The 72,089-nt window shown below is 39.1% G+C and overlaps 3 protein-coding genes across 3 annotated transcripts in view; all 3 read right to left on the bottom strand.

Moving 5' to 3' along the window:
- Nucleotides 1–23,635: 23,635 nt before the first annotated feature.
- LOC122755468 (keratin, type I cytoskeletal 24-like) lies at nt 23,636–28,852 on the bottom strand. Its single transcript, XM_044003956.1, has 8 exons — nt 28,346–28,852; nt 27,247–27,329; nt 26,400–26,556; nt 25,744–25,902; nt 25,519–25,644; nt 24,570–24,787; nt 23,898–23,971; nt 23,636–23,739 (listed from the first exon to the last, which is right to left on the bottom strand). The coding sequence occupies exons 1-8, from the start codon at nt 28,850–28,852 to the stop codon at nt 23,636–23,638; spliced, it is 1,428 nt and encodes a 475-aa protein (XP_043859891.1).
- Nucleotides 28,853–52,613: 23,761 nt separating this feature from the next.
- On the bottom strand, nt 52,614–66,268 carry KRT25 (keratin 25). Its single transcript, XM_044003888.1, has 8 exons — nt 65,846–66,268; nt 64,636–64,718; nt 62,999–63,155; nt 59,565–59,726; nt 59,346–59,471; nt 56,696–56,913; nt 54,363–54,430; nt 52,614–53,100 (listed from the first exon to the last, which is right to left on the bottom strand). The coding sequence occupies exons 1-8, from the start codon at nt 66,266–66,268 to the stop codon at nt 52,991–52,993; spliced, it is 1,347 nt and encodes a 448-aa protein (XP_043859823.1). The 3' UTR covers nt 52,614–52,990.
- A 4,777-nt stretch (nt 66,269–71,045) lies between these two features.
- The window catches only part of KRT26 (keratin 26), a 12,576-nt gene continuing 11,532 nt past the window's right edge, over nt 71,046–72,089 (bottom strand). The window contains exon 8 of the mRNA XM_044003886.1: nt 71,046–71,360. Within this exon, the coding sequence (XP_043859821.1) occupies nt 71,209–71,360 (152 nt within the window). The 3' untranslated portion in view covers nt 71,046–71,208. The remainder of the gene's footprint in view (nt 71,361–72,089) is intronic.

Raw genomic sequence — 72,089 nt, 5'->3', positions numbered from 1 at the left:
GACTTACCCAGGGTCACACAGCTAGTAAGTATTTGAGGCTGGTTTGAACTCAGGAAGATGAATTTTCCTGACTTTCAGGCCCAGTGCTCTATCTACTGTGCTACCTTGCTGTCCCGTATGTTTGCACACACACATATATGTATTATAAACATATAATAATGTACATTCAGAATTAAAGTTATTACATTATATATATATATGTGTGTGTGTGTATATATATATATACATATTTTTTTTTTGCTTAGGACCATACATTTTGAGTAGGAAGAGCCCTTTGAGGTTATCTGATCTAACGTTTTTATTGTATCAATAAAGAAATTAAGGCCCAGAGAAGTTAAATTACTTGTCTGTTCTCCAGGAGTTTACATTTTAATGAAGGAGACAGCACATAGGAAGTTTTCAACTCAGATAGAAAAGTCTCATGATCCTTAGGGTGCATCAGCAGTATAGCAGATGCTAATGCCCCCCCTTTTTTTTTTGGTGAGCCAATTGGGGTTAAGTGACTTGTCCGGGGTCACACAGCTAGTAAGGATTAAGTGTCTGAGGCCAGATTTGAACTTAGGTCCTCCTGACTCCATGGCTGGTGCTTTATCCACTGCGCCACCTAGCTGCCCCATGCCTTCTTATTAATATCATTTCCACTGATAAAATCTTATCAGGTTCTGATGTTGAACTATTTGACAGGGCTAAGGATTCTGGTGGCTATAACTTTCCTTTTGGAGATTTCAAGGTGTCCATATATGACAGAAAAGGGTGGATGAGAAGGACTTGAATCCAAGACTTCTGGGCTTTGAGTTTTGCTCTCTATAGAGTACACCATGAAGCCTTTTTCTGAGATATTTGTTGTATATATTTAAAATATTTGTTGTATACATTTGATAAAATTCTCTATTCCTAATTTCAACCAGGTGAATTAAACCCCTTACATCCTGTCTCTCTTTGAAAAATAAATCACACCAATCAACTCCTGAAGGAGATCACCAAGTGAAAATGACCAGGAACATTATAGCCAAATTCCAGAACTCTCAGGTCAAGGAGAAAATATTAAAAGCAGCCAAAAGGAAACAATTCAAATGTCAGGGAGTCACAGTAAGGACTATAGCAGCTTCTACATTAAAGGATCAGAAGGCATGGAATATAATATTCTGGAAGGCAAAGGAGCTAGGATTACCCAGAGAGACTGAGGGTTGTCCCTTCAGTGGTGGTGGTGGGAGGAATGGTCATTCAATGAAATAGGTGGCTTTCAAGCTTCCCTGATGAAAAGACCATAGCTGCATCAAAAAATTTGATTTTCAATTATGAGACTCAAGACAGAAATTTGCTGAAGAAAAAAAAAGCACCTCAGTCTATAAAGAGCTAGAAGAATAGAAGACTGTGGACAGAAACTTAAGAGGATGTGTCTATTTGTAGGGGGGGGGGGCAAGAAGAAAAAGTATAGCCAGTGAAGAGACAAAGTGAGAAATAGAAAAAAAGTTCCCTATCTTTGAGTTAGAAAAAGGGGTGAGATTCTGGGCAGATGCCTTGATTTCCTCTTTCTCTAGATTTAACTATATAGTATGCTGGCTCTCAAGTCAGGAGGACCTGAGTTCAAATGTGGCCTCAGACACTTGCTAGCCATGTGACCTTGGGCAAGTCACTTAACCCTGTTTGCCTCAGTTTCCTCATCTGTAACATGAGCTAGAGAAGGAAATGGCAAACCAATTCAGTGTCTCTGCCAAGAAAACCCCAAATAGGGTCACAAAGAGTTGGATATTATTAAATTGACTAAACAATAACAACAAAAGTAGTTCTCATATTTCAGGAGGGCTACAGGTCTCTTTTCTAATTAACATATGATATGGACACTCTTTGTAATATGTTTGATGGGTTGGTTGGAGCTTGCTGTGCTAGATTTTATTTGGAAATATTTAAATTGAATTCTTTTAAATCACTCTTTTGTTGAACACACACACACACACACACGCACACACACATGTCTTTAAGCAACCATTTTAGCCAGTACCCTGGCAAAGTGATTGGGAAATATTGTCTGAGGTACTATGGGTTTTTTTTGTTTTTTTTTTTAGTGAGGCAATTGGGGTTAAGTGACTTGCCCAGGGTCACACAGCTAGTAAGTGTTAAATGTCTGAGGCCGGATTTGAACTCAGGTACTCCTGACTCCAGGGCCCGTGCTCTATTCACTGCGCCATCTAGCTTCCTCGGTACTATGTTTTTTAACCCCATTTTTCTTCTGTTTTCCATTCTAGGCCATATTTTTATTACCCTCTAAGATATGGAATGATTTCAATGACAGAGGAATTCTCCACACTGTGGTAAGAAAGTGCATTCCTTTCTAGTTTAGCTGCCAAGGTTTTAGCATTTGTTCCCCAAATCCTCCATGCCTTCTGGGCATGCTTGGTAGGAATTTATTTTGATAGGGAAAGAGGATACCCATGGATATCAGGTTAAACATGTTCAGAATATAACTTATTATCCTCCCCACCTTTATTTTTATTTTTATTTTTTTTTAGTGAGGCAATTGGGGTTAAGTGACTTGCCCAGGGTCACACAGCTAGTAAGTGTTAAGTGGCTGAGGCCGGATTTGAACTGATATGGGGAAACCGATAGGAGAAAGCACGTGGGTCCTTAGGATTCCTCTGTAAAGAATTACACTCTCGCACAAGACCTAATCAGGAATAAGAGAACAGGTCTATTGGGGTACAAGAGAAACCGGCCGGGAGGAAGGTTTTTCCAGAACAAAACACTTTCCCCCTAACTGACTTGTGGGGTGCCATTTTATAGGGTTTAGATGGGGGGTGGGTAAGAGTCTCTTATTGGGTGAGGGGCTGGTGGTCTTCCTGCGTTGCGCTGTGGTAGGAAGAATCCCTCGTGAGAGATCTGGTGGTGGGTGTCAACTTTGTCCTGATGGGTCTAAGCAGTCTGCTGATGGGCGGTTCCAGGTGGTCTTCTCCTGGATTACCTCATCCAGATGCTTAGGAGGACTGGAATGTGGGGTGATGGTCCTGGAGCATGCTCAGTTCAATCTGTGCCGCTTATCTCCGTTAGGTGGGTGTGTGTGTCCTTGATTGTGTTCAAGGAGAGGCCTACTTGATTTCAAGGGAAAACCCCTGAGGTTTCAAGGAAAAGGTTCCTTGAACCCCCCAGAGAATTGTTGGGGTGACCGGGGCCCATAATCCTCCCATGACAGAACTCAGGTACTCCTGACTCCAGGGCCGGTGCTCTATCCACTGTGCCACCTAGCTGCCCCTCCTCCTCCCCACCTTTAAATGCTAAACCTGCTCCTCCTTCAAACTTCCTTATTTCTCCTTCATCTTCCCCATGTCATTTTCTAGTCACCCAGGTTTATACCCTTGGAGACATCCTCAACTGTTTACACTTCCTCTTCTTGGTACCCCAAACCAGGCAACTGCTTGCCAAGGCTTGCCAATTTTACTTCTAAAATATCTTCCCTACCTGCTTATTTAATTTTTGGTTTTGGTTCCAGCACCTAGCACAGTGCCTGACCTACTTCGTGAATGCTTGTTGATTGATTTGTCCTTATCTCTTTCTTCTCATGGCCATCACCCCAATCCAGGCCCTCATCACCTCTCTCTTGAAGGATTACGATAGCATGCGAATGTGTCCCCATTTCCATTCTTCTCTCAAATCCATCCTTCACTCAGGCCCCCAGATCATCTCTCCAACACACAGTCTCTCTACTGCTCAAAAAAAAATCCAGTTCTTCCCTATAGGATAGGGATGCATAACCCTTTTGGTGTTTGTCATAGACCCATTTGTCATTTGGTGGCAGGGTGGATAGAGGGCCAGTCCTGGAGTCAGGAAGACTCAGCTTTGTGAATTTAAATCTGGCCTCAGATACTTACTAGCTGTGTGACCCTGGGAAAGTCACTTAATCCTGTTTGCCTCAGTTTCCTCATCTGTAAAATGAGCTGGAGAAGGAAATGGCAAACCACTCCACTGTCTTTGCCAAGAAAACCCCAAAAAGGTCACGAAGAGTTGGATACGAATGAAAAACAACTGAACAACAACCTTTGTCATTCACTGCTGAAGCCCAGGGACCCCTTCTCAGAACAATATTATTAAATGCATTACTGCACAGGATGAAAAATGAAACCAATTATTTTGTTATCAAAACTCTAGGTTTAGGGGGCAGCTAGGTGGTGCAGCGGATAAAGCACTGGCCCTGGATTCAGGAAGGCCTGAGTTCAAATCCAGCCTCAGACACTTGAATCTTACTAGCTGTATGACCCTGGACAAGTCACTTAATCCTCCTTGCCCCCCCCCAAACAAAAACAAACACCCCTCCCTCCTTTAAGATCCCTTGCCTTGAATACAATACAAGCCCTTCAATTTAGCATTCAAAATCTTTTCCAGTCTAGCTCTAGCCTGCCTTTCCAGGCTTGTTTTGTATTTCTCCCTTTCACATGTTTACTATTCAAGTCAAACTAGCCTTTCTGTTGGTTGGACTTGATATTTAATTTCCTACCTACTTGTTTTTGTACTAGGCATCATAAGAGAGCTTGAACCTTCTAGTTTAACTTTGTACATAATCAAGTATGATAATGTATGCAAAGCACTTTCTTCAGGATGTCCCCCATGCCTTAAATGTAGGAGGAAGAGAAGGCAGATTTTTGCTGATTTAAAAAAAAAATACTTAACTAGAAAAAAGTAACCTCTTTTCTCACCATAGGACTGAAATTAGTCAGAGACAGACTGAGGCACCCAACAGATAATGAGCCACTGTGCTTGGTAACGAGCCTAAGGGAGCCCCAATGTTCTAATTAAATGCCTATGTATAAAAATGGGAGAATGTAATAAAATATTACAAAATGTGACACAAATACAAGCAAAATGTTATCGCAATATGATTCACAAGTGTTTGAGGAATTGGATTGTTGGGCTCTGCAGCTTGCTGTCTGTGTGACCTTAGACCAGTCAATTGATTCCACTATGCCTCAGTTTTCTTTTCTGCAAAATGAGAGAGTTGGACTAGATTAATACTTCTTAAACTGTGGGTCACAGGACCCCATATGGGGTCATTTAACTGAATGTGGGAGTCGTGAAAAATTTGGCAATAGTAAAAGGCTGTGTGTACCTATTTTATATACCTATATACCTGGGATCATATAAAAATGTTTTGGACAAAAAGGGCTCTTAAGTGGAAAAAGTTTAAGAAGCAAGACTAGATGACCTGTAAGGTCCCTTCTAGCCCTAGATGTGTGATCTTATGAATTATACCTTCCCTGCAAAATAGTGCAGTGGTTTCCATTTGTTTTCCACACAAAATCGACATTGGCATGAATTTCTGCAAGCTAGGTGTGATTTCCAGGAGGTTAGTGACTTATAAATAGTGGCTGAATAGCTGTTCATAAAGGTAAAGAAGGAAAGTTTGCAGGAGTTTTTTTTCCCACTCTTCTTGATGGAAAGGAAATTTGTTTATTTTACTTTCAGCAAGTTGCAGTTTAGGCCCTTCATCCGTCTATTCAACAATCAAGTCTTATGTGAATTTTACAGTGATTTGTTATAAGGGTAATTACTTAAGAATTAGCAAAACATGACAGTTGTCGAAGACACAGTAGAGGAAAATGCACTTGAAATGAACTTCAGCGGGTAAGCATTTTGCTGTTCTTTTATACTGAGTCTTAGTGCATAATCGTCAATTCTTGTTTTTATGATAGTCAATTCTTTAAAGTATATGTTGCCATGGTACCTGAAATCCAATAGATTATAAACTAAGGTGGTACCACGAGTATTCCAATATAGTACATTTGTCAGCATATAGCTTAATATAGAATTAGTAACTATGGTCATGAAAATGGAAGAAAACATCTTTATCTGTAGGATGAAAAGAAAAGAGGCCTGGGGAGACAGATATGTTGACTAGGCTGCGTCACAGCAACATATATTTAAAGTTGGAAGGACCTTAGAAGACATCCAATTCAATGCCCTCGTTTTACAAATGAGGAAACTGAAGCCCAGAGAGGTAAAATGAATTATCTAAGGTTATATAGGTAGTTAAGTGACGTAGGTAGGATTTGAACTCAGTTCCTCTGGCTCCAAATCCAATTTTTGTTCTATTGTACCAAGCTGCAGTGATAACAAAGACGATAAAAATACATTGTCATCAGTAGACACTTGTTAATTATCTCACTAATTATTACAATTTTAATAACCAACTTCTTAATGAACTAAGCTCAGGGCTCCCAATTCATGAAACATTATTTAATTAGTTAGAGAGATCTCCTTTAATTATAATACTTACTTATTATCTCTCTATATTAAATGCTTTAATCTCCTAGGATTAAATGTATTAGTTACCAAATACGTAATTTATTAACAGTGAAATCAATAATAAATGCATATCATTATTTATAGTACTTTAGTTGTGAGAACAATCACATTTAAGATCAACTTAAACCCTCGCTATAATTACAGATGTTGCTCAGTCGTTTCAGTTGTGTCCAACTCTTTTTGACCCCATGAGCAGTTTTCTTTGCAAAGATATTGGAGTGCCTTGCCATTTCCTCCTCCAACTCATTTTATAGATGAGGGACTGAGGCAAACAGGGTTAAGTGACTTGCCCAGGGTCACACAGCTAGTAAGTGTCAAAGGCCAAATTTGAACTCAGGAAGATGAGACTTCCTGACTTCAGGCCCGGTACTCTAACTACTATTCCACGACTTCTTATTTTCAAAAATATAGTTTCACCATGCAGTTCACTCAAGGTACAAAGAAAGTCTCTTCTCAAGAGTTTTCTTTTTCCTTTTCATAATATAAAAGTTAAAACAGTCCCTTCAAGAAAGACCTCTCTATGCGCTTTCTGTCTCTTTCAGCATTTCTTAATCCATAACAAGAAAATAATTTCTTCAGCTTCTCTAAAGTCATCACTCTTAATGATCTCATCAAGTTTACAGTCAACACTATCATTTTTACAACATTCCATTTGAATCTTTCTTTTTCTTTTTCTTTTTTTTTTAGTGAGGCAATTGGGGTTAAGTGGCTTGCCCAGGGTCACACAGCTAGTAAGTGTTAAGTGTCTGAGGCCAGATTTGAACTCAGGTACTCCTGAATCCAGGGCCTGTGCTTTATCCACTGTACCACCTAGCTGCCCCCCCACCCCCATTTGAATCTTAAAGCTACAGTAACAGTAACTATAGTTTTTATGAGGAAAGTTTCTGTTATAGGAAACAGCTTCAAAATAGGGGAGTAGAAGGAAGCAGTGAAACCTAGCTACCCAACAAACTACATGAACAATGATCTCAGATAAACACCAAATTAAGTAGTGATAAGAAATCTAAGAGGAAACCATAATGGGTTAGCCTTCCAGTATAAGATCACAAATTTGACTTGTGTAACAGGAGTGGGTTGTGATCTTGGAGACTGATTCTAGGACCAGGACAGAGGGATCAGGATATCAAACTTAGTCCTCAGGGGTAGCTTTGTTCTTCTTCCCCTCCTGAGAAGGCGAACCTTGGGCTCATCTCTTGATTGCAGAGCAGAGCCTCAATACTGATGCTCTGATCCAAGAAAGAGAAATATGAGAATCAGAACTTAGCCTCCTGATGTGCTACATCTCTGGCACTCTCACGAGGAGTGGGGACCCCAGACTTAGCCCCTGGGGAAGAACAGGGCCTCAGTAGTGTGGCTATGATCCCTGGAAGAAGAAGGGGTATCTGAGACTTAGAATTCAACCCGTAGATCTGGAGGCCATAGCTCTGTCACCCTAACTGGGAGAGGATACCTAAGACTCAGCTCCAGGGTAAAAAAACAAGGATTTGGTAGGAATACAACAGATCAAACAGTCTAGGGCCATACAAGGCCATGATAGCATCACCAGAAATGCAAAGAATTTAGACTTAACACAAACTTCCAATTTGGGAAGTAAGGCTGAAAGAATGAGAAGACAAAAAATATAAAGACCTGTTATGATGACCAGCATTTCCAAAACACACACAGAATATAAGAATAATCCAAAACATATCCCAAACCAGGAAACTACCAGAAAACTCTCAAAGAAAAATACAGCTTGACTAGATCACTTGTAATTCCTAGAAAAAATGAAGCAAGAATTAAAATAGTTAAAATGATAAATGAAATGAGAGTCTTAGAGGAAAGAATTAGAAAAGAAAAAAGAGACAGAGAGGAGAGACTTGGATGGAAAAATAAATAGGTTAGCACAAGAGATACGAAATCTTTTTTTTTTATTCTGAACTTAAAAAACCCAAACACTTCCATAACAGAGTATAATAGAAATAAGATGATTGCACATGAAACTGTGAATCTATTATGTACAACTTTCTATTCCTTTTATTTTTTTTTAATTTTATTTATTTATTTTTTTAGTTCTCAACTTTTGTTTATACATGCTTTACAATTTCAGATTTTTCTCCCTCCCACCCCTCCCTCCCCCCTCCCCTAGACAGCAGGTAATCTGATATAGGTTATATCTATATATCTCTATACATATACATATATATATATATACACACACACATATATATACACATAATAACATTAATCCTATTTCTGCATTAATCCTGTTACAAGAGAAAGAATCAGAGCAGTGATGCAAAACCTCAAAATAGAAAGAAAAAAAAAACCAACAGCACCCAAAACAAAAGAAATAATATGGTTCAATCAGCATCAATACTCCACAGTTCTTTCTTTCTTTTTTTTTCTTGGATTTGGAGATCCTCTTCTATCATGAGTTCCCTGGAACTCTTCTGTACCATTGCATTGGTGAGAAGAATATAGTCCATCACAGTAGGTCAACACTCAATGTTGATGATACTGTGTACAATGTTCTTCTGGTTCTGCTCATCTCACTCATCATCAGCTCACGTAAGACCCTCCAGGTTTCTCTGAACTCTTCCTGCTCATCATTTCTTACAGCACAATAGTATTCCATTGTATTCATATACCACAACTTGTCCAGCCATTCCCCAATTGATGGGCACCCCCTCAACTTCCAATTCCTTGCTACCACGTAAAGAGCAGCTATAAATATTTTTGTACATGTGGGTCCCTTTCCCCCTTCCATGATTTCTTTGGGCAAAAGACCTAAAAGTGGGATTGCTGGGTCAAAGGGTATGCACAGCTTTATTGCCCTTTGGGCATAATTCCAAATTGCTCTCCAGAATGGTTGGATCAGCTCACAGCTCCACCAACAATGCATTAGTGTTCCAATTTTCCCACAGCCTCTCCAACATTTATTATCTTCCTTTTTTGTCATTTTAGCCAATCTGATAGGTGTCAGGTGGTACCTTAGAGTTGTTTTAATTTGCATCTCTCTAATCATTAGAGATTTAGAGCATTTTTTCATATGGGAATAGATAGCTTTGGTTTCTTCATCAGAAAACTGCCTGTTCATATCCTTTGACCATTTCTCAATTGGGGAATGACTTGGCTTCTTATAAATTTGATTTAATTCCCTATATATTTTAGAGATGAGGCCTTTATCAGAAGCACTGGCCTCAAAAATTGTTTCCCAGCTTTCTGCCTCCCTTCCAATTTTGGATGCATTGCTTCTGTTTGTACAAAACTTTTTAAATTTAATATAATCAAAATCATCCATTTTGCATTTTATAATATACTCTATCTCTTGTTTGGTCAAAAACTGTTTTCCTTTCCAAAGATCTGATAGGTACACTATTCCTTTCTCTCCTAATTTACCTATGGTATCACCTCTTATGTCTAAATCATGTATCCATTTTGACCTTATTTTAGTATAAGGTGTAAGATGTTGGTCTATGCGTAATTTCTGCCATACTATCTTCCAGTTTTCCCAGCAGTTTTTGTCAAATACTGAGTTCCTATTCCAGAAGCTGGAGTCTTTGGGTTTATCAAACACTACATTACTAGTGTCATTTACTACTGCATTTCCTGAGCCTAGCCTATTCCATTGATCTACCACTCTATTTTTTTAGCCAGTACCAGATAGTTTTGATGACTGCCGCTTTATAGTAAAGCTCCAGGTTTGGTACTGCTAACCCACCTTCCTGTGAATTTTTTTTCATTATTTCCCTGGATATTCTTGATTTTTTGTTTTTCCAAATGAATTTTGTTATTATTTTTTCTAGCTGTATAAAATAATTTTTAGGTAGTCTGATTGGTATGGCACTGAATAAGTAAATTAATTTAGGCAGTATTGTCATTTTTACTATATTAGCTCTGCCTATCCATGAGCAATTGATATCTTTCCAATTATTTAGATCTGATTTGATTTGTGTGAAGAGTGTTTGGTAGTTGTGTTCATAGAGTTCCTGGGTTTGTCTTGGCAAGTAGACTCCCAAGTATTTTATATTATCTACCGTTACTTTAAATGGAATTTCTCTTTCTATCTCTTGCTGCTGGACTTTGTTGGTCATGTATAGAAATGCTGATGATTTATGTGGATTTATTTTATATCCTGCTACTTTGCTAAAGTTGTTAATTGTTTCAAGTAATTTTTGACTTGATTCTCGAGGATTCCTTAAGTATACCATCATATCATCTGCAAAGAGTGATAGTTTTGTTTCTTCCTTGCCTATTCTAATTCCTTTAATTCCCTTCTCTTCTCTGATTGCTAAAGCTAACATTTCTAGAACAATATTAAATAATAGGGGTGATAATGGACATCCCTGTTTCACCCCTGATCTTATTGGGAAGGCCTCTAATTTATCTCCATTGCATATAATACTTGCTGATGGCTTTAGGTAGATACTGTTTATTATTCTAAGGAAAGCTCCCCCTATTCCTAAACTCTCTAGTGTTTTTATTAGGAATGGGTGCTGTACTTTGTCAAAAGCTTTCTCTGCATCTATTGAGATAATCATATGATTTTGGTTGGTTTTCTTATTGATGTGGTTGATTATGTTAATAGTTTTCCTAATGTTGAACCAGCCCTGCATTCCTGGTATAAATCCCACCTGGTCATAGTGTATTATCCTGGTGATCACTTGCTGTAATCTCCTTGCTAATATCTTATTTAAGATTTTAGCATCAATATTCATTAGGGAGATTGGTCTATAATTTTCTTTCTCTGTTTTTGCTTTGCCTGGTTTTGGTATCACCACCATATTTGTGTCATAAAACGAATTTGGTAGAACTCCTTCTTCACCTATTTTTCCAAATAATTTGTATAATATTGGAATTAATTGTTCTTTAAATGTTTGGTAAAATTCACCCGTAAACCCATCTGGCCCTGGGGATTTTTTCTTAGGGAGTTCATTAATAGCTTGTTCAATTTCTTTTTCTAATATGGGTTTATTTAAGGATTTTATTTCCTCTTCAGTTAACCTGGGCAGTTTGTATCTTTGTAAATATTCATCCATTTCATTTAGATTGTCAAATTTATTGGCATACAGTTGGGCAAAATATTTCCTAATTATTGCTTTAATTTCCACTTCATTGGTGGTAACATCACCCTTTTCATTTTTGATACTGGTAATTTGGTTTTCTTCTTTCTTTTTTTTAATCAAATTAACCAATATTTTATCTATTTTATTGGTTTTTTCATAAAACCAGCTCTTAGTTTTATTGATTAATTCTATAGTTTTTTTGCTTTCAATCTTATTAATTTCTCCTTTAATTTTCAGGATCTCTAATTTAGTGTCTATTTGGGGATTTCTAATTTGTTCTTTTTCTAACTTTTTAAGTTGCATGCCCAATTCATTAATCTCCTCTTTCTCTTTTTTATTCATGTAAGCATTTAGAGCTATAAATTTTCCCCTAAGCACTGCTTTGGCTGCATCCCATAGATTTTGGTATGTTGTCTCATTATTGTCATTCTCTTGGATAAAGTTATTGATTGTTTCTATGATTTCTTGTTTGGCCCATTCATTCTTTAGAATGAAATTATTTAGTTTCCAATTGATTTTCATTCTACTTTTCCCTGGCTCTTTCTTACATGTAATTTTTATTGCATCATGATCTGAGAAGGATGCATTTACTATTTCTGCCTTTCTACATTTGACTATGATGTTTTTGTGCCCTAATACATGGTCAATTTTTGAAAATGTGCCATATACTGCTGAGAAAAAGGTATATTCCTTTCTATCCCCATTCAATTTTCTCCAGACATCTATCATGTCTAACTTTTCTAGTAATCTATTCACCTCTTTCACTTCTTTCTTATTTATTTTTTGGCTAGATTTATCTAATTCTGAGAGGGGGAGATTCAGATCCCCCACTAGTATAGTATTACTATCTAATTCCTCTTGTAACTCATTTAACTTCTCCTCTAAGAACTTGGATGCTATACCACTTGGCGCATACATATTTAATATTGATATTACTTCATTATCTATAGTACCTTTAAGTAAGATGTAATTTCCTTCCTTATCTCTTTTAATGAGATCTATTTTTGCCTGCACTTTGTCTGAGATGAGGATTGCTACCCCTGCCTTTTTTACTTTAGCTGAGGCATAATATATTCTGCTCCAGCCTTTTACCTTTACTCTGTGTGTATCTCTCTGCTTCAAATGTGTTTCTTGTAAACAGCATATTGTAGGGTTCTGGTTTTTAATCCACTCTGCAATTCGCTTCCGTTTTATAGCAGAGTTCATCCCATTCACATTCACAGTTATTATTACTGACTGTCTATTCCCCTCCATTCTATTTACCCCCTTTGTACTTTTCCCCCCTTCTTTCACCCTATTCCTCCTCACTGACGTTTTACTTCTTACCCCTGCCTCCCCCGATCTGCCCTCCCTTTTTATCACCCCCCTCTCTTTTCTTTACCCTTTTCTCCCTTGCTTTTGTCCTCCCTTCTATCAGTCCCCCCCTTTCCCTTCCCCTTTTGTTTCCCTAAAGAATGAGTTAAGTTTCTTTATCCCAATGAACGTATATGTTATTCCCTCTTTGAGTCAAATCTAATGAGAATAGGGTTGAAACCATGTTCCCCCCTCCTTTCTTTCCCTCTATTGTAATAGGTTTTTTTCCACCTCTTCATATGATATAATTCATCCCATTCCACCTCCCCTTTCCTCTCCTCCCCATAGACTCCCTTTTTATCCCCTTAATTCTTTTGTATCATCACATCAAAGACAATTTATATTTATACCCTCTATATAAAGTCCTTCTCTCTGCCCAAATACATTTACAGTTCTTAAGAGTTATGAGTATTATCTTCCTGTGTAGAGATATAAACAGTTTAACCTAATAGGGTAACTTTTTTTCCCCCTCTGTTTACCTTTTTAAACTTCTCTTGAGTCTTGTATGTTGAGATCAAATTTTCTATTCAGTTCTGGTCTTTTCACCAGGAAAGATTGAAAGTCCCCAATGTCATTAAACGTCCATCTTTTCCCCTGAAAGAAAATGCACATTTTTGCTGGGTAATAGATTCTCGGCTGCAATCCAAGCTCCTTTGCTTTCCGGAATATCATATTCCAAGCCTTGCGGTCCTTTAATGTTGAAGCTGCCAGGTCCTGAGCAATCCTGACTGTGGCTCCATGATATTTAAATTGCTTCTTTCTGGCTGCTTGGAGTATTTTCTCCTTCACCTGATAATTCTGGAATTTGGCTACAATATTCCTTGGAGTTTTCCTTTTGGGGTCTCTTTCAGGAGGTGATCGGTGGATTCTTTCAATGATAATTTTATCCTCTGATTCTATGATATCAGGGCAGTTCTCCTTAATAATTTCCTGGAATATGGTGTCTAGATTCTTTTTCTGGTCATGGCTTTCAGGCAGTCCAATGATTCTCAAATTGTCTCTCCTCGATCTGTTTTCCAGATCAGTTGTCTTTCCAATGAGGTATTTCACATTTTCTTCTATTTTTTCATTTTTTAAAATTCTGCTTGACTGATTCTTGGTGTCTCATGGATTCCTTATCTTCCAACTGTCCCACTTTAATTTTTAAGGCATTGTTTTCTTCAGTGAGATTATGCACCTTTTTTTCCATTTGGCTAAGTGAATTTTTTAAGGTATTGTTTTCTTCAGTGAGATTATGCACCTTTTTTTCCATTTGGCCAAGTGAATTTTTTAAGGTATTGTTTTCTTCAGTGAGATTATGCAGCTTTTTTTCCATTTGGCCAAATGAATTTTTTAAGGCTTTGTTTTCTTCAGCTTCCTTTTCCAAGCTGCTGATTCTTTTTTCATAGTTTTTTTGTTTTGCTTTCATTTCTCTCCCCATTTTTTCTTCTACCTCTTGCAATTGATTTTTAAAATCCTTTTTGAGCTCTTCCAGGAAGGCTTTTTGTTCTTGCGACCAATTCACCTTCCCTTGTGAGGCTTCAGATGTAGCCAATTTGAGGCTATTGTCCTCATCTGAGTTTGTGTTGACTTCTTCCCTATTGATACAGAAGCTCTCAATGGAGAGGGCTCTTTTTTGCTTCTTACTCATTATTGCAGCCTATTTATTTATTCTTTAAGTTGAGGTCTGCTCTGGGGGCACCAGGGTCCCTGTTTTGGGCTTCTTGTGCAGGTGTATAGGTGCTGTGTGACCAGGCTTTTACTCTGAGGCCTTTATGGTGTGTGGAGATCCCCCGCCCTGCACTTCCTGTCTGATTGTGCTCCGCCAGCCAGGCGCCAGACCCCGGCGTCTGATCCCGCCGTTCGTGGCCCTCTCGGCCGGTGCAGGTAGGTTTTTCCACTGTCCTTCTTGGCCACCAGATTTTTGAACCAGGTTCCGGGAGCCTCAGTTGTTCGGCTGTGGCCCGCAGCTCCTGCTGACTTGCCCCGACCCCCCTCAGCGCTGGGTTGCTGCCCTGCGCTGGGCCTCCCTTTTGCCCGAGTCAGACCGACCTTTTCCTGAAGTCTTCTAAATTATCTCTGGTTGGAGGACTGTGTCTCTCTGTCTCTTTGCAGGTTCTGTCCAGAGATCTGTCCAGAGGCTTGATTTAATGTTCGTTTTGAGGGAACAGAAGGAGAGCTCAGGCAGCTTGCTGCTTCCTCTCCGCCATCTTGGCTCCGCCCCCCTATTCCTTTTAAATATATAATAAAGTTATCATTCAACTTTTTTTCTTCTCCCTGCCCCAGGATGGCTACCATTAGACACAAATATGTGTGTGTATACACATACACACATATATGTATAAAACCATTCTATATATACTTCTATTTATTAGTTCTTTCTCTGGATGTATATGGTGTCTTCTTTCATAGGTCCTTTGTAGTTAATTTGGGTATTTATAATAGTAAAAAATGACTTAGTTGCTCAAAGTTGTCCTCTATACAACTCTATACAACTATTTCTTGGTTCTGCTCAGTTTGCTCATTATTTCATGCAAGTCATGTTTTTCTGAGATCATCGAGGTCATCATTTCTTATAACACAGTAGTATTTCATCACAATCATATACCACAGGGGCAGCTTTGTGGTGCAGTGGATAAAGCACTGGCCCTGAGTTCAAATCTGGCCTCAGATACTTGACACTTACTACCCGTGTGACCCTGGGCAAGTCACTTAACCCTCATTGCCCTGTAAAAAAACCAAACACACCAACAAAACAACAAAACAAACCCAAAACAAAAACAAAAGAAAAAACCAATCATATACCACAACTTATTCAGTCATTCCCTAATTGATAGGAATTTCCACAATTTCCAATTTGTTGCCACCACAAAGAGAGCTGCTATAAATATTTTAGAACATATAGGTTCTTTTCCTTTTTTCCTGATCATCTTGGGTGACAGATCTAGTAGTGGTATTCCTGGGTCTAAGGGTATAGACAATTTAATAACTCTTTGGGTATAAATCCAGATTGCTCTCCAAAATGGCTGGATTAGTTCCAAGTTTTATCAACACTGAATTAGTGTCCCAATTTTTCCACATCCCCTCCAATATTTGTTGCTTCCCCTTCAATCATTTTAGCCCCTCTCATAGGTGTAAAAATGATATCTCAAAGTTGTTCTAATGTGCATTTCTCTCATCAATAATGATTTAGAGCATTTTTTATTTGACTAAGACTTCCTGAAAAGTAGAATGGACCAAAAAGAAATTAATGACTACATGAAACAAGAAATATCAGAACAAAGTAAAATGATTGAAAAAATACAAGAAAATGTCAAGTATTAGAATCAACTGGGGCAGCTAGGTGGTGCAGTGGATTAGAGCACTGGCCCTGGATTGAGAAGGACCTGAGTTCAAATCCAGCCTCAGACACTTAACACTTACTAACTGTGTGACCCTGGGCAAGTTACTTAACCCCAATTGCTTCACACACACACACAAAGAATTAACTGATCACCTCCTAAAAGAAACTTCAAAATGAAAACTCCTAGGAATATCATATAAAAAATTCAGAGCTTCTAGGTCAAAGAAGAAGTAACACAAGTAACCATAAAAAAAGAATTCAAGCCAGGATCACACAAAAGATTTAGAAGCTACCTCATAAAAGGATAGAAGATTATAGAATATGATAGTTCTAAAAACATAGAGGCCTGCAATTGAGAATAACTTACCCAGCAAAAACTTATTACAATTCTAGAGGAAGAAAAAGTGGATTATTAATGAAATAGAGGACTTCTAAACATTCCTGCCGAAAAGACCAGAACTGAGTAGCAACTTTGAAATACAAACATGAGAGTCAAGAGAAACATAAAAAGGTAAATGCAATGAGCAGTAGTAGCCAGCCTTTGTTTCCCCAATCCCTTAGCTAAATTCTATTTCTTTATATAAATTCTCTCTCTGTGTGCCACATAATTACTCATGGTGTACTTCAGCTGCTACTTTTTTTTTAAAACACAGTTCTGCTATGTTCTAAACTCATCTTTTTTCTTTTTCCAACTTCCACATTTCTGGTATTGGCACCACCATTTTTTTAGTATTTCAAAGGGTCTCTTTAATATTGTTTCTCTGAAGAACATGGGAGACACTGACAAAGGGCATGGGAGACACATGACATGACATGGGAGATGGTGGCACAGGGCCACTTAGCATGGCGTGCCCACATCAAAGAAGGTGCTGTACTCTATGAGCAAAGCAGAATTATAGTAGCTCAAAAGAAATGTGAGATACACTAAATTTGTACATCTCCACTCCAAATGTTCATGTGGACTATTTGTGCCCAGCCTGTGGTACAGCCTTCCAAGCTCATATTGGTGTAATCAGCCACAGTTGGATATACTATACCTTGGCTCCAACATAGTGATGTTATTTTGGTCCTTTTAAAGAATGAAGGACAACAACCAACCAACCACTGCAGACCCAAGATCTCAAAGTCCTTTTGGACTCTTCTTTCTCATCCTTGAGATCAATATTGCCAATAATTCCTTATCCTTCATTGATTTGTATCTTCCTTTCTATTTCTCTTGCCACTACCCTTTACTACGTCCTCATTACTTCATAACTATATCACTAGAATAAAGGCTTGATTAATTCTCTCAAGCCATTATTCAACACATATCTTCAGTGCCAGATACCTCTAACACTTACTAGCTGTGAGACCCTGGACAAGTCATTTAAACCTTGTCTGAGTCTCCATTTTCTTTTTTTTTTTCTTTTAGGAGACTGGGTTTCCTGATCTCCCCTGGCTAGAAGTTTAGTGGTCACTTATAGGCCCAACCCTATTGCTGACTGGCATGTACTATTTCTTTCCTGGGCCATTTCACCCATATTTAGGTAGCCTAGTGGTCCAGGGGCCCATCATACTGGTGCCACACTTACTGTGTACAACAGGTAAGGGTTTTTTTGAGAGGTAATTGGGCTTAAGTGACTTGCCCAGGGTCACACAGCTAGTAAGTGTCAAGTGTCTGAGGCTGGATTTGAACTCAGGTCCTCCTGACTTCAGGGTTGGCGCTCTATCCACTGTGCCACCTAGCTGCCCCCAACAGGTAAATTTTAGCTCTACTGAACCTCAGGACTTTTGAGGTCAAATTATCCATCAACCCAACCTTTCCACTAGCAGGGACCTTAATCATGTGCTATCATGCTCAGCCTTCCAATCCTTAAAAGGAATATAATAATACCAACCTTATAGGGTTCTTGTGAAGATCAAATGAAAATAGAGCCATTATGAGGGATTCTGTACCTGGGGAAAATTCAGTTAAATGGGGTGTAATTGTCTAAAGTGTGACCACTCCTGTACATCGTTCAGGTGAACTGGAGATATAATTCATAGGCATTGAAGAGGGGCTTCCTCTATACAGAAGACTGTCAATAAACTATCGAACTCACTGGGGAGAAGAAAGAAGAACATGGAGAATCATAGATGATAGCAACAAGGTTCTGTATAGGGTGAAATGAACTTTAAAGAGGAGAGGAGGTTGTTGAGAGGGGGCGGTAGATAGTGAGTCTGAAAGTGGAGTAGGGAGCAAGGAGCATACCAGCTCTTCCTCTTGGTTTTCTATAGTAGGAATGTGAGAGAAGGAACAAACAGCCAAGAAGATAGAAGGAATATAAGATGAAGCAACTTAAGGTGAAATGGAGTTTGTTAACAACTGAAGAAAATCTCAGAGGGCACAATGGAAAAGGAGGAAAGAATAGGATAGGGCATGGGAAGGGCTGTGGATGAACTGGACAGGGATGAAGCAGAGGAAAGGGATTTTGGCCTAGGCAGATGGTGATTTTGAATGACAAGGATCAAAAGAGCAGGAAGCAGGAATTTCCTATCAATGGTACATTGAAGAAAAACAATGTAAAATATCTGTGGGAATAACACTCCTTATGTAAGGTCAAATACCTGTGTGATGTTTGCCAATGATATTGACTCATTGAGGGCAGCTAGGTGGCCCAGTGGATAGAGTGCTGGACCTGGAGTCAGAAAGACTCATCTCTGTGAGTTCAAATCTGGCCTCAGACAATTACTAGCTGTGTGACCCTGGGCAAATTACGTAACCCCATTTGCCTCAGTTTCTTCATCTGTCAAATGATCTGCAGAAGAAAATGACAAACCATTCCAGTATCTTTCCCAGGAAAACCCCCAAATGGCATCATGAAGAATTGATTATGACTGAAAAACCACTGAACAACAACAATTAACTCATTATTTGCTAACTATGTAGAATAAAAAAACAACCCAGTATTCAGACTTGAATCAACTCTGAGTACAATACTTAACTTAGCCACAAGGTGGAGGGCTATTTGAGCTGTCTGTCACAGAGAACTCATAACCTGAGTCAGCTTTGCAGCTTAAATGCTAGAAAAACTCGATTGATTGGCTTTCCCTTCCCAAGATATGGTACATTTCCCCTTTGCCCCCAGGTGCCTATATAGTCTAGGTAAAGAAATATTGAAAATATTAAAATATAAAGATTTGCTGCAATTACATTTTTGACAGCCTTCCTTGATAGTAATTCATTACCTCACATCTCATCTTACAGCACTCATAGATTTAGAAATTTTAGACATAGAATTAAGTGATTATACCTTTTATTATGTCTATATACATATTAATATATAGGATACTATATAAATATATGTAGAATAAGTATATATGCATAATAAAATAAAAAGGAAAAATAGACAATTATACTTCCCCACCTGAGTCAAGATGGCCATTGCAAACTATCTCTTTGTCTTTGATACCCTTTTTATCCCTCCCAGATCTTCTGTATAGATAGGGAAATTCCTAAGCACTCATATAGAGACCTTCACTTTTCCTTATCGGTTTCATAGCTAAAGAAAAGGGGGGGGGGGAGATGAGACCATAGTCTGATAAACCAATTTGCTCCAGAAGCTGCCCGTCCTTGACTGATACTGGATAATGCTAGTTTGGATGTAGTGTTTGTTCCTTGTTGTCTGCATCAATCAAGGCTGCCCATCTCTCCACTCCCAGTGTGCTTAACTTATTACCTGATGTCTGAATGGGAGAAGAGAGGTCACAAATACAGATGACATTATACTGTCATTAACTGGGACTCAGGCCTTGTTCTTTTTGCAAAGGGATCATTGTGACCCAGGAGTGGATTTTCTTTGCAGAATCTCAGAAATTACTTTTCTGGTCTCTGAAAATCACCTAGTTCCTAATATACACTGATCCATTCCTCACTGGTCCTTATGTTTCTGTAGTGTATACTGGGCCATTGGTCTTTCTCCCTGAGTGGGAAGGTAGCACCTTTGGAAGTAACAAGAATGAGAATACTGGCAGGAAATATGTATTTCAGGTATTTTCACTAAGAATCAGTCATCTTGTTTATCTCTGAATGAGATATTATATGGAAATATAGCCCTTTGCAAACTTTAAAAACTACCATTTAGTTCTTATTAGGTTTATTCTGACCCTAGTTACTGCTTTTTGCTCCACTGAAATGTTCTTCTCCCTTTCCTTCCCCTAGAGTAGGGGCACACATTGTTTTTATGTCATGAACCCCTTTGCCAGTGTGGTGAAGCCTATGGGCCCCTTCTGAGAATAATGCTTGTAAATGCATAAAATGAAATACTTTTGATTACAAAAGAAACCAATCCTATTGAAAGAAAGATGCAAATTTCCATGGACCACCTGAAATCTATCTATGGATACCTTGTTTCATGCATGCTAGGTTAAGAACCCTTGTCCTTTTAGAAAATTTGACAGCATATTAAAAAGCAGAGACATCACCTTGCCAAAAAAAGTCTATATAGTCAAGACTATGGTTTTTCCAGTATTAATGTATGGCTGTGAGAGCTGGAAAGCTGAGAACTATAGACTCAATGCCTTTGAATTGTAGTGCTGGAGGAGACTTTTGAGAATCCCTCATACATCAAAGAAGTCAAATTAGTCAATACTTAAAGAAATCAATTTTGACTATTCATTGGACGGACAAATCCTAAAGCTGAAGCTTAAATACTTAATAATGAGATGACAGGACTCATTGGAAAAGACTCCAAAGCTAGGAAAAATTAAAGACAAAAGGAGAAGGGGACAGTAGAGGATGAGATAACTAGATAGTGTCATGGAAGTAACAAATATTGGACAGACTTTGGGAGATAGTGGATGACAGGAAGGCCTGGTGTGCTATGGTCTATGGGGTCATGAAGAATTGGATTTAACTAACTGAATGAATGATAACAAGATAACTCTTGGCAGTGTGGTACAGTGAAAGTTTGCTGGCTTTGGCATCTAGAGGACCTGGGTTCAAATCTTGGCTCTTGTGCTTACTAATTGTATGACTTTGAACAAACCAACTAACTTCTCTCAATCTCAGTCTCCTCCTCTGTGAAATGATTGGTGTTAGACTAGATAATCTCCAAGGTTCTTCCCAGCTCTAAAGCTGTGATCTGGTATGATCTTTTAAGACTTAATTCATAGGATCTCTCAGTTCTGGAGCTTGAAGGAACCTTAGAGATCACCTTGTTACCTTCCCTCCTCATTTTTGAGAGGAAGAACCGAGGAAGGTGAAGATGACTTGCTCAAGGTCACACAGGTGGCGAGTACCAGAAGTGTGTTACTTTCTCATTGCAACTTTTTTCTGACTGCTTCATCCTTTATGGAACTCTCCCTTCTCTGCACAATTATTATGCTTGCAGTCAGTAAACCACTGTTTAACACTCAAGTGTTTTCTAATTGTGGCTGTTATTTTTCTCTCCCCAACCAGATTAAGCTCCCTAGGAGCGTGTGTTATGTCTTAGTGCTTTTGTATTTTCTACAGTACTGGGAGCATAGTATGCAGTCACAAAAAGTTGGACATGACTGAACAACAACATATGGCATATGGCTTATACCTATCTATATTTACCATATTAAAATTAAAAGGTAAGGGGCAGCTAGGTGGCGCAGTGGATAGAGCACCGGCCCTGGAGTCAGGAGTACCTGAGTTCAAATCCGGCCTCAGACACTTAACACTTACTAGCTGTGTGACCTTGGGCAAGTCACTTGACCCCAACTGCCTCACTAAAAAACCCCCAAAAAAAAAATTAAAAGGTAAAATGTGAAAATTTATTTATTAATCAGCTTAAGATAACATTAATAATACATTATAATACATATAATAATAATTACATAAACAGTTATGAAAGTTAATTTTGTTGTTGTTTAATTGTTTTTAGTAATGCCTGACTCTTCATGACCCCATTTGGAGTTTCCTTGGCAAAGATACTAGTGTGGTCGGCCATTTCCTTCTTTAGCTCGTTTGATAGATGAGGAAACTGAGGTGAACAGGGTTAAGAGACTTGCCCAGGGTCCCGCAGCTAGCAAATATCTGAGGCTAGATTTGAGCTCAGGTCATTCTGATTCCAGGTCTGGCACTCTATTGAGTGTGCTACCTAGCTGCCCAATGAAAATTAAGTATATTTTCCCAAAGGAGAAATATTAGTGAGAAGAGTGGCATCATTTTACATAGTTCTGAGAATTTCTTAAATGTCTCATTTAATAAAAAATAGCTGGGTTCTCCTATCTACTTCTGCTTTCAATCTGTTGTGATATGTTTTTTTTTAATCAAAGCATATGAAGGAAATCCAGACAGACAGAAATGTCATAGGAAGAGGTAGGAGTATTTTTATAGCTTTTTCAGATAATTGTGCATATTCTTCTTTGGTGACTATAATAAAACTTGACAAATGGTAATTTCTTAAAGGATAGTTGCAATGTGGAATCCACAACCTTATCAAGGAATGAATGAGAGTGAGAAAGACAAATAATGTCTTAGTATTATTTTGAAAATAGTTTTGACTTTGTGGAGTCCTTGAAAAAGTCTAGGGGCCCCCAGAGGTCCATGTACCACACTTTGGGAACTGCTATGGATAAAACATTGGACCTTCAGTGAAATGTAAGCCTCTTGAAGACAGGAAGTCTTAAAATTTTGTGTCATTGTACCTTTAGCACCCAGGACAGTGCCTCACACATAATATGCTCATAGGACAATTGCACCATAGATTTAAAGCTGGAAGGGATCTTAATAATCGTATCAGTTGACAGATGAAGAAACTGAGGCCCCTTAATATTAAGTGATTTAACAAAGACACACAGATAGTAAGAGAGCCAAGAATCAAAATCAGGTCCTTTGACACCAAATCCAGAGCACTTTGTGCTTAACAAATACTTATTTTAATTTTGAAAGACTTCAGAACTCTGAGCAATGCAATGATTGACCAGTATTCCAGAGGACTGGTGGTGAAGCATACTGCTTACCTCCTGACAGAGAGGTAATGGGATAAATATGAAGGATGATACACAATTTTTTGATGTGGCCAATGTAGCAATTTGTTTTGCTTGACTATGCACATTTATTGCAAGGATTTTGTTTTTTCTTTTCTTTTATGGGGGCAGTAGGGAGAGAAAATAAATGCCTATTAATTGAAAAAAAGAGACAAAAACAAGCCCGAATTGAATTGAATTGAATTGAAAGTGAGCTATCAAAATTTCTGTCTCTCTTTAGTAGACTTTTTAGAAGTGATCCTAAGCAGATTGTCAGTGAAAACTGCCTTTAAACCCTGAATTTATTTGAAAAAAAAAAACCTTCCAACATAGAAGGGAAGGCTACATCCAGATTTTTATAATCAAAAAAGTTTTTTGGGAGCATTTTTGGGGACTTATTCATATGCAACAGTAAGCTTGAGTGTTCAAAATACCACAAAATACTAAGACCCAATCTGTTTGATTTGCAACAGGAGGAAAGTTTATTGACTGACAGCATGGCTAAGAAGTGAAACACATTTTGCAAGTTTGCATTTGGCAAGAGAAAGCCAAGAGGGAAGCAGAAAGGGCCTAAAAGAGCTGATTTCTCTTAGGCTGCTCAGTTTCTTTCTCCAGGAGGACTCATTATTTCATTCTTTGTGACAAAGGCCATGTGAACATCTGCTTATTTAATTTTCATTCCAGAAATATAATTAGCTTGAGATGACACCCCTTGACCACCAGTGCAGTCCTCTTTCATCATCCTGGTCACTCTGATTTTGTTTGACTCTAAAAAAAAAGAGAAAGAAATAAGAACTGGAAAAGATGAAGGTTAAAAAGACATATGTTTCCTAATTATATTTTAAATAGTTTCTGGTTAGAGTAAATGAATGTTTTACTTGTGATTGATGCACAGTAAGAAGACTGAGAAAAAAAGGACACTTTACCTCCCTTTGATTGGTCTGTGCCTGAGTCAACACACGTTAGACCTCTTGATACTTCTCCTTTGCCTCTAGAACTACTGAAAAAGAACCAATTGGAGAAAGTATTATCGTCAGTTATTTAATTAAATAATAGCAAGAATTCATTGCCTGTTTTGAGGAAAGCACTGTCTAGATTCCTGGGGGGAAATATCAGGAATTCCTGTCCTCTAAGAGCTTACATTTTATTGGGGAGAGGTATCATTTCCACTGATAAGTATGTACAAGATGATTTGAGTTGAGAGAAAACACTGAAAAAAATAATGATGATCAGGAAAGATTTATTTTGGAGGTAGTATCTGCACTAAAACTTGAAGATGAAGATTGTAAGAAGTGAAGGTGAGAAGGGAATATATTCCAGGCATGTGGTATATCTTGTTTCTCTCTCTCTCTCTCTCTCTCTCTCTCTCTCTCTCTCTCTTTTATAGAAATGGGAGGAAGCTCTTTTAATTTCCTTCCAAACAGAATGGCTAGTACACAGGAGATACTTAAAAATCCTTATTGATTGATTATTTAATTAGACTGAGTGTACTCCTTCCAGGGAATACCTTATTTCTTCCTGCTAGATATTTAGTTTCAGGGGCCAGAAAAATCATTAAACTGAATGACTGACAGTGTTGAATGTCATTCTTAACTTACCTCCCCTCTCCATCAAGCAGGCTACGGTAAGTCTCAATCTCCATCTCCAGGCGGGTCTTGATGTTCAACAACTGTTCATATTCTGCATTCTGACAATCCACCTCCCCTCTGATCTGACAAATCTGTTCCTCCAGGCTGCTGATCTGAAGTTGCATTTGGGAGAGCCGGGACACATAGCTTGCTTCGGTGTCTGCGAGGGTGCCTTCCAGGGAGTCTTGCTACAAATAGTTGTGTGTACACACACAAAATATCAAAATGAAATCATTTAAAATATAGGACAAACATCAATGGACATTGAACATATATATGTCTCAGTGGTGAAAAGTGTCTCCTCGGTACCTATACACTGAGGGTAAGGTATTCAAAATAAGACAAGCTGTCCATAAGGACCTATGATTTCATTGGAGATTTAGAACTCAAAAAGGGTCTTAGAAACTTTTCATCTAATCCTTAATCTGGGGAAACTGAGGCCCAGAGAGATCAAGTGATTTAGCCGATGTCAGATAGGTATTAAAAGAAAGCTCTAGGCTTCCAACACAGGTCTGCTGACTACACAACTGGTGTTCTTTTAGGCAGGACTTACACTCAGGCCTTCCAGACTCCAAGTCTAGAATTCTGACCACTAAACCATACTACCTTTATCATGTGCCATGAAAGCCAAGTAGTATAAGCCTTGGCCCTGAAGTGCATTCCTCTTCATCTCCTAAAACTGCTTTGAATTTTGATCACATTTAAGGCAAACCTCACAGGGCTTTTGTATGGAAAGCATTATGTAAACCTTAAAACTATATATTTTTCAATTAGACCTGTGATTTTATTAAGGAAGGAAACTCCCTCTATCTATCTAGCTATAGATTATCCTTGCCTTTTATCTCCTTACCTGCAGGATAACAGAATTGTATGCAAAACACTTTAAAGAATATTACAATCAACACTGGCATTCACCTACCATGGTCATTAGGGACTGAAGCTCTATCTCCAGGCCCTGAAGAGTCCGCTTCAGCTCCAGCATCTCACTCTTGGCTGAGTCGGCTGCTCCTGCATCAGTGGAGATCTGTGCTTGCAAGGTTGCACTCTGTAGGCACATGGGAGGCAAGAGAGAATGGAATAAAGGATATGTGAATTGCTCATCTCCAGTCCTTGCTTTCTGATTGCTCAGTTGCTACTGACTTACCTGCTTGCGGAACTGCTCTTCTGCCTCCCTACGATTTTGCTCAGCCATCTCCTCATACTGGGCCCTCATGTTGTTCAGTAGTTTTGTCAGATCCGTTCCTGGAGCAGCATTCATCTCCACATTCACATCCCCATTCTTTCCCTGTGTACTGTTCATTTCCTAGCAAGGGAAAAAGCAAAGGCCACTGTAATAGTGATGTTGGAATAGAGAAGTCTATGTGTTAGCTACTAGACATATTGGGAAGGAGAGAGAGTGAACTGGAGGCCCATATATGAAAGCAAGATGGATCTGGACAGATTGGGTTGACCTTTGAGGGGGGTCAGAGCAGGATGGTGACCAAGGGAAGGCTATGGTTAAGTTTACTCTGGTAGTGATGGGGAGAAGTGTGGCATCAACAGTGTCCAGTGCACCTAGCAGCAAGCTACCTTTATTGCTGATGCTCCCAGATAAACCAGGGGGAACCATGTGGTTTGACTCACTAGGCCAGGAGGCTCATGGTGGGAGTAAGGGAGGCAGTCTGTTTAGGCCAGTGGAATGGAAAGGTGCCCTCAGAAGTCTGATGACTGAGGAAGGGAGCAACTGGGGCCTTGGGGAAGGGACCAAGCCCTACTGGGATTCCAGTGGTTGTCCCACGTTATTTCCAGCTCTCTCCCTACCTCTTCATGATTCTTCTTGAGATAAACCAGCTCTTCATTCAAGCTTTCATACTGCATCTTCAGGTCTGATGTGTTCATATTCAACTCATCAAGCACTTTGTGAAGGCCATTTATATCTGCTTCCACAGACTGACGTACGCAAAGCTCATTCTCATACCTTAAAAAAATTTGAAGAACATAATTTTTCAATTAGTTGAATTATTTTGAAAGCTTTCAATTTCATCTACAAAATATTTATGGGATTATAGCTCTAGGACTGGAAGGGACCTCAAAGGCAATCTAATCCAACCCTCAAGGTCACACAAGTAGTTAACATCATCCGATGGAGGATTTGAACATAGGTCTTCTGACTCTTTCCATGCTGCCTTTTCTAACTAATAGTTTACTCAGCTACCCTAGATGAGTATCAAACTCAAGACCTTCTTATTTCCCATCTTATGCACTGATGTATAATCGTCACTAGATGCTACATGGTTAAGCCATAAGATTATGTATAATAAGGCTTTAAAGATTATATAATTTTAGAATTTCTTTAATAGAATATGCATTTCAATTCTTTAGCAATTTCTTCTGATATAGGGTTGTCTACATTTGTGTAACCAATTAATTAGAGGCTATTGGTTTTAGAGCCAGAAAATACATTAGAAGTCATCTAGACCTCCTTCTTACTTTAGAGATGAGGAAACTGATGCCAAGCCTATGTTCTTTTTTTTTTTTTTTTTGCTACATCACTCTTTCTCTGGCTTTTCATTAGAATCCTCTAGTTCTTGGTGTATCAAAAATAATGAAAATTTTATTAGTTTTTTAAACTGCTATTGTTAGAAGTAATAGTTGAAAATAAACTCACTTCATTCTAAAGTCTTCAGCAGCCAATCTAGCATTGTCAATTGGTGTGATGATCTTGGCATTGTCGATGGTGGCTGAAACGATCTAGAAACATTTCAAAAATGGCGGAAAACAGGTTATATGTGTGCAATCATATGAAACATTTCCATATTTGTCATTTTGTATACAAAGACTTGAGTAAAAGAAAAAGAATGAAGATAACTGTAGAATGCTGCAGTCTGTATTCAAGCAATATAAATTATTTCTCAAAAAAATAAAGCTATATATTTCTAGATACCAAACTGATCCCTGGTGTTAGTTTATTAAGGTAGAATTTGTTAAGACATACTTTTCTAAAATGTGAAAAACTTTTCTAAATCAATATCTGTATTTCAGATATTTTATATAATGAAACTGAAATTTATGTAGTATTTCAAAATATGCAAAACAATGACCACATATCCTCTCTTTTGAGCCTCATGGTAACCCTATATGAAGTAGGTCCTACAGGACTTTTTATCACATTATCCCCATTTTGAAGGTGAGGAATGTGAGGTTCAGAGATTAAGTGACTTGCTTAAGGTCACACAATCAGTAAGTGTTAGAGGCAAAAGATTATATGTCTCCTGATTCCAGGTCCAGGAAGATGAATGTAGGAATATAGTACAAATAACAATTTTCACATATATAACATATTTTCAAAAGTACCCAGTATATGATAGATGGTGCAATGGATAGAGCACTGGGTCTGGACTCAAGAAGACCTGAGTTCAAATCTTGTAGGCAAGTAACTTACTGTAGGCAAGTAACTTAACCTCTACTTGCCTTAGTTTTTTCAACTGCAAAATGGGGATAAATAATAGCATCTATCTCTCAGGGTTGTTGTGAGGATAAACTTAGATATTTATAAATGGCTTTACAAACATTAAACTGTTATAAAAATGCTCATTCTTAACAAATTCTTAATGAATAATTATTTGAGACAAGACTTGAAATCAGATCTTCTTGACTTCAAGTTCTTGTATGAAATATTATTTAACAAACATTTGTAAACCTTTTACTTTTGTGATTTTTATGGCATAGAAAAAGGAGAAAAAGATATCAAGATTATATAATTTTACCTGGTTTCTTAGATCTTCAATTATTTGATAATACTTGTCGTAGTCTTTCTTAGATTCAGCATCTTTAGCCCCAGACTTATCATACCACTCCTTGATCTTAATCTCCAGATCAGTGTTGGCCTCTTCCAGAGCACGGACCTTGTCCAGGTAGTTAGCTAGGCGATCATTGAGGCTCTGCATGGTTTGCTTCTCACTTCCAGAGAAAAGGCCTCCATCACTGGCACCCAAACTGCCAGTCCCACCGCTGCCCATGGCGCCAGCACAATAACCCAAGCTAGCACTGGAGCCTCCCATTCCGGAGCTGCTACTGAACCCACCTCCGAAGCCCGCTCCTAACCCATTGGCAAAGCCTCCACTCAGTCCACAGCTGCTGGAGCCTCCGAAGCCCCGAGCAGAGCCACTCCCCAGGTAACATCTGCTGCTACTGCTGAAGCTGCTTCCACTGCCACAGACTCTGCCACAGCCACTACTTCCAGCCTGGGAAGACACTCTAGAGAGGCAAGACATAATGCACTCCAGTCAACCTTTTCCTAGTAGCGAGGAATGGAAGTGAAGACTGCCCTGATCAGGCCATCCTTATATACAAAGATTTAGGGTGTTTCTTTGCTTCTTTCACTTCCACCTGTGTCCTTTTATCTCTTAATCCCCAGTGGATGAATTTCTCATTACTTACCTCACCCTAAAGGGTCAATTGATATTGAAAAAAAATTGGCAAGGGTGGAGGAAAATGGGCATCATTTTCACATTTCAGCTTGTGAGCATCCCATAAGCTGCTATTTCTCCCCATTTCCCTCTTCCCTTCTGTTTATCTGAACTGCATTGTCACCGATTTTCCAGATTTCTGAACTATTCAGGTGGGCTTTAGAGTCCTTAAGCCTCCCATTTCTCCTGTGCCACTCAGACAAAACAATTACATGTAGTTTCAGAGTTAGTCAGAATCCAATTTACTACACTTAGTAGTGATTCCTCAGGCAAATTCTTTTTTTAATCCAGTCATAATTAGGAGTAGCATCATATGCCTACCCTCTTTTCATTTGGGGGCACAAATAGGGCATTGCAGCTATCCTTGAAAAAGGAAATGTGAGTCTGACTTTGCAAATTTACAGAACAGCTTTAAAAGCAGGATTGTTAGGTCAGGTGAGGTCATTTTTGGAAGATGTTTTATGCCATTGGATGATCTCAGTCATTCTACTGAGATGTAGGGAGTGGGTTGAGGTAAATGGACCCTTTCAGAGCCTTGGTCTCTGCATCTTGATTTTTTGATTGTCCTCACTCACCTGCCAAAAGAGTGTTTAAAGAACATTTCTTTTGCTTTGGGTTTTCCACAAAAATTCCACCCCCCTTATTCTTCCCATTATCTCCTTTTTATGTAATTAAAAGTGCCAGTTTTGGAGCAGCTAAGTGGCGCAGTGGATAGAGTACTGGCCCTGGAGTCAGGAGTACCTGAGTTCAAATCCGGCCTCAGACACTCAGACACTTACTAGCTGTGTGACCCTGGGCAAGTCACTTAACCCCAATTGCCTCACTAAAAAAAAAAAAGTGCCAGTTGTTATTCAGAGGGGGTGTTGTCCTACTTTCCCCTCTTCATCTTGTCATTTCAATATTATTCAAAGCAACAATGAATTTTTGTGAACACTTAGCAAGGGTCTGCTATATGTATCTTTCCCTAGGGAAAGATAGAAAATAAGTAAGTCACAGTCCCTTCTCTCAAAAGAACTGCTAAGTAAATGTGTGTTTGTGTGTGTGTGTGTGTGTGTGGGGGAGATATGTGAACAACACATCAATATTAGAACATATTGAGTGCCTAACAGAGGTATGAAAAAAGTATTATGCATGGCCTGAGAAAGGAAAACTAATTTCTAACTTTGTTGATAAATTGGTTCAATAGTAAAAATCTGGGTTTTAGATTAATTTGGAAAATAATGCTGCTCTGGAAAGAGAGTGCTTGACTTGAATTCAGAGAACCTGGGTTCAAATCTCAGCTCTGCCCCTTTCTACCTGTGTGACCTTGGGCCAGTCATTTCATCTCTGTGGGAAGGAAGTACATTGTGTGACCTCTAGGGTTCTTTCCAGATCTATATGTAGTATAGATTTTTCTTTTTTCTCTTTGGAGGCAATTGGCGGAATATTTTGATTGGTGCTTTGGTTTTCTTTATTCAAAAGTTCTGGGCAGCTTTTTGGAGGGGTATTCTTTCCTTCATTCTGGTATTCAAGTTTTCTGATTTGTTGTGTCCTTCTTGGAAACCCATGATATTTATGTTGCCTCTGAATATCCTGTCTTCAAGGCCGGTGGCTTTGATGTGTATGGCTATCAGTGTCATTTAAAGTTGTGGTACTTTTATGTTTCTCTTTTGCCAAATTCTCCTCCAATTCAATTCAATTTTTATGTTGCAAATCTGTTATTCCCTTACTTTTTTTGGAATAAGCTCATTGTTATGAAATCAATTTTGTCTAATTTGTGATTTTTCCTTTGAAAACTATGTATTCTGACCTTTGTTCTATTACATTTTCTTATATAGATTTATTTGTCTTTTGAACCATTCTGGAATTTCTTGTGTGTTTTTTTTTTCATGCTCTTTTAGGAATCCACAGGATTCTGTTTCATCAGACATTGGTTCACTTTCCTTTGTCTTGTTATGTTTAAGAGAGTTTTATATTCTTTTTGAGGGTTTAGTAATCATCCTTCTAGTTACAGGATCATCTCCATTGATTTATCCATTTGTGCTTTAGGTTTTTTTTTTGCAATGAGGGTTAAATGACTTGCCCAGGGCCACACAGCTAGTAAATGTCAAATGTCTGAAGTGGGATTTGAACTCAGATCCTCCTGAATCCAGGGCTGGTGCTTTATCCACTGTGCTACCTAGCTGCCCCCGTGCTTTAGGTTTTTAATTATTTTCCTCTTTTTGAAATCTTTAATGTTTTAGCCTCTTATGTTCCCTAACACTCACTTTGTGACTTTTCTCCTTTTGAGGGGGGTAGGTGACAAGCTGCTTTAGCCGTCTCCCACAGTGGGGGAATTTATGTTTCACCACCCTGGTCTCTGCTCTAACTAGCTTCTGGAAGGATAGAACTGTCCACATCTGGACTTCAATTCCTTTTCCTTCAGACTAGGTATAGCCATGTATTTTGGCCTCTTGCCCTATTTCTTCCATGGCTCTTGTCTTTTCCTTCCATGGCTGGGTTGAAGCAGTGTTTGCCACTTTTTTTTTAAGTGTTGTTAGAGGTCAGAGATGGTGTTCTGAATTGAGTCCTTGCAGATTTAGGAGTCCTAACCCAGGGGCTACTCTAGACATAGTTAAGTCCAATTCTCCTCTTCTACTCATGTGGTTTGGCAGAGTCAGTGTTTACCTTGTGGGATGGAATGGTTAATGGGTAGGGTGTGCTAGAAATATCTTCAGCAGGAGGCTGGGTTTTAGGCAATAGTCTGATAGTTTTTGTATTCCTGCCATGACTGCGAAAGCTGGTGGGGGAGAGGGATTGAATGAACTAATTAAAGATTAGCAGTGTCCATTGATAATTATAAAGCTTTTAACTTAATAGGGTTCTTGCTATCTTGTTCTGTCCATTCAGCTGTAATTGTTCTAAAGCTGGTACATAATTCCTGTTTTGGTGGTTTCTGGAATGTTAAGAGGGATCAGAGAAAATGTCTAGGCTGCTGTCTTGTTGGTCATGTGAGCAGCTGTACATTTATAAAGCTAACATAATCCTAGTGTTGCTATTTCACCCAGGTCACAATGAAAGTTAGGCTTAGAAGTATATTGGAAGTGATTGGTGTTGAATTCCCCCTTTAAATTTCTGGTTTTTTTTTCTTTGTCATAATTAGTGAAAATGCTAGGTAAATGGACCAACAATCCCAGGGACAGGAAGGAAAAAAAAGCTTTCTCATTGCCTCTCCATCCTTCATTTTAGCCATGGTGTCCCTGCAGTCACAAAATTGTTCTCAGTTGCTTTTATCTGCATTAATGTTGTTGTTGGCATGCCAGGCCTCTGGGGGGAAGGCTTCTTCTAACCTCCCTCAATCCTCTTAGTGATTTATCTGCTTTTTTGTGGGCTCTTTAAATGTTTGCTCCCATCTCCAAATCATGCAATATTTCCTTGACTCAGGAGATGAGCAAAGACTCAAAATTTTGGCTGTCTATATCTGTTAGAGGCCATTCCCTTGCCCTACTCCCCCTAGCTACTAGCGCTTTCCTGCTGAGACTATCGCCTATTTCCTTGTATGTACCTTGTAATTTACATATCTGTCCTATTAGAATATGAGCTCCTAAAAGGAATTTTTAAATATTTAAAATTTTTTTTTTCTTTTGCATTCCAGCACTTCTACAATGCTTGGCCTATACTAAGCACTTAAATGTTTGTTGACTGATTGATTGTTGTGCATTCACTGGGCACCTGGCTACTCTTATTCAATTGATTGATTCACTTTTATACTCTATATGGTACTATATTTATATATGGATGTACCTTATTTCTTTCTATAAGATGAGGAATTCTTTACCTGGGATCCAGGGACTTGTTTTAAAAATATTTAATAACTATATTACAATTTAATTGGTTTCCTTTGTAATTCCATGTTTTTATTTTATTAAATTTCAAAACATTTTTTTGAGAAAAGGCCCATTGCCTTCAACAGCTACCCAAGGGGTCCAAGACACAAAAATGTTTAAGAACCCTTGGACCCATGAGATTCTGAGGGTAGATATCACAATATCCTCATATTGCCACACTTTTATGAGACCCCTTGACCTAAGTAATCCTGTTGCCCCTTGCCAGCTCTTCCTGAACAGAAACTATGAGTAGTTCAGAAATCAGATTTGGATAAGCTATATGAAACAGAAGGGGCAGTTAGGTGGCACAATAGATGGAATGCCTGACCTGGAGTCATGCTCTTCCTGAGTTCAAATCTGGCCTTAGACACCTCCTAGCTATGTGACTTCAGGCAAGTCACTTAACCCTGTTTGCCTCAGTTACCTCATCTGTAAAATTGGCTGGTGAAGGAAATGGCAAACTATTAGCTTTGTGACCATGGGCAAGTCACTAAACCCTGTTTGCCTCAGTTTCCTCATCTGTCAAATGAGCTAGAGAAGGAAATGGCTAACCACTCCACTATCTCTGCCAAGAAAACCCCAAATGGGATCACAAAGGTTTAGACATGACTGAAAAATGACTGAACAACAAATACACGAAACAGAATCTGACTTTATAGTCCTTGCCCACAGCTCTTGCAGCTCATCCTTTGTGTGTCTGTGTATAGGGAGGAACTAGTAACAAAGTCACAGTCTGATTCCTGCATACAGTCTTTCTTGTGTATGTCATGGCTTATCAAGGCACAAACAGGGCTCTGGAGTCCCTCTCTTTTCCCTGAAAAGTGTTGACTGTTTTGCTAATAAATTCCACCCGCTGCCACTGAAATTACTCTTACCATGAGATCACTCCCTAGACACACATGCACTCCCTCAGCAATGTGAGTGTTCTCTCACTGCATCTTACAACCTAGACTTGTCTCACTGCATTTTCTAGCTCTTCTTCCATGGTCCCAGGCCAATTTACCTCTTCCAAGATAACCATCCTCTAGCCTACTTCCTGTTTCTCTTAATTAGGCAACTTCATCCCCTTGAAGCCTCTGGTGTAAACCCCTCTCATTCCAATAGCTTTTCAAACCCTTCACAGGGATTTTTATGTATGGTTTAGTGACCCCTCCCCCCTTCCATACTACCAATGTTTGACTGGGGCAAATAGATATAATTCTAGTCAAACACCTTGTTCTACCCACTGCATCACCTAGGAAGCCCCTTTAATATTCTACTGGCTTGGTTTAATCAGAAAAGAAAAATTCCTTGGAGTGATTTAAATTGTTTTCATAATGCAGCAGGGTAGATTAAAGCAACATTTTCTCTTTTTAAAAATCCTTGATGAGCAATTATTTCTTACCTTTTAGTACAGTTCCATCAAATTTGCTTCACCTATACACATCATCAATCAAGTTTTACAACAGCTATAATTAAACCGTATTTCCCATGAAACTTATCCCTCTTTCCTGTGACTCTCTAACAAGGATGCTACTCTAATTAGGGTAGTACCTTTGGTTTGTTTCCATAAGTTTTTCTTAATCCAATGAATATTATTTGTCATACCAGACTTTGCCATTAATCACAGGTATGGCACCGAATGTTCCAGGACATATTTTGTAAAGGAGGTGATGCCTGTTAACTTTGTCATGGATGCCTATTTATTCACATACTTTTGTTATTGTCTGCACTTGTGAATTCATTGATGTAGGAGGCTTCCTAATGAGGGAACTCATCCTGCCAATGTAAATGAGCAACTGTTCTACAATTCATAGTCTTAGTGCCTCTGTCACTGAGAGGTTGAGTGATTTGTTTAGGGTGACCCAATCAATACCATTCTTTGTAGGTTCAATCCCTCAACTTGTACTCATTCTTGTGATTAAAGAATGGTGCCCAGGCCAGCCATTTCTTCATTTCCCACTTGATTGCACTTCTCAGTACTTTCCCATCATGCTTTAGAAACCTCTTCATCTTAGATCCCTTCAGCCCTAGAACTCACACTTTGATTGGAGAGTAGAGAGTTTCTCCCAGAGCTTCCATTTAAGGTGCTATCTCTTTATTTCCCATCTGGTTGCCCTTTTCAGTAGTTTTCCATCTTTCCTCTATAGCCACCCAGCCCCCCACCTTTCAGCTTCCTTTTGCATGTTGTCTTTCCTCATTGGAATGTAGGCTCCTTGAGGGCAGCTCCTCGGAGTTTAGCACAGCACCTTGTATATAGTAGGCAATTAATATATTTTTTACTGATGGCATATGTTGAATGCCTCCAGAGGGTGGCTTCTTACTCTTCTTAGTAGGATAATATTGAATTTATAATGTTCCCAAATAAGACACTCCATTTCTTCCATCTTAGGGCTGTCTCCCTTGCTTGAAATGATTTCCCTCCTCATCTCTGCCTACTTACTTCCTTGGCTTTCTTCAAATCCCATCTAAAATCCCACTTCTTACAAAAGGTTTTTTGAAGGGTCTGGGAAAGTGCCAATGGGCCCAGTTAGCTTTTAGCAAAAACATTTACTAAGAGATTGGGGTACAGCTACTGGAGAGAGGAAGCATGTCTTCTGGTAGCTTCATATTTTCACTAATTAGTCATTAATAGCTAATAATTATTAAATCATTAATTAATTAATAATAGTTAATAAGTATTAAAATAATATTTGTGCTAATAAGATGACAAGCTCAGTTGTTTCTACCATCTTGAAGAGGCTACCATCCTCCTCAATGCCTAGGTCATAGTCTTTTGAAAGTATACTTAGGTCCATGGGAAAAATGAGTTCAAACTTAAGGAGTGAGGCACATTTGTAAGATACAAATGTGGCAAAGTAGAAACTGAAATGGATCTCTCAATTATGAACTCATAATTCCCAAATCTGATGACCTCTTCTTGATCTTTATTCTTCTTGACCCTTTCATAGGACCTGACACTTTTGGCCACATTCTCCTCTTGAATTCTCTCTCCACTCTGGAATTTTGTGGTTTTGATCTCTCTTGATTCTCCTCTTACCCAACTAATTGGTCTTCCTCAGTGTCCTTTGCTGGATCTCCATTGATGCCACAGGTACTGTATCTTCTAAAGGCTCTGTTTTGGGCTCTCTTTTCTTTTCATTCTATTGTATCTGACTTAGTGATCTCATTAGTTCCTGTGGGTTCAATGATAAAATCTTGTAATTTATTCTCCGCAACATCTTTTGTATACACATCCCTTTCTCTCTACTCACACAGCCACCACCCTAGTTCATGTCCTCTCTTCTTACCTGGACAAGCACATTAGTCTTTCCAGACCTCAGATCTCACCACATTTCACACCCAGCTGGCAGTGATTTTACTATGTTATAAGTCTGCATCATTGCCCCTTCCTCCCTCCCCCCACCCCCTCTTGCCAGTAAACTCCAGTGACTTCCCGTAACCTTCAAGATCAATTATAAAGTAGTTTGTTTGGCACTTAAAGATCTTTACAATCTTCCTGAAACTCCCTAACCTCCAGATTCCTTAGTATATTTAAATCCCATGATCTACTTCTTCACTCCACCTTAGCAGAGAGAGGGATGACCATGAACCACACTTCCCTAATTAAAAGTTTGATATTCCTTTGTTTTTTATGCTAACCTCCCATCATTGTATCTCTCCCTATGCCTCTCTTCCTAAATCCATCATTTAAGCACATTGTCATCTTCCGTGATGTAATAATATTGAATATTAACAATGCCCACCAAGTCAGTTAGAGCTGGCTCTAGCACACCCCTGAATACCATGTTATAGAATGGGGTTTTCTTGGGGTATATTTTTTGCAAACCTTTAATAGAACTCACTGGGTAGAATAATTGTGGCACCTGTGTCAGTCTGTTCTTTCAATGTATTTCTGAATTCTGTGCAGATACGGGGGGCATTAGAAGAGGGGAATGATAAGAATTGGAAAGCATAACTTTATGGATGAATTCTGTGAAATGAAGTATTTTTGTATAAGAACCAAGGGAGCAGCTACTAGTTTGCATCATATTTTGTATCTGAAGAGGGAGACATCAGAACTAAAATCTCATCCCTGGGTACGTCTGAAACATGTATGTTTGTGAATTTAGTCCTTTTTTGTTGTTCTTATTGTGACTATCTCAAGAGGCAATTAACTGGGAAATTGCCAAGTCTGTTTACAGACTCCATATTGCTTTTCTTCTAGGGTGCACACGGCAACAAGTCACACGAGTCTCAGAATTGGGATGGAGGGCAATGGAAAGGTGAGGATGGAGGTGGGGGGTGGGATGGGACACTGCAGCACACAACACAAAGGAATATGTGGGAGAAAGGAGAGGCCAAGAGTGGCTTTGGGTCATGCAGTGGGCAAGGGATTCCCTTCTGATTGTCAAGAGAGCTTCCCTGGGGTGAGACGATGGGGATAGGGTTTGGTCTGCATCACTGGTATGGCCCCAGTGATAACGTCCTGGTGTGCTTCACAGTTACCTACTCCCTTGGCCCCTAATTTGTGAGCTCCGCTGGGGCAGGGATGTATCTCTTCCTCACTTCCCACTTTCCCCAGGGCTTTGCCCATTCTCTTACTCCTCCCTTCCCCCCATCTTTCTGGGCCCAATAGTGTTAGCATCTGCCAAAGATGTGCAGATGGATGAGCGCATTCTAGTCTGGCCTTACTCTGCTTGGCAGAAAGAACTGCCAAACCCAGAATGCTGTTCCCCCTCCCCCCAGTAGCCTCCTGCTCCTAAGCTGTCATTTTTGTATGGTGATAGTAATTTAATATATAATAATTAGATTATCCCTCAGAAAGGCAAGTCGTATGGGTGGCTGGGGGACCTGGTTCAACAGAATAGCTTGGAATCCTAGTAGTATGTAAATTCATCCCCCCAAAAGCTGTGATTGTAAGACTCTCCCAGCGGAACCCCATCATCTGTGATGTCCCCCAATGAGTGAATGTGGGTGGGGACTTCTGAGAGCCTGCAGGTCCTTCTGTGGATTTATATATGTTCAAATAAATGTTTTACTTGTAAAAAAAAAAAGAGGCAATTAACTGAATAAAAGTCAACCTTATTTTTTTTTTACCTTCTTTGTTTAATTTATTTTTCAACCCCCCTCAGATACTGTAGTGGAATCTTCTGGAAAATTGTCAAAGCCTTAAAAGTTAGCACATTTTGAATATTTTACTTATAAGCACTTAGCAAATGATTGTCAGTCTACTAAGGATGAACAAAACCTTTCAAAATGAGATGTCTTAGAGTTACCAGAAACTCAGAGAGAGTAAATAAACCTGCCCATGTTTACACAGCTAGTAAGTGTTGGACACAAAACTCAAAGCCAGGTCTTTCAGACTCCCAAGTCCAGTGTTGTCTCCAACATGGCACTCTGTCCTCACCATCGTGAGCACATACATTCTCTTTGTTCAATGGTTGAAAGAGTGCTTAGGTTAATTCAGTAAGACTTGAAGAGTAAGTTAGAAAAGTAGCTCTTAAGCTTTTGAAAGCCCAATGATTTAGATGCTCGGGCTAGAGATGAGCCCAAGCAGGCTCTCTCATCTAGCCCTGAAGCCAAGAATCTGAATAAGGATGCTACTAGGCAGGAATGTCAGCCAGGCCTTCTGTAGAAGGGAGGGAGAACTGGGCTCAGCATAGCTGTGGCCAGAGGCCTGTCCTTGTCCCTGTCCCTGATGCATTTGGGAACATTCCATTTCAGTAACAAATTCATTGGAATTGAATCATCTTCTCTGGTTCTTTCATCTTGGTGTGTGTGTGTGTGTGTGTGTGATTACTTTGTTTTCCTTATGGTTCTCAGTTTTATTGCTTTGATAATTTACTAGCTGAAGAATGTTTCATCTAGGAACACCTGTTCCTAGAAGAAACAAAGGGGGGGAATGTGATGAAATAATGGGATTTAGCAGATACTCAAAGAACTACCTGGAGATTAATTTATACTGATTGAATCAAGTGAGAGTGATTGACTGCTGATTAAGCCTACTTCAAGTTAATTGGATTGTAATCACACCTGGCTATCCTTTAAGAAGGTATTGTTCTCAGAAATTAGACTGTGAACTCAACTTGAGAACACCTTCAAAGCCAATGTATTTGGATGACACCAACCAATCACCTTGAAGCAGTGTGTAAGGACCGCCTCTGTTACAGATCTATAAAAAGCTTCCACAAACAGCTTGCTAGTGTGTGTTCCTGATTAAAGCAGGCTCATGGAGGAGGACTTCAGGAAGAACCCAACCAGGCTGGAACTCTAGGCTAGACTGGAGCTGAAGCTTCTGATTTAAGGCGACCACAATTTAGATTTTAAACATCACAAGAAGGAGATTTTCACTGTTTTGTCACAGAGCCACAGGTAGTAATGCTGGGAGAAGCACTTTGAAACAGAGCCCAGATTGAGTATAGTTGCATAAAAGGGCCCCTCTCATTCATATTTAAGTTGAGGGGAGCAGGGACTTGGAAAGTAAACTCAGACTTCAAGACAAAAGGCCCTGTAGGAAACCATGAGGCCATTTTTAAGGGAGGGATCAGAGACAAGTGATGTGAGAAGGGGCTCATTTGGGATGCAGCTGCTGGAGGGAGGAAGCATGCCTTCTGGTAGCTTCATATTTTCACTAATTATTTTTGCTAATAAGGTGATAAGCTCAGTTGTTTCTACCAGCTTGAAGGATCAAAAATGCTGACAGCTCCCTCTAAGTTTGGGGGGATTCCCAGTACAAAGCCTTAGTTTGCTTTTCCTAATTATGGCTCACTTTGGAAAATGTCTGTGAAATAATAGATATTCCTAAATATAGTTCTGATTAAATATCTGACATCTTAATTTCTTTTATTCTTGTTCTAAACCCCTTCTCAAGCCATTTACTACTATCTCCCTATACCCTTCTCAGAAAAGTACTTCATTTCAATCAATTTTCCCTTCTCACCTCCCCCTCCTTCCTAATTATGTGCTTCAAATCATTTCAGCATCAGCTCCCATCCTCTCCTCTCTTCTTGCAAACACCAGTCTCTCTACTTGTGCTTTTGATCTCATCCTCTTGTGGCTTGCCCCTTCAATCATCCCCTCTCTCCTCCTGATTAATAAATTCTCCTCGTTTACTGGTTCTTTCCTTGCTCTCTTAAGCACACTCAGGTCTTCTCCATCACTAAAAAACCTTCACTTGTCTCTACCATCTTCTCAGGCTCTTGTCCTATTTCTTTCGTGCGTTTCATAGCCAAATTCCTAGAAAACACTCTCCAGACCTGTTGCCTCTACTTTCTAACCCCACTCCTCATTCCCTTGTATTCTGGATTCTGTTCCCACAATTTGCCTGAAACTTCTTTCTCTGAGGTCATTAATAATCTCTGTATTGCTAACTCTGATGGCATTTTATTCTATTCTATCCTTCTTGGTCACTTTAGCATTTGATACATTTGACCATGTTTCTTTCCCCTATTTTTTTCTTAAATACTGCTCTCTCCTAGTTCTCTTTCCTTATATTTTGTTACTCTTCAGACTCCTTGTAGGATCAAGCTCTCTGTTCAATCCCCCTTAATGTGGTTTCCTCTTTCTTGGTGACTTCATCAGCTTTCTCTTCTTCTTCTTTTTCTTCTTTGTGGGGGCAATGAGGGTTAAGTGACTTGCCCAGGGTCATACAGCTAGTAAGTGTCACATGTCTGGATTTGAACATCAGCTTTCATGAGTTCAAATACATCTGTGCTGATGATGGCCAGAAACTAAAGATAATAAAGATATTAAAGAAACATGTGTGTACACATATATATTACATATATGTTGCATGTATTATATATTTTCTCTCTCTAGTTATTTATAACTCCATACAGTCTCTCTCTTCCAAGCTTCATTCTCATATCACCAAGTGACTTTGGGATGTCTACAACTATACGTTCCATAGATATTTCAAACCCAACAGGCCCAAAATGGACTTTGCTACTATCTTTTCCCCAAAATCTATCTCTTTTCCTAATTCCCCTATCAAAGGCATCACTATTCTTCTACTCACTCAGGTTTGAAGCCTTGGCTTCAGCCTGTCTCTTTCTTTTCCTACATTCCCCATCTTTAGTCAGTTGCCAAATCTTGTTGATTCAAATTCCAGACCACCTTTTCCATCTGTCTCTCTTCTCTTTATTCACACATCTCAGTGCATCCCTCACTAAGCCATCCTCCACACAATTGTCAAAGGTCTGATCATGGGCCTTCATCAGGGCCTTGAAGGAAGATAAGAATTCTTTAAGGTAAAGAGAACAATATTCCGGGCATGGGGACAGCTTGTGCAAGGGATAGAATATTATATACAGGGAAGAACAAATAGATCAGTTTGATCTTGGTTAAGAAGCTCCAATGGCTCTCTCTTGCCTTTGGTAAAATAGGATTAAAAAAAAAAGAATTTAGGGGCAGCTAGGTGGCGCAGTGGATAGAGCACCGGCCCTGGAGTCAGGAGTACCTAAGTTCAAATCTGGCCTCAGACACTTAACACTTACTAGCTGTGTGACCCTGGGCAAGTCACTTAACCCCAATTGCCTCACTAAAAAAAAAAAAAAAGAATTTGATTTCCTTTTATTCTTCTTGTAACTTTTGATGAACTGAAAGCCTGTCTTCTGTTAATATAAACCTCATCTGACCAAAACATGTCGGGTGGGATGCAAAAATTTACATAAAGTCTTAAACATTCCTTAGATAAGGAGTCAGAAGAAGAATCTCAACTGTCCCAGACTCCTTATCAACATGTAAATCTTCCTCCTCAAGCTGCTTATCCTGACTTAGTTGATTTATAGAGTTGGTTTAACTAGGCTTGTTTATGTATGAGATCATGACTCTGTTTAACTAAATTTGTCCAACTTTTATGACATTGAAGGAGGCATGGGATCATGGTTTTATCTTTTCTTTAACTTTTATAGTCTAAGAGGAACATACAGAATTTCAATATGTAAAAGAATTATTTCTCTGTCACTTTGATGTATTTTAGCCTATAAGAGGACTTCTTAGAAGGCTAATGGCTCTTTGGATTTATTTTTTTCTCTGAAGCCTGAGCCTATGCTTGAACATTGTAAGAAAACCTAGATTTTTTCCTCTATAATTTCTCCACTGTGGTAAGCAATCATGGTAGCAATTACCTGCCACATGAACTCTGAGAAGAGCTATTTATCTCATAACACTGGGATAACAGACAAAATCCCTCTGTTTGTCCTTTAAGGGCTCTCATGATTTGGCTTGTCTTCTCTAACTCATGTCATATCACTCCCTCTCATCCACTGCATGTTCTATTCAAACTGATCTATTTGTTCTTCCCTGTATATAATATTCCATCCCTTGCACAAGCTATGTCCCTATGCCCGGAATATTGTTCTCTTTACCTTAAAGAATTCTTATCTTCCTTCAAGGCCCTGATGAATTGCCAACTCCTACAGGAACCTTTTCCTGTTTTCTCTCTCCTCTTATGAGTGCCCTCCCCAAGAAAAAAACTTTGCATTTACTTAGTATTGGATTTAGTTTTATATATGTCTTCTTTCAACAGACTGTTAATCCCTGGGGGGCAAGGACTTTCATTTTTGCCTTTCTATCTATGGTACCTAGCACAATTCCTGAGTAAGTTTTCTCAATAATAAGTGAAAAAATTTTTTTACAAAAGTATTAAAGATTTACTATGTGCCAAGCACTGTTTTAAGTGATGGGCATACAAAGCAAGCCAGTATGCTCTCAGGGAGCTCAAATTCTAAAAAGTGAAAAAGGAATGGAGATGGGGTGGTAGGCATGGCAACATAGCATAGAGATGGCAAGAAAGTAGTATGTTGGGCCTTGGACCAAGGCCAGATAAAGTTGAGAGCTCACCAGTGACAACCAGGGACAAAGGAGTGGGAGCATAAATCAATGTACAGAGAGGCTTTTCAAGGGAAGTGTGTGTGTGTGGGGGGGCGGGCAACAAGCTTCTGAAAGTACCTACTAGCTGCCAGGAACTGTGCAAAAAACTTTCCAAAAGACTATCTCATTTTTTTGGTCATTCAACAAGTGTTTACTAAGTGCTTATCATGTGCCAAGCACTGTGCCAAGTGGTGAGGAATACAAAGAAGGCAAAAACAGCCCATGCCCTCAAGAAGCTCCCATTCTAATGGATAAGACAGCATACAAACTATGTACATACAATGGAATCGAAGAAATAAATACTGTATCCTTGCAGGATCTTATTGTTCCAAAAGATTATCTCATTTGAAGGGAGATAGAAATGATCATGTTTGATTGTATGTAGGGGAGGTAAGGTCAGGGACAGGGCTAGGGGAGGATTCATCTATATTACATAGAAAAACTTGAATTCTTTGTAAAGGGATGTGGTTCTGGCCCTTTTATCATAAGATCAATCAGAAATTAGAACCATAGTGCTTACCTGATTCATTTGACACTCTCTAGGGTAAACATCATCAGTTACATTTGTCAGTCATCCGATGGCATGGACTCAAGATCTATTGCCATCCTGGTTGCCATCATTGGTATGCTTTCTGGCTTATCAATATTCTCCTTAAACCATCTTGTCCATCACTGAACTCAATACTCCAGATAGGGTCTGACCAGGGCAGAGTGCAGGAGCACTAGCACTTCCTCACAGAGGTAAGAAGGGACAGAACTGATATTCAAGCCTACTTTGTTTGACTTCAAGTTTAGCATAATGCAGCATGCCATGATGTCTAAACATGCCGGAAGCCTATAATTTTGCTAATTCTTCATTTCTTCTAAAATTACTTTCTAGTCAATTCTTCCCCAAACCATTGAATAGTCATCTTTGGGTTTCTTTTTTTTTTCTTTTCTTTTTTTTTTTTGTGGGGCAATGAAGGTTAAGTGACTTGCCCATGGTCACACAGCTAATAAATGTCAAGTGTCTGAGGCTGGATTTGAACTTAGGTCCTCTTGAATCCAGGGCCAATGCTTTATCCACTGGTGCCACCTAGTTGCCCCCTTTTGGGTTTATTTTCACCAAAAGTCTTTAGCAAAATATAATGTATAGTAAGGAAGACATTTTTGAATACTGCTTTAGTTGCTGTGTGATCTTGGGCAAGTCACAACCCCTCTGGGCTTCTGCTACGTCATCTTTCAAAGGATCGAGTTGGACTTAATGGCCCCTAAGCTTCCTTCTAACTCAGTTTTTGTGATGCTATGATGCTATATTCTTCACTGATAATTAATGCTTTTCTATTGATAATTCATCAGTGTCAAAAATTTTCACCCAGGATTATTCCAGGAAACACATGTAATTTGTCTTAATTGATTTTCCATTCTCCTGAGCTTATGATAGGTGCCCTGGCAATATTTATTACAATAAGGGTGACCCAAGGTGGAGCTGTAGATAGGTCACGTTGGCAGTTTTAGCTCTGGATGAGTAATGGTTTCTTTCCATTTGAGCTCCAAGCTCCTAACACTTCAGCAGGGATCTGAGTCATGGTAAGTGAAAGATATCAGTATTGCTTCCCTCCAGTCCTACATTTATTCTCCAAAATTAGAAGGGAGAGTAGGATTAATCTGGGATTATTCTATGATAGCCTCATCCAGTCCACAAACAGGGTGTTCCAAAAGTCTTAGTGTGGCTAACACTTAAAATTACAGTAGGTGGCACAATGGATAGAACACACTGAACTTGGAATCAGGAAGACTCATTTTCATGAGTTCAAATCTGGCCGCAGACACTCATTAGCTGTGTCACCCTGGCCATGTCATTTAACCTTGTTTGTCTCAGTTTCCTCATCTGTAAAATGAGCTGGAGAGGGAAATGGCAAACCACTCGAGTATCTCTGCCAAGAAGACCCCAAATGTGATCAAAAACAGTCAGATACAACTGAAATGATGCAACAATAACAACATACATACATACACACACACATACATGGACAGACATATATACACACATATATGGAAAGGCATACACACATATTTGTATATGCATATATGAGTTACAAAGTAAAAAAAGAAGCATACCCTACCTTCAAGGAACTTTCATTTCATTGGGAGAGATAACATGTACCTATGTAAATATCTACCAAATAAATCCATAAGTATAAGGTAATTTTTGGGGAGGGATAGAGCTACTAGCAGCTAGGGAATCAGAAAAGGCAGCAATTATTTATAGCACAGTGACTAAAATACTGGACCTAGAATCCAGAAGACCTGAGTTCTAATCACACTAGCTGTGTGATGATGGGTAAATGTTAGAAACACAGCTAATTATTCTTTGTGTTGAACAGTTCAAAGTGTTAGCAGCTCTAGTGTTGGCAGCTTGAGTGTCAGCAGCTCAGGTGTTGGCTGCCCTAGTGTTGCTAGCAGATCTCTGTTCAAAAATCCCAAGCAGGCTGCAGTTGGTGAGTGAAGGCTTTATTCATCTCTGCGAAGATGGGCACTCTTCTGAATGTGCCAGAGAGTGCACTGAAGTGAGGTCCCTCACCTCTATTTATACCCCTCAAGGGGTCCCCTCCGATCAATCACATTAAGGCCTTTTGATACCCCTTATTTACATTTCAGTTATTACAATTGCTATTTATACAGAATAACAGTAACAGCCTAAGAACCCATCAGGTGATACCAGTTAACCAATCAGATTTTACAAACTACGATACCAGGCCTTAGCCTATTCTGGGCAAGAGTGTTGGCCCCCCCACTTCAGAACAATACTGTGTTAACATATATAACTCTTCAAGAAAGAAAACCTGTCTTGGGTTTTGACCAAACAGATTGCTCCGTTTACCCACCAATCACATTGCGGCCTTAGGCCCTAACCCTATGCTGGAGTAAGAATGCCCCCATTCCCCACTAAACAGTGCTTGTGTAAACATAACTTTTCAAAACAAAACGTGGGGATCACCTCGGGCACCTCAAGGTGAACTCCTAGCCCAGCCTGACTCCCACAAAACCCAGGCCCTTTTTCAGGCTTAAGGCCCAGGAGCCTTGTCTCGAAGCCTCCTGTGCTGAGCGGCCCCCTGCTGGGAGGGTGGGGGGTGCAGAACAAAACTGTTGGCCTGAAACCAGATTCACTCTCTGCCTTTAGGGCTCTGAGAAGAGTCCAAATATAGTCTTTTCTCTCAGTAAAGTAGTTAACCTCTGTCTGCCTCAGTTTTTTCACCTGTAAAATGGGGATAATAATAGCACCTACCTCCCAGGGTTGTTGGGAATTTAAACTGAGATAATATTTGTGAAACACTTTGCAAACCTTGTAGCATTATGTAAATGCTAGCTATTATTAGCAACTGAGTTGAGCTTTGAAGGGAATTTGGGATTTTATTTAGGTGGCAGAGATGAAGAAACAATATATTCCAGGCATTTGGGACTTTGTATACAAAGGCACAGAGATGGAAGTGGCATTTGTGAGGAACAGCAAAATTAGCTCATTTATAAGCAATATTTATTATTCATGAATTAATATCAGGGAAGGTCTCATCAGATTGCCTGGTTTTATACCGTACCTTTTAAAAGACTTTGTTTGACATATTTGTCCAGATGATCTTAGTAAATAAAACCACACTGAATAATATGAATACAGAGCTTACCACATAGATTCTTCCTATAAATGAATGCTGCATCCTTCTTATCTGTGATTTTGCTAGCTTTGTCTTCTGTGAATGCTACTCTTGATTGTTATTTTAAGTGTACAAATAAAGGCTGGTGTGATTAAAAAAATCTTTTCTTTTAATGAACAAAAAAATGATTTTCTTTTTTCTTACTTTCCCCACTTAAAAAAGAGCTTTATAACAAATATGCATAGTCAAATGAAACAAATTTTTGCATTGCCTATGTCCAAAAAGTATTTCCCAATCTGTACCTTGAACCATCATCCTTCTGTCAAGAGATAGATGGTTTAGATCATCAACCATTTTCTGGAATTGTGTTTGGTCATTGCATTGATCAGATCTTAAGTCTTTCAAAGTTGTTTGTATTGGCAGTTTTGTTTTTATTGTATAATTCATTCTTCTGGTTCTGCTCACCTCACTCTGCATTAGTTCATCCAAGTCTTTCCAGTATTCTCTGAAATCATCCCCTTGATTGCTTCTTATAGAACAAGAATATTCCATTATGCTATGGAATTCGGCCATTTCCCAATTTATGGGCAACCTGAAAAAGGCTGGTGTGATTTTCTATGATTTAGTTCTTTTAGAAAATGATACCAGATGGAGTCTGAATGCAGATCTAAGCATACTGTTTTGACTTTTGGTGTTGTTTTGTTTGTTTTTTCTTTCTTATGGTTTCCCCTTTTGTTCTTATTCTTCTTTCACAACATGACTAATTAATCTTGAAATATGTTTAACATTATTATAATGTATAACCTATATCAGATTGCTTGCTAGCTTCAGGAGGGGGAAGGGAAGAGGAGGGAGAAAAATTTGGAGCTCAAAATCTTACAAAAATGAATGTAGAAAACTATGTTTATATGTAATTGGAATAAAATACTATTAAACCCCCCCAAAACTTGTGTAATATTGGAATCAATTGTTCTTTTAAAGCCATCTAATCCGATAGTTTTTTTGTTTTTGTTTTTGCTTTGGGAATTCATTTCTAGCTTGTTCAATTTCTTTTCTGAGCTTGTATTGTCCTCTACTTCTTGTTCTGCTAATCTGAACAATTTATATCTTGGCAGATGTTCATCCATTTCATTTAGATTGCCAGTTTTGATTACATAATTGGGCAAAAAGACTTTCAAATAATTTCATTTATTTCTTTTTTATTTGTTGTGAATTCATTTTTCCCCATTTTTTGATACCAGTAATTTGGTTTTCCTCATCTTTATGCTTAATACAATTAGCTAATGTTTTTAAAAAAAGAAAATGATGCCAAAACTCCCCACCCTCCCAATTCCTTAAACTATTTGTAATTCAAATTCAAATAAACCATCTAATTCAATATATATATTGCAAGACCATTCATCTATGACTATTGGGTTTTGCTGGTGGCTGCAAAATTTTCTTTCCTCCTGAGGTTTCCACACTATTTTCTTTTGTTTCATAGCATTTCTTTATTGAGTAGAAGCCCCTTCTTTGGTTAGTTGTTAAATTTTCTCTTTCTTCTTTCTAGTTTTTCTCTGTCTCCCTTGTGATGAGTTCTTTTCCATCCCCCTTCCTTTTGGTATTTGTTGCTGTTTTTCCCCTCAACTCGTATTTCTTCCTTAGAGTGCTTGGAGATGGTCCCTTACTCAGTCCGCCTGATAGAATTCCTTTGCAATTCAATGGAGGAAACACCTATTAAGCAGCAGCTTTGAGTACTAGGTAGGGTGCTAGGTGTTGAACACTGTGGTGAGTCAAATGTGACAATGAATAAAAACAGTGAAGAAATTAGAGTGCCATCACTGCTATTAGGAGGTAGGTAATACATACGTTCACTAGGGAGCAGTGTTGACACACTGAATACATTTTCCTTCCCACACAATGTGTTTCGCAAGCACGGTTCCTTTCTCAGCTGTGCCATTTACTACCTGTGTGACCTTGGGCAAATCATGTGATCATAGATGATAGGTTTAGAGCTAAAAAAAAGACCTTAGAGACCTTCGGGACCATCCCTCTCATTTTTATGGATGAGGAAACTGAGGCACAGAGTTTAAATGACTTGCCCAGGATCAGACAGTTGTCTGAGGCAGGATTTGAACTCAGGTCTCCTTAATTCTCTGAGTCTCAGAATCTTCCTCTGTAAAATGAGGGACTTGGACTTGATCACTTCTAAGAGCCCTTTTTGTGTTAAACCTGTGATCTGTGATCCCCTTGAAAATTGTCTGCTTCCCTATATAATCAATATTACATTGCTTGCCTTCTCAAGGGGTAAGGATGGAGGGAGGGAGAGAATTTGGAACTCAAATGAAAAAAGAGTGATCACTAAAATTTTTTACATGTAAAAATACAGTAAGGAAGACTGTAAGTGAGTGGAAAATTTTGAGGGTCTTTGAGAGAGGTCCTGTTGGGATTGTATTTTGTTTTCCTCATTCTTTCAATGAGCCTTACTTTCCTCTTTAAAAAAAAAAAAAAAGAAAATTGACTGCTTCATTTAGAAAGGAGTTATTAATTTGGGCTTTGTCAACTTGCTTTTATTTATTTATTTATTTATTCATTCATTCATCTATCTATCTATCTATCTATCTATCTATCTATCTATCTATCTATCTATCTATCTATCTATCTATCTATCTATTTATTTTTTAGTGAGGCAATTGGGGTTAAGTGACTTGCCCAGGGTCACACAGCTAGTAAGTGTTAAGTGTCTGAGGCCGGATTTGAACTCAGGTCCTCCTGACTCTAGGGCTGGTGCTCTATCCACTGCACCACCTAGCTGCCCCTCAACTTGCTTTTAAAAGTACTTTCATAACTATTTCAATATAATTGATTTCCTTTGTAATCCTATGTATTTTATTTCATGCATTTAAAATACCAAACTACTAAAGGGGTTAATGACATAAAAAAGGTTAAGAATGCTCAATTAAATCCAACAAACTAGCTCAAAATCCATTAGTACTACTAGCATCATTGGGTGGTTTCAGTAGGTCAAACCTGTGATTTCATCAGTATTGGGAACTCCTAGTGTGTAAATTCCCTTTGGTGATACAGTTTGGCAGTCTGTCACTTAATAGACTTAGGGAGTTCCTGAGCACCCTGAGAGAGTAAATGACTTGTCTATGGTCATTCAGCTAGTGTGTAGTAAAAGCAAGTCTCCTTGACTCCAAATGCAGCCTTCTAAATGTTATGTCATGCTGCCTTTGAACAATATTGTAGGATAAATAATAAATTCCAAATTTCCTTCTTAAAAAGGCCACAAGAGGGGGCAGCTAGGTGGTGTAGTGGATAAAGCACTGCCCTGGATTCAGGAGTACCTGAGTTCAAATCTAGCCTCAGACACTTGACACTTACTAGCTGTGTGACCCTGGGCAAGTCACTTAACCCTCATTGCCCCGCCCCCCCCAAAAGCCACAAGGTGACTCAGTGGATAGAGCACTGGTTCTGGAGTCAGGAAGACCTGAGTTCTAATATGGTCTCAGCCACTTATTAGCTTTGTGTGACTCTGAGCAAGCCATTAAATCTTTATTTGCCTCAGTTTCTTCAACTGTAAAATGGAAATAATAATAGTAGCACTTCCCTCCAAGATTTGTTGTGAGGATCTAAAGAGATAGTATTAGGGGCAGCTAGGTGGCGCAGTAGATGGAGCACCAGCTGTGGAGTCAGGAGTACCTGAGTTCAAATCCAGCCTTAGACATTTGGCACTTACTAGCTGTGTGACCCTGGGCAAGTCACTTAACCCCAATTGCCTCACAAAGAAAAAAAAGAGAGAGAGAGAGAGATAGTATTTCTAAAGCACTTAGCGAAATGCCTGGCACAGAATAGGTGCTCGATAAATGTTTAGTTCCTACTAATGCATTGTTGGTGGAGTTGTGAACTGATCCAACCATTCTAGAGAACAATTTGGAACTATGCCCAAAGGACTATACAACTTTGCATACCCTTTTTATCTAGCAATATCACTGCTAGGTTTATATTGCAAAGAGATCATAAAAAAGAGAAAAGGACCAACATGTACAAAAAATATTTATAGCATCTCTCTTTGTGGTAGCAAAGAGTTGGAGATTGAGGGGATGCCCATCAATTAGAATGGATGAACAAATTGTGGTATATGATTATGATGGAATACTATAAGAAATGATGAGCAGGTAGATTTCAGAAAAACCTGGATAGACTTACATAAACTGATGCTGAGTAAAGTGAGCAGAACAAGGAGAACATAATTGTAATAGTGACATTGTGTGATGATCAGCTGTGACAGACTTAGTTCTTCTCAGCAATACAATGATCCAAAATAATTCCAAAGGTTTCATGATGGAAAATGCTCTCCAGATCCAGAAAAAAGAACTGTGAAATCTGGATGCAGGTTGAACCATACTATTTCTACTCTTTTTTTTGTTTCTTCTTTCTTGAGGTTTTTCCCTTTTATTCTGATTCTTTTTTACAACATAACTAATGTGAAACTGTGTTTAACATGATTATACATATATAACCTATATCAGATTGGTTGCTGCCTCGGTGAGGGGGGAGTAAGAAAAAATTGGAACTCAAAATCTTATCAAAATAAGTGTTGAAAACTATCTTTACAAGTAATTGGAAAAAATATTATTAAGATTTTAAAAAAACGTTTGGTTCCTTCTTCAATGAATGCTCATTGTAGCATGGATCCCAAAGGATTAAATAAGACTTGTTTTTATTTAGATTTGCAATGCGTTTTTATATTTCAGTGCACATATCATATATTTTCTGTTTCTTGGGAAGTGTATCTTGGGAAGCATAATTTTTTTCTGCTTTAACCAATTGTTTCCAGAACCTTGAGAGGCAGCACAGTGGCCATTGGGATTGGGAAGACCTGAATCTAAGGCCTGCCTCTGACACAGCCTGGCTGTGACTCTGGGCAAGTCCCTTAACCTTTCAAGTGTTCCAGAGAAATTTCTAAGGCGCTCAGTCATAAAAATGTGGCTGGTCTACATTGATAGAGGAAATTTCCTCATCAGGTATTTATATATGTTTATATACCATGAAGTCACAGGGCCAGACAAAAGCCAACCAACCAACACATAAACCCTTGAATTAAAAAAAAAAACACCTTTGTAACTCAATTATCAAAGTGATTCAGACAGGCCCCTTGTCAAGGATGATTTCAAGGGGATACATACGGGAAGATGGGTTAACTGTATGATTTCCAAATTTGAGATTCCTTGGGAAAACTTCAGGGAAATATCTTTCTTTAGGTGCCAAACCATGCTCAATATGAGGGAGACTTCGAATAGAAGCACATTTATTTGAATTGATTTCTTTTACTTGCAATTATTGTGAGGGAAAGTGTCAGGATGATTATTTTGGGCAAAATATGTGAATTGATCATAATGATTTCAGGCAAATCAAAACCAATGATGTGCTTGCATGTGTTGGGAAGTGGGCCTGTTATTTTATTGGTACAGGGGGTGCTATTTGATTAAACTCCTTGTTTCAAGGCAAGTTGGCACCTGTTTAGTCATTTGTAATCTTATAGAATTAGAGGTGTCAAACATACCTGCTGAAGGTCCATGTGGCCCATTGTACCCAAACCAGATTAAAGTATAATTGGGAAATATTTAACAAAATAAATCAAAATTCAATAAAATATGGATAATGTTACATTTAAAATTGTTAATATGCTGCTGGAAGTTATCTTTATGTAGAGATTAATGTCCCCCACTGTTGTTGTTCAGTCAGGTCTGACTCTTCATGACCCTGATGGACCACACTGTCCATGGGGTTTTCTTGGCAAAGATACTAGAGTGGTTTGCCATTTCCTTCTCCAGCGGATTAAGGCAAACAAAGGTTAAATGATTTACCCAGGGTCACACAGCTGTTAAGTGTCTGAGGCTGGATTTGAACTCAGGTCTTCCTTTCTGCAGGACCAGCATTCTATCCACTGTACCATTTAGCTGCCCTATACTGGTTGTGTGACCTTGTATAAATTATTGAACTGCTGAGTCACCTAGCTGCCTCCTAATGGCCTCCATTAATGGTCACCTTTTCTATTTGAATTTACTAGCACTGGCCTAGAACACTGAGAGATGCAGAAATTTACCCAGAAGCCTACAGCTGGAATGTGTCAGAGATGGGACTTGAACTTAGGTCTTCCTAGTTGCAAATCCATGTCTTTGAGATCCACTACCTCATGCAGAATGTGTTATAACTATGAATTTTGTAGATAAGACAACAAAAGGCACCAAAGATAACTTGCAACAGGGAGAAAGTTTATTGAGTACTAAGAAATCCCAACAGATGAGGTCAGGTTGAGTAATCATCAACAACCTTGGCCTACACTGATGTAGCAAGTTGACAAATCCCATCATTGTAGGTGATGCTGCTTCAGATGATGTTAACCAGATGATGCTACCTTACATGAATGTGTGTGTGTGTGTGTGTGTGTGTGTGTGTGTGTGTGTGTATGGCTAAACAGACCTGGCCACACCTATTGCACAGAAAGAAGCTACATTTCAGGAACTAAAAGGAAAAACTACATTTTTTTTTTCTCTTTTTAGAATTGCTCATGTGTTCACATGGTTTCTCAAATTCTCTTCTCTGGAGGCATTGATCATGAGACCCTTGGCTCTGTTCATCTGCAGTTAATTGCCTGGGGCCTTTTCTTCCAGAGATTGAAGCCTGGTGGTGAGGACTTTGCTTCGTTGGTCAATTTCCTCAAGCACCTTTTTCACCACAATGGCTTTACTGGAATCTGGAGAGGAAATGGAAGAGAACCTTTAGAAGTTTAGAAGTGGGGCAGCTAGGTGGCACAGTGGATAGAGCACTGGCCCTGGAGTCAGGAGGACCTGGGTTCAAATCTGGCCTCAGACACTTAGCACTTACTAGCTGTGTGACCCTGGGCAAGTCACTTAACCCCAATTGCCTCACTAAAAAAAAAAAAAAAGAAATACTGGAGAGACCTCATGACCCAGTGACCCCAATACTGGCTATGTGCCCCAAGAAGGGCATTGTGAGAAAGAGAGGCTCTGTATAGAAGAGCAGATATGTGTGGCAGAACTCTTTGTGGAAACAAAATTGGGTGCCCATAGATTGGGGAATGTCTGAACAAAGTGTGGTCTGGAAATGGAATAGAATGTCATTGCTCTATGGGAAAGGAAGATGAGGAATTCAGAGACTCATGGGAAGACTAGTATGAAGTAATACAGAATGGAGTAGGTAGAATCAAGGGGCCAATATGTGGAAGATCTTCAGTAGGGGAAATCAGAGATGTTAAACATCCAGCCTACAGACCCCATCTGAGTGCCCAACCAGAGTAAAATATAATTGGGAAATGTTTAACAAAACAAATAGAAATATAATAAAATGTAGATATTACATTTTAAAACTAAGTCAATATGTGGCCCTCAGAAATTCTTATATATGGATTAATGACTCATTTCTTGACAATTTATAGTCTTAGAGAGTTGCTTGGACCACTGAGAAGGGAAGTAACTTGCTTAGGATCACACAGTATGTGTAAGAGGAGGATTTGAATACAGGCTTTTTGTGTGATTCAGAGGCATTGAGTGGCTAGAGCACTGAGGCTGGAGTCAGGAAAAACTGAGTTCAAATCTGGCCTCAGATACTTACTACCTGTGTGACCCTGGGAAATTCACTTATCAGAAGTATGTAAAGACATATTCTATTAGTATTTGTTATAATATAGTCTTATGTATTTACTATTAATATTTAATATAATGATTTGTTTTATTTTAGCTTATATATTTTGTATCACAGTTTAGTCCTATTATTACAATGTAAATATTTCCTTTTTAAGTTCAATTAAACCCACATTTAGCTGCTCCTGTGGGCAAGGCACTGGACTAGGCAGTAGGAAAACTGTGATGAAATGAAGTACAGTCCCTGGCCTCAGGGATCTTAGAATCTAGGAAGATCTGGTCACAGGGGTGTGACTTTGAATGAAGATTATAATTCAATTAGTGTAGTTTAGAAACAGAATTTCATTCCAGTTACCTTTAGCTTGATTTCCCAGATTTCCAGATCCATGATCTTTAGACTTGTAACCTCCAGACTTGCAGGCTCTGTGGGAATAAAGGGTGGTTGAGTAGGTCATAAAGGTGAGAGAGGCTCAGTGACAAGATCCTGGACTCAGAAGAGACCCTGGGGCCCATGTAACCCAACCCATTCCTGAAAAAAGATTCCTTCTGCTGCTCAGCCAGGGAGCAGGAGTCCAGCTTGTGCTCGAAGATCTTCAAGGGGGGACCTCACCCCCTCCCAGGGCAGCTCATTCCACTTTGGGACAGCTTTGATTGTTAAGAGGTTTTCCCTGACATTGAATTTAATTTGCTTTGTGGTAACCCAACCCCCCCATGCTCCTTGTTCTATCTTTTGGAGTCAAGCAGAATAAATAGATAATATTGATTATTACATTTATTAAATAAGAAGAGTCCCATCCACGACATGATAACTCTTCAAATACTTGAACAGCTGCCATTTGCCCTTCTATCTTCCACTAAGTCTTCTCTTCTATCATCCCTAGTTCCTTCACCCATTCCTTAGAAGTCCTGAACTTGAGATCCTTCTCTATGCTGGTGAAGACAAAATCTGGCTTCTATTGACTACTGTATCCTCAATTCTCTCTCTCTCTCTCTCTCTCTCTCTCTCTCTCTCTCTCTCTCTCTCTCTCTCTCTCTCTCTCCCCCCCCCCCCCATCTTTTTCTCTCTCTGTGATTCCTTTGGTCTAGGAAACCTTCAGTATTTAAAGTCAACTCTCTTCACCTATGAAGGTAGTATGATATAGTGTGTAGTGTCAGGATGACCTAGGTTCAACAACCACCATAGATACTCATTAACTGGGGCCTCCCTTCTGCCACCTCCATGGGAAAGCCTCCTGATACCCCATCTTCTGGCACCTAGATGACCTCATCTGAGCCTCCACTTTCCTTAGAATCTACCCTCAACTTTCCTGCCAGTGCCTTCTTTTCCTCTCTTGATTGAACATTGAACCTTATCTCTGACCCTAGCAGATGCCTCCTCTGCCCTCAGATCTACTCTTGCCTTCCCAATGGTAGAAGGCAGCTCCTTAGGGGCATCAGATGCCCTTGTGTTTATTCTAAGCCTTCCTGGACCTTGCCATCTGCCCTGAAGCTGGCTCTTAAGACCCCTGGCCCTTGCCTTCCTCCCTACAGTTCAACTCTTCTACATGTGTTGTCTTCCCTGACTAGAATTTGAGCTGCTTGAAAGCAGGGACTGTCTTCTTTTTCTGCTGGTATCCCCTGTGTTCAGCACCACACCTGGCACATGGTAAAGCATTTTTTCATTCATTCATTCATTCATTCATTCATTCATTCATTCATTCATTCATTCATTTATTCTTAGCCATGTGACCCTGGGCAAGTCATAACATCTGAATCTATTTCCTCATCTACAAAAAAGAGGGGGTTGGATTCATTTCTTCTGAGGTTCTTTCTAGTTCTAAATCTATGATAAGATTAGAAGATTATAAGTAATATTGTTTTTGAGAGTTGATTGGGAGTGGTGGTGCTGAGAAATTAAGTGCCTTATCCATGTTCCAACAGCCACTTGAATTCGGGTCCTCTTGACTCCAGGTCCAGCCTCTTACTATTAGATTTTCTTAAGAACTTTAGTAAGAATATTATAATATATTATAATTATATTATAAACTATATATTAAAGTATATTATAAACGACTAGAAAAACTTAGCCACCGAATGAGATGACATTTTTCACTTTTCTGCTATTGAAAAGTGGATCTGTCCCAGTAAATATCTGTCTTTTCAGCATCACATTTCATATTTTTCTCTGGAGAGTTTATGGTTGAGTTAATCCTCATTCATTTTCTAAGGATCCAGTTTTATACCAAATCCAAAATATTTTGTCTTTTTTCTTTTTTTGGGGGGGGGGGTAGGGTAATGAGGGTTAAGTGACTTGCCCAGGGTCACACAGCTAATAAATGTCAAGTGTCTGAACTCAGGTCCTCTTGGATCCAGGGCCAGTGCTTTATGCACTGTGCCACCTAGCTGCCCCCTCATATTTTGTCTTATATAGAGTTTGCTTTACCTAGGAATCAGGGAAATACTCAGTTATATCCCAAATACTCTGTTATATATACTGCTATACAAACAATTTCATTTTATCCTCATAACAACCCAAGGAAGTAGATGCTGTTATTATCCCTGTTTTACAGATGAGGAAACTGAGGCAGATAGAAGTTTAGTGACTTGCCCAGGGTTGCACTGCTTATAAGTGTCAGAGGCTAGATTTGGACTCAGATCTTCTTGATTTCTGGCCCAGCGCTCCATCCACTGTTCCACCTAACTACCTACCCTTCATCTCCATCGATCAGAAGGCAGTAGGTTTCGATCTCCTTCTCCAGATAGACCTTGATATGCAGCAGCTGCTCATACTCCAGCTTCTGGCCCTCGGTCTCAGTCCTGACCTGCTGCAGTTGCTCCTCTAGGGCTCCGATCTGGGCTTGGATTTGTGAGAGCTGCACACAGTAGTTCCCTTCTGTCTCAGTCAGCGAGCATTCAAGTGAGTGTTTCTGTTATGGGTAAACATAAGAATGTATAGAATTTACTCAGATCCATAGAGTTGTGGCATTCTTCTATTGAGAACCTCCTGTAAAGCTTTGGGATTTCATGTGGACATGCATGCAAGTCAAGTCTCGGGAATCATGAGATTATAGAATCATGGGTGTAGATAAAGCAGGGAGGGAACTGATAGGCCCCTTATTTAAGAGATGAGGAAACCAAGGCTGAGAGGATTAAAATGTTTTATCTAAGGTCACAGAGATAGTAAATAGCAGAGCCAGAGATTTGAACCCAGGTCCAAATTCAGGACCCCACACTGCTTTGTAGGAATTATTAGGAGATGTAAAATCTTAGTTTTGAGACCAGTGTCTCAAATTAGGGTTGCTGCACTCGTCAAACCCTAAATATGTTGTGACATTTCCATAGCTGATGTGGAAAAAAAAATCTCTGGTTTCTCAGTTGCCAAGAACCTATGACAATAGCAGATGGTCCCAGCAGGGATTGGTGGTGACCAGTGGTCCTCTGGGACAGATGCTCTCATGCCTCCTAAACACTTCTGGGCTTTGGCTCTCCCCTCTATCTGAATTCTAAGGTGTCCTTGGCTTGCCAGCATATATATATATATATACTCTAGGGAACAAAGGGCCCACCACCACCACCAGGGATGGGTCTAGGGATCAAAGCACTGTAGATTTAAGGCTGAAAAGGGAACTAAGAGGTCATCTAATCCAGACGTCTTATTTTACAGATGAGGAAACTGAGTTCCTTAGAGGCTGAGTACTTTTGCCAGGTTCACAGAGATTAGTAAGTAGCAGAATCGAGATATGAACTTGGGTCTTCCCACTCCAAATTTAACTTAAAAACAAAATAAAACAAAACCTTGTTTCATATTGCAATGGACTTATTTAGATCTGTTACAGGGCCCCTAGGTGGTTCAGTAGATAGTGTACTGGCCTGGAGTCAGAAGACCTGAGTTCAAATATGGGCTCAGATACTTATTAGCCATGTGACTCTGGACAAGTCACTTAATCTTATTTGCCTTAGTTTCCTCAACTGCAAAATGAGCTGGGAAAGGAAATGGAAAACCACTCCAGTATTTTTGCTGCGATAACCCAAATGGTGTCACAAAAAGTTGGACATGACAAAATTTGTTCCTGAAAACTTCATTGAGCATGAGATGAGATATAATACCTTCCTTCCTTCCTTCCTTCCTTCCTTCCTTCCTTCCTTCCTTCCTTCCTTCCTTCCTTCCTTCCTTCCTTCCTTCCTTCCTTCCTTCCTTCCTTCCTTCCTTCCTTCTTTTCTCTCTCCTCTCTCCTCTCTCTCCTCTCTCCTCTCTCTCTCTCTCTCTCTCTCCAAGGAAACTAGATAGCTTATTGGACACTATGAAGTCTAGGTCAATTGATTGCTTTATCTTATGTTTTTCTGTTGCCAAGTTGCTTCATCTCTATATGCCTCAGGCAGCTCCCAATGATTGATCTACCAAATGACAGATGGTTGTGATGTGCTTTGGTGACAGAGTTCTCACCCTGTGTTGAGGAGATCTTAGATCCCTCTTCTACCTGTGTGTACACATAGTGAGGGACAGTGATTTTCAATTTGATTAAAAGAGTGATTTTGAGCTGAGCTGAGTACTATTCCATGTTCTGGGGTTTTTAAAAAAAGTCTGCTGTCAGAGTCACTGCCTTCATGGAAATGACAATCAAAAGCTTATACTCTAGTGATGGGGAAGGGGACATCAAACAGATGAAAAATTATAATATGAAATACTCAGATGAGTACAGAGGAAAGCCAAAAGAGAATCACTAATGCAAGGTAGAGTTTGTAACGTGGGACATAAGTAAATGAGGAAAAAGTCAAGAAAGGGGCAATCGAGACTTAAGAACTAGGTAGGAAATTCCACTACTTGTTCAGGACATGGAAAACACTCCATTAGGGTACATTGTGGAGAGTAAATATAAACTAGAGTTGCGAAGCAAGGTAGCATCAGATAGTTTAGGGTCTAAAAGATTCTGTATTTATTTAGTAGGCAACAGAGAGGCACCAAAGGATTTTGAGCATAATTAATTTATGTGCCAAAGACGGATTGGAGTGGAGAGAGAATGAAGACAGAAAGACCATCTCCAGTGTTTTGTTTTTTTTTAAAGCCAATTTTTGCATGATATGAAAATGGTTGAAGCCATACCTAGGGAGTGATGATCAGAGCTATGTACCAGGGTCCAAAGGAGAGGAGAGCAACGCTTGGGGGATGCTTGCTTCTCTGTCTGTCCTATACACATGGTGGCAGTAGCAATCCCCTCATCTCAGGTGTGCTTCCTTGTCTTAGCTCCCAGCAGCACATTAGGCGAGCCCACCCAACCCGACCCTCCAGCTGCTGTTGCTTGCCCAGCTAACTAGCACCTGAAAATGATCAGAGACCACTGAGAAGTCATTCGTGTCCTACCGTGGCTAAGAGAGACTGAAGCTCAATTTCTAAGGTTTGAAGGGTGCGTTTCATTTCGGTCAGTTCATTCCGCGCTGATGTGGTGGCTCCAACGTCTTCTGAGATCTGCTGCTGCAGAGATGCACTCTGAAAACACCAGAGAAAGGCAGTCAAGTCTTAGTTCTGTGACTATTATCAGGACACCAGGCACATTTTTTTAAAAATCCAAAAGAGATTAACCTTTTCATTGAACCAGGCTTCAGCATCCCTGCGGTTCTGCTCAGCCAAGTCTTCGTACTCAGCCCTCATGTTGTTCAGTAGGAGGGTCAGATCCACCCCTGGGGCTGCATTCATCTCCACATTCACATTTCCTCCAGCAGCGCACTGGAGAGCTTGCATCTCCTAGAAACAGAAAAGCAGTTTTTCTAAGATATGCAGACAATATGAGGCACCCAGGTGGTGTAAAGAGGCAGCTAGGTGGTGCAGTGCTGGGCCTGGAGTCAGGAAGACTCCTGCCTCTGACACTTATTAGTGGTGTGACTCTGGGCAAGTCATTTAACTCTGCCTCAGTTTTCTCATCTGCAAAATGAGCTGGAGAAGGAAATGGCAAACCACTTCAGTATCTTTGCCAAGAAAACCCCAAATGGGGTTTGAAGAGTCTGACGCAACTGAAAAGGTGGTGTATGTAATATAGAATGCTGGACTTGGAGTCAAGAAGATCTGAATTCAAATCCTGCCTCAGACCCTTACTTGCTGTATGACCCTGGGCAAATTACTTAACCTTTCTGTATTTCAGTTTCCCTACCTGTAAAATTGGGATAACAATAGTACCCATGTCCTGAGATTGTTATGAAGATTAAATAAAGTAATATATACAAAACACTTTGTATAACTTAAAGCACTATATACATATGTATTTCTCATCATCATTGCTGTTATTGCTGGAGCAGGGTCACAGTTCTCAATAGTATGAGAGCCAGGACTAGAACCCAAGTCTCTCAATTTCCAACTTTCCTGCTTTTTTCTATTCTATTATATTTATTCTCCATAGCTCTGCTATACTTATTCTATGTAGAGTTGTATCCCCCAGAGTCCTTTGCCATAAGAAAACCCCTTAAGATATTCCAAGGCCATTATCATGCCTTCCCTTAGTTTCCTTGTATCCAGGCTAAATATCCCTCATTCTTTCAATCATACTTCACCTTATTTAGTGACTGGTGCTGATATAAAAGAGATCTTATTTATGAAGTGCTTTGCAAACCTTAAAATGCAATATAAATGCTAGTTATTATTTATGTACTTCTAACCCAGCTAAAGCCCGAATTTAAGAAACCTCTACATTGTTGAGGTTTGGAATATGAATAGCTCTGAAATAATAAATTGGTTGTAAATTATACAAATTAATTTTTCCCCAAAGTATGACTTCTTAAAGAAGTCATCATTTAGATTTCCTTGCAAAAAGACTTAAATCTGTTCCCCAGCTAAAACCTAAATTCATTTAAAGTTATTCATCACTTGTATACAATTGGGTTATACTAATTAGGATGAAAGATGTGGATATACAGAATACATTTGGAAGACATCATTATTTAAAACAATTAATGGTAACTGAAGATGTGAGAAATAACACCAGTAACAGTGATAGACCTAGAGTATAACTAAAAATGAGGCTAATTCATTAATTGGCAAAAAGCTGTCCTAAAAGGAGTTTCCAAAATGTTTGGAATAATGGTAACATCACTGGAATTAGTGTGAAGTATCTTAGGGTCCCAACGAGTAGGCAGTTAGGTAGTGCAATGGAGAGAGTGCCAGGTCAGGAGTCAGGAAGATGTGAGTTCAAATCTGATCTCAGACAGTTACTAGCTGTGTGACCCACAACAAGTCACTTAACCCTGTTTGTCTCAGTTTCCTCATCTGTAAAATGAGCTGGAAAAGGAAATGGCAAACCACTCCAGTATCTCAGCCAAGAAAACCCAAATGGGCCCCCAAAGAGTTGGACATGACTGAAATGACTCAACAACAACAATCTCAAGGGGGCTGTTTGAACATTATGCCTTTGTGTTGTGCATTTGTTTAAAAAATCCACTCATTGTTTTATAGTTACATTTTGTTCTTGCTGAAGAATATTGTTCTGATTAACCGCCCACCTTAGTGTGGAGACTTAGCTTCCAACAAATTTTTGACAGCCTGTAAAATCAAACCCATCTCTAGAAAATGAGGATTTTCCTTTACTGCCTATATTCAAAATGATGTGCCACAGGATTGAAAGATATTTTCAAAAGATTAGGTTCCAAATGTTTCAGCATGAGCACATCATGGGAATAAGTATATGGGGTCAACCCTCTTCAGAATGTATAGGTTCCTTTATGCCTGTTTTAAAGTAATTCTTGGGGGCAACTAGGTGGTGCAGTGGATAAAGCACTGGCCCTGGATTCAGGAGGACCTGAGTTCAAATATGGCCTCAGACACTTGACAGTTACTAGCAGTGTGACCGTGGGCAAGTCACTCTTTGCCCCACAAAAAAAGTAGTTCTTAATGCTTTGTATTTTAAGACATACTGCTTACTTATTTTTCCAAGGTTTAGCATGATGAGAAAGCAATATTATATTTATTTTAATTTCCACACCTCCCACTGTGATCTAGGAATTCATGTTGAATGCTCTGCTGAAGTCTCCCTTTTAAAATAGTCTTTTATGTTGTCCAATTACATGTAAAAATAATTTTTAACATTCATTTAAAAAAAAGGTTTTGAATTCCAAATTTTCTCCCTCCCTCCCTAAGATGGTAAGCAATTTGACATAGGTTATATATGTGCATTCATGTATTTACACATTAGTGATATTAGAGAAGAAATGCTGGTCTATTTTGGCAAATGTATTCTTTCCGTGACTGAGTAGTTTGGTGAATGAGAGCTCAGTTCTGTTCTGTTTGTTTGTTTGTTTGTTTTGTCTTTTTTTTGTGTGTGTGTGTGAGACAATTGGGGTTAAGTGACTTGCCCAAGGTCACACAGCTTGTAAGTGTTAAGTGTCTGAGGCCCTATTTGAACTCAAGTACTCCTGACTCCAGGGCCAGTGCTCTATCCACTGCACCACCTAGCTGCCCTTGAGAGCACAGTTCTAATAAGACCAGGATTAAAGGTCTAACTCGCATATAGGCTATTCAGCTTTGTTCTCACCAACAAAGTTGTGAACTGCAAGCTAAAATTATTGCTTTCTATTTGGTAAATAAGAGCCCTTGGTCATGTGAGGGACCAGATAAAAGAACATTGACTCATTCCCTTGAATATGATCATAGTATCATAGATTTAGAGCCAGAATAGATTTCAGAGGTCATCTAGTCCTATCCTCTCCCCCACCCCCTTTTTTTTTTTACAGATGAAGAAACCAAAAACCCAGAGGGGGAAGTTAATTGGCCAAATCCACACAGATGGTAAGTGGTAGTGGAGGAGGAGGAAGTGCGAATAGGGGGATCTGACCTCAGGTCCTCCCACTTTTCAATCCAATACTCTTTCCCTGTACTATACTGCTTCCCCAAAGCATTACCAGTTTATGCCCTAAGGACATGATGGGTTAGTAGCATTGCTATAGTATCAGAAAGCCGGTTGACACCATATTTCGGTAGGGGTAGATTGTCTTTTTAGAGGAAGAAGATGGCTAGGAAGCTGAGTGTCCTACCTCCTTATGGTTTTTCTTGAGGTAAGTCAGCTCCTCATTCAGAGTTTCATACTGAATCTCCAGGTCCGTTCGGCACAGGGTCAGTTCATCCAGGACTCTTCGCAGCCCATTAACATCAGCTTCAACATTTTGGTGAAAAGCCAGCTCACTTTCAAACCTTTATCAGTATTAAAGAGTTTTTGTTACATTGGGACAGATTGGGGAACTCAACCACAAAAGAAAGTGGATCCAATAGTGTATCATGTATATTGGGTAGTCATATCCTGAGTTTTCTTTTTTTTTACTCCAAAGCCAATGAACATGATCGGCTATTTACCCCTGTTTGCACTTCTGAGTCAATGCCTGAGACACATTCCCTCTTCTCTGCTTCTTATAGGATCACAAATTTTGAGTTGATGAATAGCTTAGAGAATACTGAGTCCAATCCCTTTATTTTACAGATGAGAAAACTCAGACAGTTTGTGTCTATCCTTTAGATTATGATCTCCTCTGTTGCCTCTTGTTGTTACACAAATATTCTCTGAGGCAGGATTTGAATTCAGTTCTTCCTGACTCCAAGTCCAGGACACTATCCACTATAGGAGGCCACCCATCTTGTGATTCTAAATGCATTCAAGGCTCAGCTCATATTCCATCTATTCCATCTCCTACATGAAACCTATTCTTTCTCCCACCCTCCACTTACTTGCTAGGGCTCCCATTTATTTTTTGTACTGATTCAATGTTGGCTTCAAGATTTTTTTTAACTTTATATATTATCATCTCACTCAACTCCCTCATTTTGCAGATGGGGAAACTGAAACTCAGAGAAGGAAGACAATTTTCCCTATGTTCGAAAAACTATTAAATGTCACAGTCAGGATTTAAACTTGGATCTTCTAGATTCAGGACACTTCCCACCATAACATACAAATGTTATTAGCTGGTTAATATCATCTACCTTGGGGCAGCTAGGTGGTACAGTGGGTAGAGCACTGGGCTTGGAACCAGAAAGATTCATCTTGCTGAGTTCAAATTTGGCCCCAAACACTTACTAACTCTGTGACTGTGGGCAAGTAAGTCACAACCCTGTTTGCCTCAGTTTCCTCATCTATCAGATGAATTGGAGAAGGAAATGGCAAACTCCAGAATCTTTGCCAAAAAAACCCATAACACAACAACATCATATACCTCATTCTCTATATTGGCTCCAAAAGACTTTTGGCTATTTCCTAAAATCACATATGATCTCAAAAGATGAAGATTTGCTCCTGAGGTTGCTCAAAGAATATATTCTTACTCTTTCCCTCATTAGAATGCAAACTCGTTGAGGGCAGGGACTGTTTTTCCATTTATCTTTGAATCCCTAGGGCTTGGCTCATGGTAGTCAACTAGTAAGTATTTGTTGGGTGGGTTTGTATTTTATTTTTACATTAAACATCTTTTAAAATGGAAGAGTTGGATTTCATGTCCTCTAAGATAACTTTCATGTCTATACCCATGACCCTATGGTTCTATGAGTATCCCAAAAGTATCCTAACTTTACATTCATTGTAAATCTTAACCTTTGTAAAATATTTAATGAAAGGATCATCGAGGGGATTAACTTTTATGGTTTCTGTTATCCTGAACTTCCCCCCCACCGCACACACACTTACTTCAGTCTGAAGTCATCAGCCGTGAGCTTGGCATTATCGATCTGTAGGACAGCATTGGCATTGCTGGTGGTCGAAGCAATGATCTAGAAATGGGAAGATTGACAACATTCTGACAATGTTTTTGCATAGGTAATTATTGAAAATTTCATAGTTTTTTCCCCCACCCAGAACTGAAAATCAAAGAGCCTGTTTTTCCATGGAGTACTCAGGTTCATATCAATGTAGGCATTCCCTCTATTGGTACAAATCCCAGTCCCTCCAGGCCTTCTAATAATGTAAAATTTCATCCTTCCCCCTCCTCCCTCTTTCATTCATGTGTTAAATATGGAAGTAATGATCAAAATTAGAATAAATGGTATATGATCAATGGGAGATATTTTCATGATGGGGTTAAGCAGTTCAGGTCTGGAGGCAGGAAGATTCATCTTTGCGAGTTCAAATATGGCCTCAGACACTTACTAGCTATGTGATCTTGGGCAAGTCACTTAACCCTGTTTGCCTTAGTTTCCTCATCTGTAAAATGAGCTGGAAAAGAAATGGCAAACCACTCCAGTATCTTTGCCAAGAAATTGCTAAATGGGGTCACAAAGAGTGGTACACAACTGAAAAACCATTGAAAAACAAAAGGCATTAATTTGTTGGGTTTTTTTTTAGAACCCAACCCTTCAAAAATACTTTTCTGGCTAGATTCTATGGCTAACTATATTTTGAAATAAAGGGTAACAGGATAATCGATTTAGAATTGGAAATCAACTCAATTGATTATTGTATTATATTCTATTAACTGGAAGGGAAACTACAACTCACACTTAGTGCTTTGAAGCTTGCAAAACACTTTATATACATAATTTCATTTGATCTCAAAATAATGCTCCCATGTAGGTCCTATTATTATCCCCCCCCCTTTTTTTTTTTTTGCAGTTGAGGAAACTGAGCTTCAAAGAAGTTAAAATGACTTTCTCAGAGTAACAAGGCTGGATTCCAATTCCAATTTCCTGCTCCAGGTCCAGTAATGTCTCCATTACACAAACTGTCTCAATCTGCTAATTTTTAAAAGATGGTTAATATGTGGCCTTGAGAAGATAAGTATTATACTGAAGATAATAAATGTGAGAGCTAGGGTTTGAACCCAAAGTCCTCTGAGTCCAAATCCATCATTCTTTGCACTACTTCAGGGGATTATAAAAATAACTCCAAATTAGTTTCTTACCTGATTCTTAAGGTCTTCAATTATGGGTAAATATCGGCTGTAGTCATGATCCAGACCCCGGCAAGATCCAGGACCAAATTTCTCATACCACCCCTTGATCTTCTCCTCTAGCTCAGCATTTGCCTCTTCCAGGGCACGCACGTTATCCAGGTAAGAAGCCAGGCGGTCATTAAGGTTCTGCATGGTCACCTTTTCATTGCCAGAGAGAAGCCCTCCTTCACTCCCCAAGAAACTGGCACAGGAAGTGCTACTATTTCCTCCAGTGGAGCTGCTCCCAAAAGCACAAGAGAAGCTACTCCCGATGCCAGGCACCCCACATGTATTTCCAGTCCCAAAGCTTGACCCTCCGCTAGAGAGCCTGACAGAGCCTGTTGTGGGGCGGGAGCATGATCTCCTGGGACCGCTGGAAAGGCAAAGAGACATGGCTGATGGAGTGCGTGTGCAGAGCCTTTCTGGGGAGTCAAGAAGTCCAAATGGAGTATTGGTGTTTGAAATGATTTGGTTTGCCTTTTTTATAGTCGATTCCCTAGGGTGTTTCTGTTCGAATTGTGCCTACCAAGAGTAAAACACCGCTTGCCTGTTCAGCAAGTTACCCTAATTGGATGCTTTTTTGTTTTCATAATTAGCAAATAACTTTGCTGGGTCCATTTCCGTAGGTGGGTGGTTGCCCCTAGGTTGGTTGTTATCTCCAAAATGGTGTTGGGTGGAGCAATGTCAGATCACTATTATGCTTTTAATTTTGGATGAGTAATTCCTCGCTTCCGATCTTTGGAAGCTTAAAGTCATCATTCCAAGAGCAGGATGAAAATTTGGCTTCATGGTCTCATAGAAATGAAGAAACTCTAGATGGAACTTCAGTCTGATCTCTGATGGAATAGAAATGACCTCCAAAACATTGCCAATAACTTCCAACTCCTGCTTTGTGATCTCTAGAGAAGGGGAATTGATGACCTTCCAAGACAACTCTTTTCACTTTCAGATACCTTTTGATATCTGAAATTCTAAGCAAGTCTTTCTCTAACTTCCACTCGTAGTTATTAGTCTAATCTATCTTATACATAATGGTGTACATATTTCTCTGATGGTCTGACCATATCTGATTTCCTTTTTTCTTTTGATAACTCAGGATTCCTTTGCCTCTATTTTACAATTAAGATAACTGTACAGATTCTTGGATGGCAAGCCTACATTTCTTGGTGTGTTGTATAGATTATGTAAACCCAGAAAACTAGGACTTCATTTCCCTAGAGTCTTGTGCAGGAGTATATCATGAAAATCCCCTGCATCCAGGTACCAAATTCTTGGGGAATTAAATTCCAAATGGATGGATTTGCACCTGCTGTATAGCAGATCATAAATATGAACTTTCCCATTTTTCCTTCCCAACTTAATACATCAAATGGGATTTTTAGAATTGGAAGAGATCTTAGAGATCATCTTCTCTAACCCAATCATTTTATAGACAAAAAAATTGAAGACCTGAAAGGTCAATCCCTTCTCCATAGAAGTCTAAGTTAGGTGGTATCTTGTTGCTCCATATTCATGTTAGGAGATACTTTCCTTGTTTGAACCATGTTGAGAGTGAAAAGCAAACCCATAACTCTCATTTGATAGGAATAAGAAAGGATCTGGGCAGCTGGGTGGCCCAGTGGATAAAGCACTGGCCCCAAATCAGGAAGAGTCATCTTCCTGAGTTCAAATCTGGTCTCAGACATTTACTCTCTATGTGACCCTGGGCAAGTCACTTAACCTTGTTTGCTTCAGTTTCCTCTTCTGTAAAAATGAGCTAGAGAAGGAAAGGGCAAACCATTACAGTATCTTTGACAAGAATACCCCAAATGACATCATGAAGAGTTGGACACAATTGAAATGACTGAAAAACAAGGAAGCACTTTATGTGAATGCCTGATCCTGCAAATTTAGAGGTATCCCTGATAGCAAACACTACTTAGCTTGGGTAGAGAGTTGGAATTCTAGATTAGTTAAGTACTAGATAAGTTTCCCTTCTATTTCCTGAAGAAATAGAATATCAGCCTCAAAATTAGACAAATTTATAATATGTGAAGAAATAGGCATAGGTTCTTTCATGGTAAACTGACCATTCCCCTTCCTAAAAGTTTATGCCTTTAGGATAATAACTATGGAGCTATAAGAAACTTCAAGGGCCATCTGGTTCAATCCCCTTATTTTATATCTGAGGAAACAAAGACACAGAAAGGGTGTGACTTAGTCATCATCAGATGGGTTTTAAGTCTTAAAAGTAGAATTTGAACCCAGATCTCTGACTCCAGAGTCCCTTCAGAGTGACTCTTCTTTTCACTTTACTACCCTATCTCCCCTTGTTGGAAACCATCCTTTTGGAGTATTAATGGTTAGCAGCACTTGCTAGTTTTGTAATTTCCTAAAATTTTGATAAACTCCTTCCCTTTGAAAATAGAATATTTTTATCAAATCAACACTAGATTAAACATGAAAGTTCATTTGGATGTAGAAAATTGGACTGGCAGAGAGAGTGGTGACATTGGTGAGATCCCAGATCCATTAGAGTCTTAAGGGCTATCTATTATAGGAGGTGGCTGGGCAAATGGAGGGGGACCAGCCTTGTCTATCATATGGAACTTGGGAAAGCTGGTTCTCATCACTTTTCTTGTATACTCTGGTGATTTTGATGATCTAGGGCAAACATCCTGCTGAGAATCATAGAATCATTGACCAGGAAGGAATCTTGAGATCTCATCTGATTTGAGCCCCTGCCTTTAGGCAAATGACTTCTTAAACTATCCAGCACAGATACTTATCTCTTCTTCACTTTATGCACTCTAGCACTATGGTTTGTCTATGTTCCCATGTTCAAAACCTTGGTGTCTTCTTGGACTCTTTACCCTAATTTACCCCTCAGTGACATCAAAGAATTAAAATGTTAAGCCAAAACTTTCCTCAATAGAGTCTCCACTTGCTATTTTTGGTTGTGCCCTTGGGAGTTATTTGGAGTGTACTGGGCATATACTCAGTGGCTTGGTTAAGAAAAAAGTACTGAATTAGGCTTTTCTCTGAGTCCTACAGTTTTTCATGTACTTTTGTAAAGTGCAGAGACTCATACTGAACATAATTCAATCTAATCTCATCCAGTCCAGTCTAGTCCAATGAATTTGATTCCAATCCAGTCCCATCCCATCCCATTTCATCCAATACAGCCCAACAAGTGTCTTCTAGGTCTAAAGTACTTAGGTGTTAAGTGTTGAAGCTATAAAGATAAATCAATACTCAGTTCCTGCCTTCAAGGATCTTACATCTACATTGGGTAGGGAAGGATACAAATAAGTAAACAGATAAGTAAATGCAAGTTAATTTGAACAGGAAGAAGGTACTAACAACGAGTTAGGATCAGGAAAGGTTTCCCATAGGAAGTGGCATATGAATGGAGCTTTGAAGGAAGCTAGGATTTCAAAGCCTTAATAATATTCTCAAGAGTATCTGACTAATACTGCGAATAGAGGAAGGATATTTATCTGACCCTTATATGTCATACTACCTTTCAAAAATCCTAGGTTCATTCTTGGATAGCTTGGGTCCAAGAACTCCCATAGGTCCCTCCTTGGGCATTATAGTGTTCTCTTAATTTGTATGTAGCTAGCTGGCCATGCATCTAGTTAGCAAATGTCTGAGAGCAACCTTCCTGATTCCAAATCTGGTGTTCTTTTCACTAGACCACACAGCCTTTCCCTTTGGGGCCATAAGTCCTCTGGCTGACTTAATTAGGACTTCAAAATAACTTATTGATATTGATTTTTCTATTTATTGATTTTTATTTTTTAAAAAGGCATGGGCCTAAATCTATGACCACGAAGTCTGCATATTTTTAATCACTAATGGTATTTTGTTACTTGAAATAAATAAACTTATAATTAACTCCTACACATTTACAAAACACAGGGTGGAGATGTAAGACAAATAAAGCACTGTTCCTCCTCTTCAGGTGCTTAAAGTCTAGAAGGGGTAATAAGACATGGATGAAAGTAGCCAGAAAATGATAAATATAAGAAGAACAGATAACAGCCCTCAGAAATGTCCATATGTTCTGACATTGAGCAAAGCCTTCTTTTTTCATAGTGAAGAGACCTTTTACAGAAAATGGCAGATGACTTCTGGTTGGAATATACCAGGGAAGAGATGTCATATGTATTAGGCTTTGGAGGATGGTTAGGATGTTAATAAGGTTTAAAAAAAAGGAGCAAAGGGTGAAGGGTGTGGAATGAGGTCTTCATTGGAATCAACATATTTTCATTTTGGCTTCCATGTCCTGTGATTCACCTTAATTAATCCAGAGTGAATTGGTAATTGCCATTTAATTAAAGTCTTTGTAAGTGATGTATGTGTGTGACATAAAGGATATGACTTTGCCAGGTCATCAGAGCATTTAGAGAGAATTGCAGGTTGGCCAATGGAATCATTGGGATCATAATTTGTATTAACTTGCCATGAGTGTGATAATGAGGTAGGCAGAAGAGCAAAGTCAATAGAGTAGAGGGCTCTGAGAGCAGCAGTCCCAAATTTGAATTCTGTTTCTGACAATTGTTGATTGGGTTATCTTGGACAAGTCACTTAATTGCCTTCTCCCTCCATTTCCTCATTCATAAAATTAGGAGGGTGAATTTCTAGATGATATCTAAAGTCTCACCCACCCCATACACTCATGATTAAATGAATCTTCATCTAGGGTTTAGTATCTGGGTTTTATTTAAATGATGAACAATTAGAACCAAGAGCTGGGTTCAGTTTCCACCCTCAGAGGTGCTAGAGAAAGGCAGTCATTTGTGAGTGATCATTCACTATTTTTAGTGATGTCTCTGAAGAGATGTTGAAATATATGTTAGCCCTTTCAGTGATGTGAATGTTGCTACTGACATAGAATTGAGAAGAGTATGAGAGTTGAAGTCCCATGTTTATTTTCTATTCTGTCCCTGGTATGGACCTTTTGGGATTTTTTTTGGGGGGGGTAGCAATAAGGCAAGGGGATTTAAAATATCCAGGATCACCAAAACTGACTTGCAACAGAAGAAAATTTATTGAAATCAAAGCATAAAAGGAGTAAGGTTTTATTACTTTTTAAAAAAAGTGTATATGCCAAGAACAAGTGCAAAGGAAGGACAGAGAGACATTTCTAGAAACTTTTATTTTCAGGAGCAGAAACCATTTCCTTTTGTTATTTTTGTTTGTTTTTAATTTTGTTTTTGGTTGACCAGACTGGTGATTTCACTGATATAGAAAAGGCTGGCAGGCTGGCATCTTCTCTGTAACTTCTGGTCTTAGAGAGCTGGCAGGGAGTATGTTACTTCACCTATGAAATTTTTCATTCATCAGCCTCATGGTGCTTTAGAAGGCACCCTCTGTTCCATTGTAATGTTGCTTATCTTAGAAGACTTTTCTTCAACCGAGTGGACCTTCACGGAAAGGACTGGACCATTTGGATCTCTTTCCTCAACAACTGTTTTGACCACAGTGCTTTGTGCTGAGTCTAGAAATGAATCAAACATAGTATTAGCTCTCATGTAGGTCATTTTCCAATGAGACCATCAGATCATGGGGGGGTGGACATGAGAATCAGTCCCATTTTTGTATCTGACTCTGAATATGATGCATTTGGGATAGGGCATTTTTTGTCATACATAAAAATACATTGATTTAAAATGATGGTTATTGAGATGCAGGACAAACTTTTATCCACTGATAGTTTCTTTGTATTAATAGACAATTAAAAGTGCAAAATAAAGTAACCACAACCCTTTACTGCAAGAGTCTTGTGACCTCCCATGTGTATGCAGAATTATAATTTCTCTTCAACTACTTTTTCTGTAGTCATGGACTCAAGGCCATTCACCAACTTGGTTTTCCTTCCCTGCATTCTCTCTCACTTATTCATCTCTTTTCTCAGATTTGAACAAAGAGAAATGATTACTAATAACTAATGGTTTGGTGAGATTCAGAGTTCCCCCTTTCTCTAAAGTTCTTATTTCAAAAGTTTAGGCTCTGAAGGACATTACTGATAATGAAATTGGATTAACTTTTGTAACAATCTTGTTCAGACCCCACACAGGTGTGGAAGCCCATTGTGTTCTATTCAGGTTTGGGTGGGGATAAATTCTTTGACTACTTTGCCTAAGGCATGGCAGTCTAGAATTAAATGACATAGTCAAAGTTCATTAGAATAGGTCCAGCCCCTAGTTGTAATATTTATTCTCTCATT

The sequence above is a fragment of the Dromiciops gliroides genome, chromosome 4 (assembly GCF_019393635.1).
Source record: "Dromiciops gliroides isolate mDroGli1 chromosome 4, mDroGli1.pri, whole genome shotgun sequence".
Lineage (NCBI taxonomy): Eukaryota > Metazoa > Chordata > Mammalia > Microbiotheria > Microbiotheriidae > Dromiciops > Dromiciops gliroides.
Note: the sequence above shows the minus strand (reverse complement) of the source record. Positions and strands in the feature narration are given on the sequence as shown.

Coding starts and splice junctions, on each gene's coding strand:
- KRT25 (XM_044003888.1), bottom strand. CDS start 66,268: ATGTCTCTTTGCCTTTCCAGCGGTCCCAGGAGATCATGCTCCCGCCCC. Junction 64,719..65,845: donor TTGAAGACCTTAAGAATCAG/GTAAGAAACTAA, acceptor TCCCATTTCTAG/ATCATTGCTTCGACCACCAG. Junction 63,156..64,635: donor GCTGATGACTTCAGACTGAA/GTAAGTGTGTGT, acceptor ATACTGATAAAG/GTTTGAAAGTGAGCTGGCTT.
- LOC122755468 (XM_044003956.1), bottom strand. CDS start 28,852: ATGTCTTGCCTCTCTAGAGTGTCTTCCCAGGCTGGAAGTAGTGGCTGT. Junction 26,557..27,246: donor GCTGAAGACTTTAGAATGAA/GTGAGTTTATTT, acceptor AATTTTTTTAAG/GTATGAGAATGAGCTTTGCG. Junction 23,972..24,569: donor CTGCTTGATGGAGAGGGGAG/GTAAGTTAAGAA, acceptor GTTCTTTTTCAG/TAGTTCTAGAGGCAAAGGAG.